The sequence below is a fragment of the Trifolium pratense genome, linkage group LG4 (assembly GCF_020283565.1).
Source record: "Trifolium pratense cultivar HEN17-A07 linkage group LG4, ARS_RC_1.1, whole genome shotgun sequence".
NCBI lineage: Eukaryota > Viridiplantae > Streptophyta > Magnoliopsida > Fabales > Fabaceae > Trifolium > Trifolium pratense.
Window position 1 is genome coordinate 24,302,405 of NC_060062.1, and position 72,089 is coordinate 24,374,493.

The 72,089-nt window shown below is 31.5% G+C and overlaps 5 protein-coding genes across 18 annotated transcripts; 4 read left to right on the plus strand and 1 right to left on the minus strand.

The window, feature by feature from the left end:
* The first annotated feature begins 242 nt into the window (after positions 1-242).
* Positions 243-1,377, plus strand: LOC123881663 (abscisic acid and environmental stress-inducible protein-like). Its single transcript, XM_045930384.1, has 2 exons — positions 243-406; positions 758-1,377. Exons 1-2 carry the CDS (start codon positions 298-300, stop codon positions 1,210-1,212), a joined length of 564 nt encoding a protein of 187 aa, XP_045786340.1. The 5' UTR covers positions 243-297; the 3' UTR covers positions 1,213-1,377.
* Positions 1,378-18,936: 17,559 nt separating this feature from the next.
* Positions 18,937-21,996, minus strand: LOC123881385. Of its 7 annotated transcripts, none has more exons than XM_045930059.1 (3): positions 21,626-21,990; positions 20,946-21,108; positions 18,937-19,587 (listed from the first exon to the last, which is right to left on the minus strand). In XM_045930059.1, the coding sequence occupies exon 3, from the start codon at positions 19,579-19,581 to the stop codon at positions 19,027-19,029; it is 555 nt and encodes a 184-aa protein (XP_045786015.1). In that variant the 5' UTR covers positions 19,582-19,587; positions 20,946-21,108; positions 21,626-21,990; the 3' UTR covers positions 18,937-19,026. The 7 variants fall into 7 exon arrangements, 6 of the variants coding, with proteins under 6 accessions (XP_045786015.1, XP_045786016.1, XP_045786017.1 ...); XR_006799455.1 differs by having other exon boundaries at positions 18,952-19,587; positions 19,726-21,108; positions 21,626-21,996; XM_045930060.1 differs by having other exon boundaries at positions 18,974-19,587; positions 21,622-21,990.
* Positions 21,997-28,326: 6,330 nt separating this feature from the next.
* LOC123920268 (cold and drought-regulated protein CORA-like) lies at positions 28,327-30,217 on the plus strand. 7 transcript variants are annotated; one of them, XM_045972495.1, is made up of 4 exons: positions 28,368-28,564; positions 28,858-28,896; positions 28,942-29,001; positions 29,636-30,217. In XM_045972495.1, the coding sequence occupies exons 1-4, from the start codon at positions 28,471-28,473 to the stop codon at positions 29,881-29,883; spliced, it is 441 nt and encodes a 146-aa protein (XP_045828451.1). In that variant the 5' UTR covers positions 28,368-28,470; the 3' UTR covers positions 29,884-30,217. The 7 variants fall into 7 exon arrangements, with proteins under 7 accessions (XP_045828448.1, XP_045828447.1, XP_045828451.1 ...); XM_045972496.1 differs by having other exon boundaries at positions 28,942-28,977; XM_045972497.1 differs by having other exon boundaries at positions 28,369-28,564; positions 28,942-28,977; positions 29,639-30,217.
* An 8,882-nt stretch (positions 30,218-39,099) lies between these two features.
* Positions 39,100-40,308, plus strand: LOC123920270 (dormancy-associated protein 2-like). 2 transcript variants are annotated; one of them, XM_045972499.1, is made up of 3 exons: positions 39,100-39,277; positions 39,575-39,621; positions 39,670-40,308. In XM_045972499.1, exons 1-3 carry the CDS (start codon positions 39,169-39,171, stop codon positions 39,967-39,969), a joined length of 456 nt encoding a protein of 151 aa, XP_045828455.1. In that variant the 5' UTR covers positions 39,100-39,168; the 3' UTR covers positions 39,970-40,308. The 2 variants fall into 2 exon arrangements, with proteins under 2 accessions (XP_045828455.1, XP_045828454.1); XM_045972498.1 differs by having other exon boundaries at positions 39,575-40,308.
* A 13,309-nt stretch (positions 40,309-53,617) lies between these two features.
* On the plus strand, positions 53,618-54,477 carry LOC123921791 (dormancy-associated protein 2-like). The gene is made up of 2 exons (XM_045974467.1): positions 53,618-53,782; positions 53,887-54,477. The coding sequence occupies exons 1-2, from the start codon at positions 53,671-53,673 to the stop codon at positions 54,204-54,206; spliced, it is 432 nt and encodes a 143-aa protein (XP_045830423.1). The 5' UTR covers positions 53,618-53,670; the 3' UTR covers positions 54,207-54,477.
* The last annotated feature ends 17,612 nt before the right edge of the window (positions 54,478-72,089 follow it).

Genomic DNA, 72,089 nt, shown 5'->3' on the forward strand with positions numbered 1-72,089 from the left:
ACCAAACATTTTACTAGAAAAATGTTATGAAATGAAATGAAATGAAATTAGCTAGTAGTGTCAAAGTACTAGAAGTATGCTTTCAATATGTCACTTTCAGCCAATAGCAAGTAGACATAATAGCATAGACAATAAATGTTAGATATGCTTCATTTTCATAAGCCTCCTATTATACACAAGAGCTATATCTTCCCAACTACCAAGTTCTCCTTCCCTCCATTATATATAGACCACACTTTCTCACTAATTTTCTCATCCCTTACAACTACATTTTCAGTTTAATATTAATATTGAACAATGGATTCTAAAAAGGCAATGCTCATAGGCCTCTTGGCCATGGTTCTTCTTATCTCCTCCGAAGTTTCAGCTAGGGACTTAGCTGAAACTTCCTCTGATACAAAAAAGGGTAATTCTTTTTAATTATATATATATATATATATATATATATATATATATATATATATATATATATATATATATATATATATATATATATATATATATATATCTTTTACTAATAAAAACTTTAATCTTAATGCATCTCAATATTGATATATTAAATAATTTTATATTTGTTTCATAATTAACATAATGATCTATATGATATAAATTATAAATTCATCCGTTAATTTTATAAAATATTTATCTAATAAGATGTTGTTGAACAGTGTAATATTATTTAAATATTACACTGCAATAATTTAATATTTTATTTATATATACATAATTTAATGATTCATATATAATATGTCAGCAGAAGTTGTTGAACAAACTAATGAAGTAAATGATGCCAAATATGGTGGAGGTGGTTACCACAACGGCGGTGGTTACAACAATGGAGGTGGTTACCATAACGGTGGTGGTTACAATAATGGGGGTGGTTACCACAACGGTGGAGGCGGTGGTTACCATAACGGTGGTGGTTATAATAATGGGGGTGGTTACCACAACGGTGGAGGCGGTGGTTACCATAACGGTGGTGGTTACAATAATGGGGGTGGTTACCACAACGGTGGAGGCGGTGGTTACCATAACGGTGGTGGTTACAATAATGGGGGTGGTTACCATAACGGTGGAGGAGGTGGTTACCATAATGGTGGTGGTTACAATGGCGGAGGTGGTTACCACAACGATGGAAGAGGTGGTTACAATGGTGTGGGAGGTTACCATAATGGTGGAGGTGGTGGTCATGGTGAAACTGTTCATAACTGATATCATCAAGATGTACTTTCTTAATTACTACATATTAAAATAAATGTCATAAAGACATAATGTTGTGTTTATTAAGAAAGGTATAGGTAGATTGCAATATATGTTGTTGTGTATACTACATTCGGTCTTAAATATAATCAAAAGTTAAAATATTTTTGGCTGAAATATAAACCAAATGCATTTAGATTTTTACTTATATTTAAAATTGGAAGGATTATCTATCTTGCTACTATAGTATAAATTTCATAAGCGGAAATCATGTATATATATATATATGCATCATACTATGTATTAGTGGTGAGGTGATGAGCGTTTAAAAAAGTGGCAATTTCTCAGAACACCTCAAAAGCCGAGGATCCAAATTCCTCAAAAGCGCGTTGTTGATATTATATTTTCACAGTTTGAGCATATGTGATATAGGAGCGGGATTGAAAAATTGTCTAAATCCATTGCCTATTTTTTGTATTAGTTTTTTTGTATTTTTTATTTTACTTTTTGATGTGTAAATTTTACTAATTTTGTTGGCCTTGGTTGTATTATTTGTCCTATGAATTGGATTACTCGTCGGGGTCTCCCATCTCGACTCATTTTCTTACAAAACTTCTATTTTGTCAACCACAAAAAGAAGACGGCTAGATTTTACTCATATTTTTTGGATTATCTTCAATATTATCTCAAGAGTCGTAAAAAATAGATGCAAGTTTATATTTAGTTGAGGTTTAAAGAAAATCAATGTGTTATTTAGGTTTGTTTACTTTTTATCAAATTTTGAATTGAATATACTTACTCTGGTCTATTATAAGTAAAATTTTAATGGAATGACTAAGGTGATCTGACATAACATTTTATTTTATCTTTAAAAAAGGAAAATTTTGGTATTGCTAGCTATTACTCATGTAGAAACTCTTCCTAAGATATAACACTTCACTTTCATCAAAAACAATATCAAACTAACAAACTCAAATTATTTCAAATCAAACATTAACCATTAAAATGTTGACCATAGTACCATAGTATCAATGGTTAGTTGGTTCAGTGGTGATCGATGCTGAATTTGGTAGGGAGAATCACAGTTCGATACCCGCAACTGCGATTGGGCGGAACTGAAATAATTTGATGTCAGAACTGACCACGAACCAGATTAAACTGATGGTAAAAGCCAAAAACGAAAAGAAAATCTTGACCATAGTAACACAATATATATATTTTCAAATGATAACCCAACTATTTGGGTATGGATCATAAACTATTTTTTTTGAAGGATGGATCATAAACTATTTGTTCCTCCTTAAAATTGATAGTAAGTAAATTGTAGTTGATTTATATACTAATTGTCTGTATTGAGTGTTAATACATATTTACAGACTAATTTAAAATTTTAAATCAACTAGTAACTATTTGTCAAAAGAAATCAACTAGTAACTAATTGTCTGTATTATTTTTGTTGACTCAATTAAATATCTTGCTCGTTGGTTTTGGAATTTCTAGTTTCACTCTTATTTCGTTTTAAACTTGTGGTGGAAAATTAGGTGTTCTTTTTTGCGTTAATATATTGGTTTGGTAGGAAATATATTTGTTAAGAAGTACCGCATCGGTTGCGAGATGATCTGACTAAGTGTTTATAAACTATAGAGGCAATCCTCACAATACAAAATCGATTTTATAGGGTTGAGTTAGACCCAATATTCATTTCTAAGATGGTATTAGAGCCTATCCACGATTCCCTAGGACATTTCGTCGGGCCGCCTGCAATCAGATTTCTGATCGGGCCCTCCACCTTTCATATCTGCACCTCAAGCTTATAGCGCTATCCTCACCATACAATCCGATTTTGTAGGATTGAGTTAGACCCAGTATTCATTTCAAAGAATATTATTGTCCATTTTTGTCCTATTCCAATTTCCAAGTAATTGATAATAAAAAACATAATACAGTATATTTGGCTAGTAAGTGCAAATCAGATGATAAAAATTGCGGCATAAAAAATTACGCAAACAATTAACCCCACATGAGCATGATATATTGGTCAGTTTTCTCTTTTTTATTTTTTTAAAAAAAAAGGAGTAAGAGAGTCTTCCATCTCAAAAAATGTAGTTAAATATGTTTTTTGTCCTTACAAAATTACCGCAATAGATAATTTAGCTCTATCAACTATTAGCAATCCCAAATTGTGTCCATAAAACAATAGACCGTCAAAACATATCATTTCACGCGATCCAGAAATATATTGTTGGTATTAAAAATAAGTTATTATGTATATGAAATTTCTGTATATGCATGTAAACAATAAAATAAATTAAAATTTCCTATATTTATTTTGTAACAAGTTGGAAATATTGTCATATTCCGCACAAACCGAACCAATCTTAACCGCGTTGGTTTGGTTTGGATGACTTTTTAAAAACCAACCGAACCGCATGCATTTTTATCTCGCGGTTAAGATGATTTTTATGCTCAATACCGAACCAAACCGCACCGCGAGCACCCCTAACTTTAAGTACTGAACGTTATAAAAATAAAAAATTTGAGGGAAAAAAACACCTTCCTTACATGAAAATTTCAAGATACTTAAATAACGAAAACATAAAGTAGAAAACTAGAAGGGCATGCGTGAAACTGGTAGGCTGGCAAGACATTCTCATTATTGTCTAGCGAAAATTGCTTTTTTGACCCCCTATTCTTCTCCCAAACCCCCCATGTTGACCGTTTTGCCTTTGGGAAAAACAGTTCGGTACATGAAACCCGAACCTATGTGATTTCATCTCCTGTAACTTGAAAACGTATGGGCCAGAGGCTATGAAACATGTGTTCGGTAGTTACGAACCGAACATTGTTTTTTTTTAACGTTTCGGTACTTACGAACCGAAAACACTTCGGTTCGGTCCGCAGTTACCGAAGGGACCCTATATAGCCTAGGTGACAGAAAACTGTCCTTTCATAACCACTTTGACACTCAATCGGGATTGTTGCGATCTAGGGCGTTTTTGGGAGGTTTTGAAGGCATCAAAGCAACGATTCATCACCCAAAAGCGATCCTATACTCATTTGGAGTCATACAACAGGTAATCTTTACTTTAAACCGTTTATTTTTTGAGTTTTCAAAGTTTTGCTGTCAAACCGAGTTTCGGTAGATAGGTACCGAATCCTGGAATCGGTAGATACAAACCGAAATAATACGAAATCCTGATTTGCTTGTTTTGGTTTAAATACTTAGGTGTTGGTATGACAGAACCTCTAGATGATTCAAAAGCAAATATTTATGATCCTATTGTTGTGGAACCTGTCATTGCTGAACCTATTGTTGGAATCAACACAATCAACAACAGAATAAAAGCAAGAAAATGAGAGAGATGAGTTTGAAATCTTACTTGTAGAGATGAGTTCGAGGATTAGCAGAGTGAAATGGAGGGATTAGAAGAGCGAAATCGTTGTTCTACCGATGAAATCCTCAATTTGCGATTGAAACGTTAAAAATCGTCTTATTCCTTTGTTACAAAGTGTTTTGACGCAAATGATGAAGGTTTTGGGTTTTTGCTGGTATATTAGACCATTTTGGTTCGTGCGAACCGAACGTTAGCGTGTTCGGTACAAAGCTACCAAACGTTAGCGTGTTCGGTACAACCCTACCGAACGCTAGCGTTTTCGGTACCAACCTACCGAAATTGAGTTTCTCCTTGTTTTGCACCCTAAGATAGCAATAAAACACGCTTTCGGTAGTTACGAAACCGAAATTTTATCCTTCGGTTTGTATGTACCGAATGATACTCAGACCAAAACTAGGGGTATTTTGGAATTTTTGGGCGGTTTGGGAGACACATGGGTGGTTTAAAAAGCAATTTTCTTGTCCAGCACTTTACCGAAAATTCTTGGGCCTTTGGAATCCATTCCAATAAGTTCAATAGCCCAACTAAAAAGAACATCATCAATTTAATTTTTTGAAATTGCTATCTACCCATTTATATGCTCACAGACCCTTGCTTTTGGTCTCCCTTGTCAGACAGGAACGGAGCTAGGAATTACATTTAGAAGGGACTAGGGGTGCTCGCGGTTCGGTTTGGATCGGTTTTGAGGCAAAAACTCATCCGATCCAAAAATAAATTCATTTGCGGTTTGGTTCGGTTTTGGATGACAAATAAAAAAAATCCGATTCAATCCGATCCAATATTATGCGGTTTAATTTGGATCGGTTTTTGGATATCCAAATTATAAATTGTAATTTTTTTTAATAAATATAAATATTTTAAAAAACGCTACAAAATAATAGTTTGACATTTTTGACAAAATAAATATTAAGTTTGATGTAAAATATAACATATAATATATTGAAAATTAATATTTTGGAATCACAATTATCAATTATATTCGAAACATATAAAAAGTAAAAATAAAAAAATAAATTTAACTAACATATAGTATTAACAAAATTTAAAATAGATTAAATTAATTAACAAAATTTAAAATGAAAAAAAAAAGGTTAATGTAATATATATATTTATACTAATAAAAAGATAAATAAATATTAAAATATATGTATGCGGTTTGGTTTGGTTTGGATCGGTTTTAAGAAATCAATCCGAAATCCGATCCGATCCAGCGGTTTTCACAAAAGAACATCCAAACACATCCAAAAAACTTCGGTTTTTTGTGGTTTTCGGTTTTTTTGGATCGGTTTTCGGTTTTTATTTGGATTGGTTTGGATTTGAGCACCCCTAGAAGGGACCGAATTTAAAAGTATAATTTAATAAAGAAAAAACCAAGTTTTCAAAACATAACATATAGAAGCAATTGTAAGATATTTCTAAAATTAATATTGTGAATCTGCATTTTATGGGCCACTTTTTTAAGTTGATTTTTTTTGTCACTCTATTTTCACATTTATTGAAATTTTGGTTTCAATTCATTTGTTTTGCTAGAAAAATAGCGAATCTTTGCATAAAATAAAGTGAACTTTAGTTTTAAAAAAAAATATTTTGTCTTTAAATTCAATATTAGAGCAATATAAATCATCTTTTTTGGTACAAAAAAATACTATTTTTAGGAGGGAAACATCTATTGAGAATAAATTTACAAAATAAAAATAGAGCTTATTTTATTTTTAGTACAATCCTTCGACGATATTTTTTTTGACAAGTAATTTAGTAGTTAACATTTCTTCCTTAAAGTTAATAAGTGAAGTATTCTTAAATTTAAATTCCTACTTCTACATATAAAATATGATGTCATTATCAACTAAGTTAAACTCACAGAAATACTGTTAGAAATAATATAAAATTATTGATATGATTTTATCCTAATAGCTTATGTTTTTGGGATAATCGACTATCTGACATGATATCAGAGCCTCTATGACTAAGTAGTTTAGAGTTCGATTCTCATTCCCATCACTTTCTAATTAAAAAGTTGAATTTAAGCATATGGTATGTGGACTTATGCATTATTCACGCTTCAAGCCCAAGTGAATTTTTGCGTGAGAGAAAGTGTTAAAAATATAATATAAAATCATTAATGTGGCTCTATCTTAACAGCTTAAATTTTTGGGATAATCGGCTATCTACGTGGATTTGTCATCATCTACAAAATAGAAAATGAAGAGTCATTTTCACTAGTATGACCAACTAGTGGTTGATAGTTCAGTTAGCTAACGAGGACAACCCATTTAATATGTATCTTTCCGTTGTTGAGTTGGGAACTTGGAATTTGCTACTTCTTCTATTCCTATTTTTTTTGTCCTCTTAGAACTTTTCGTACACATAAATTAAGATATAATAAATATTTTTTATTCAAGAAATAAAGAAATCTTTTTTTAGGATCACTTTATTCACTTTTTGTGGCATCTCATTTGGTTTAGCAACGAAAAAAAGAGAAAGTATTTCTGACATTTCATTTGGTTAGCAATGACGTGGAGTATTTGGCGCGCAATAATATATTATTTCGAGGTGACTGTGTGATTGTTCTTTCCTCAGTCAGACCAAATTATTTATATATCGTGGTTTTGATTTATAGGCCGTTTAGGGAGGAATGTAAATTTAACTTTTTCTGATTGGTGTAATAATATTTCAATATGCTTTCAAAGTATATAAGGTGATTGTTCTTGAATTGTAAGGGTTGAGTACCCCTTGTACTCCTTATAATTCAATCTTTCCTTATATATATATATATAAAAGATATAATAAATACTGGTTAGTTAAGTTTTTTTATTATATTTATTTTATTAAAAAAGAAAAATATTTATTTAATAAATTCTTTAGTTTTTTAAGGATATAAAATATAGGGTCATGCTAAACAGTGTCTCCGGAATATTTTTTAAGCATATGTAAAAAAGAATATTAAAGATAAAGTTAATGCTAGAAAAATATTTGTTTTTATGATTTTAAGGTAGTAAAGGCACAAGTGTCAAGATTAAACTTTCATATTAGTAAACTTGACTAGTGTTCCGGAGGCATTATTTAACATTTTCCCAAAAGATAAAACTTCATTAATTTTACCTTAATTTTTTTTTAAAAAACTAAAATTTTGAAACAAAAATAAAATATCGAAAGACCAACCCACTTTGGGTGTGGTGTTGGTTTGGGTCCTTGGAGTATGCTCCTCTCAAGGTCTCAAGTTCGATTCCCCTGGTGCCAATTTTGGTGGGCTAAGTCCATACAGAGTAAAAAAAACTCTGCTTCAAATGGGGGCCCCCGCAAGTGGGAGGTGAGATTGGTCCCCTTGGATTAGTCGGTCCTAGGGCCGGATACCATATTTTAAAAAAAAAAATATTGAAAGACCAAAGATTAGAGACGGATGAAATATTAAAAAAAAATAAAAAATTACTACCAGATACTCCCGCCGGTTCTTAATATAACAAAAAGTTCATTTTTAAGATACATTGAAATATCTTAAAAATGAATGTATTTAAGAATTACTAACATATACTCCCTCCGGTCCTTAATATAACAAAAAGTTCATTTTTTAAAATACATTGAAAGAGAGAATTCAAAGATACATTAAAAAATTGATGTATTTAGACCATATCATAGACTAGATACAACAATCTTCCCATATATCTAAATATCTTTAATATCATTCACTAAATTGAGTGAGAAGATTTAATAACACCTATTTAATTTTGCATATCACTATAATAAAAAATTAAAGGAGAATGTTAACTTGTGTCTTTAAGGGCATATATTAAGAAGATAAATGTGGAAAAAATTTATTGAACTTATGGTGTATTTAATTATCTAAACATTAAATTCTTTGTATCATTAAATGTTATATTTCTATTTTTAGGTAGCTTAACATGTGCCCTTATGACACAAGTTAACATGACCCAAAATTAAACAATAGCAGCCAATTTAGAATTTCTACACTCACTAAACATCACATCGAAGTGGTGGCTTGCGATTTAACCATGGGACACTGCAACCAACAGCATTCAAAGTTACACATGATTCTGTACTTCCTCCGTCCCAAATTATAAAGCGAAAAATTCATTTTTTTGTCCCAAATTATAAGAGAAAAAATTATTTTCAAGAATATTTTTTCCTTATTTTCATAAAATTAAATGCAAATTGCATTTAATTTCTTCTCTCTCTCATTTTCTCAATAAACAACAACTAATAAAAATTGTTTTTACATCTTCCTATTCAACTTATTCCAAAGAAAACCCACAAAAACATATTTAAATTCTCATATTTTACGTTTTTTTAATAAGTGTGATTTTTTTATTTTTTCTTATAATTTGGAACGGTAGGAGTATAGTTGTAGTGTAATTTGAAGTATTTGAGAAGGAAGATAAGTACTGCTTAGGCTTCTTAGACATTGATATTAATTATTGCTACTTTTGTTGGAGATTGAATGGGGCCCCGAGACCATCGATCAATTTTAGAAATTGAGAACTGTACATAAACCTAACTAATTGGGTCCGTTCTAATCGGTGTTTCTGAGATATTTTTTAAGCCTATTAAAAAAATAAAAGATAAATTAATATTCATAAGATAATTTTTTCTAGAAGTACTGTTTAACATTTTATTTTATTTTTTATAACGGAAGATAGATGGAACTATCGTAGGGGGTGTTATTGTTAAGTGAGAAAATAGAAAGGAGATGAAATACATCCGGATAAAGTTTAAGGGAGGTGAATGTAATTTTTTCTTATAATTAACGATATTTAATAAAAAATTGATTGATCGTTAATTTTAACGAGTTTCAATAACATATCAAATAATTTTTAATTTCTTTAAAAATATTTATGAATGATGTATATAATAAAAATTTGTACACCATTTACTATTTGAAGTACTTAAATATATATTGTAGTAAACTACCTAGACATCAAAATGTATCCACAAATTATCTCATCTCATTTATCTAAATTTTAAGTTGATGAAATCTACTTAACATTTAACAATATGTCTTAAATAATTACAAATCAATGAGAAGTATACATGCAACAAGTTGGTTTTGGCGTAGCTTTTTTTCAAAAATCCCAAAATAGTCTTAACAATTTTTTAAAAATTCACACTCTTCTTTAATAACTTCCAAAAACCAACTATACTCTCCTTTAACTTCCAAAAACTAACTATACACTACCACTTTCTCTTCATTTGGTTGATAATTAATTGAAAAAAACATAAGAAAAAAATTAAATTGAAAAAAACATAAGAAAAAAATTAAAGTATATATTAGTGCAATAGAAAAAGTGGATCACCAGTCTTAAATAATTACAAATCAATATATCTTTTTGAACTCGCTTTTACAACATGCGTCTCAATTTTCTTTCTACTTTTCCACTTTCTTGAATTATTCAGCCACATTTCACACAAATGGAAAAAAAAAAATAAACAAATGAGAAATGATGGTAATTTTACAATATCTTAACAATTATTGAAGTATATTATTGCCTGCCAATTCTAAGATTCACAAGTGATGCATATGGTGCATGGTGCATGGTGCATGGTGCACAAGTTAATGATATTATTATAACGAATACGAATTTTACAAAATCGACCGTTAGGTTGATAGTTTATATCATATAGATCATCCATGTCAAATTTTAAAAAAAATTGAAAATCATATGATATGTCATTGAAAACTCATAAACCGTTAATTTTGACGGGTTTCAATGACATATCATATGATTTTCAATTTTTAAAAAATTTGACATGGATGACCTATATGATACAAACTTTTAATCAAACGCTGGATTTTGTAAAATTCGTATTTATTATAACGATATTATTAACTTGTGCATCATGAAAGACATTATGCACTTGTTCATATTATGATGCACTTAATTGTTCATATTAGCCAAAACCTATTAATACATATACAAGATACTCCCTCCATCCCAAAATTTTAGTTATTTTAGAGTTTTGAACGTGGATTAAGAAATAATAAATATTGATAAATTAAGTTTATTTTTACCCTTAATTTATTAAAAAAGAGAAAAATCATTTAAAGAATGTTTTAGTTTTTATAAGGATATAAATGATAAATTATCATTAATTGTGTCTTGATTTCTTAAAAGGACAAAAGTTTTGGGACAAAACTAAAAAAATAAAGGACCAAAAATTGAAGACATAGAGAGAATTAAATTGCGAATAGTACGTACAATATTATTTTAAAATAATCATTTAGTATAAATCGTATCAAATTCTATCAAATATTGATAAAAAATGTTGATGTACTTAGTACAAAAATTAAAAATAATATCACTATAAAAGTTAAAGTATGTCGTTATATATATATATATATATATATATATATATATATATATATATATATATATTTTACTTTTACCACCAGTTTTATCCGGTTCAAGAGTCAGTTCTAGCATTAAGTAGTTTCAGCCCTCTCCTGATCGCGGTTGTAGGGATCGAGCCATGTCCTCCGTACCTAACTTAGCATCAATCATCACTAAATTAACTAACGATTTGAAGTATGTCGGTGCTTTAAATAATATAATTTATAAACAAATCAATTATCATAATAAGGAACAACAAAAAAATAATTTGCAAGAAGGGGAGTATAAAACAAGAATTCTAATGGCCTCTATCAAACCGACACTGAATAGATCGATGTAGATATTGTTTGATTGATTAAAATTATTTATGTTGATATGGATCATGATGAACTCATTAAACGTGATCTAATTTTTCTTAGGCAAAGACTGATGTAGATATAGTTTGCTAAAGTCATATGCATGTGGAACTAATGAGGGGCCACCAGGTCACTACAAAACAATGTCGATTTTGTTCATCAATTGAAAAATCGATTTCACTTATTGCCTCAAGAATTATAGTCAAAGTGTTCGTCTGAAATGAATTAATTTGGGACCTAATGACCTGTCTAGTTTTTTGAATTCATCTCACTTTGATAAAATCTGTAGCTGTCAAAAGAGACGGACCTCAGTTTGACAATTTTTTGTTTGTTGCTGATCATATATTCAACTTTTGTGTTGCAAATCCATTTATAGGTTTAGTTAAGTACTACTGTATATGTGTATTCATATTCTATTATGATACAAATTAAATAATATATACTTTATTTTTAATTGAATTATGTAATAGTTGTTTTACTTTCCTTTACTTTACTTTTTTATTTATTCATTTTTTTTTTATTGATATACTTATTTTTATAATTTTTGATTTTAGGCTTTGGGTCATCATCTCTTACTCATAAGAACTGAACCGTGAGGTTGATGCTCTTCACATATGTCCTTTTGAAATATTTTTAAAAGGTATGTACCCTTTAATTTTATTTATTTTATTTGAGTTTTTCTAATTCTGTCACTATTTATATGCCAATTGTATGACTTAGATTTTGCCACATCTCTTTTCATTCAATCTTTTGTGTGTTTTGAAATAGATTTATATGTTGTGCGGAGATATATCCTATTACTCCTGTATATATAAATTTTAGATAGTTATTCTGTTACTCATGTAAAGTAAACCATAATCCTTAAACCAATAATATTTCTTCATTTAACCACTCACTTACAATGTCACATCACTTCTCCTTAGAAAATAAATCTTTTGAGTCTCGGATTCTCTATTTTAAAATAATATTTAATGTTTCAGTTTTATACAATTGTAAAATAAAAACAATGGCATCACACCCGTGCATCGCACGGGTAAGGGTCTAGTATATATAATTCTTAAATAGTTCTCCTAACCCTAATCCACTTAGACCAATCAAATTGTTTCATTTAGCCACATCATCCATTTAAATCCAATTAAATCACTCTATAATGCCACATCATTTCTACTTTTATTATTATTATTATTATTATTATTATTATTATTATTATTATTACTACTACTGTCATCTCTATACTTTTCATATTCTACATTTATATACTTATGACTTTTTAATATACACTCACTCAGGTCTTTACTTATCCTTTACTTTTTTTGCAAATATAATAATTTTTGCTTACTATATTATAATAAGGAGAATACAAAAATACACACTAATTAACTTTGTAACTCCCGGTAATATATTTTTCATCTCTTAAGTCACCATTAAATTTTCATCCCTTGGACTTTTCTACCAATATTTTAATATATAGGTTACAATTGTTGTAATTTGTATCCTATTCATATTTTCCTAACTAACCATTACGTAGAAACAAATATTTTCATCCCCTGATGCTCAATCATGTGCTTAACAAGATTACCATTTGTTTTTTCGGTTGAATGTGAGAATAGATTTTTTTCATATCTTATATGTGCAATTTCTCTTTCCATTGTCTCGCCTCTTCATCTTTTATGCATCAGTTATAAATACTTATGTTATTTTCTAAAACCATGATTTGTTGTAGTTATTTTATTTCTTGCAAAAATTAACTTTTGCATAACAAATAAAATTAAGAGAATTTGACATTTTTTATTTGTTGCAGATCATACATTCAACTTTTGTGTTGCACATCATTTATAGGTTTAGTTAAGTGCTACTGTATATGTGTATTCATATTATATTATGATACAAATTAAATAATATATACTTTATTTTTAATTGAACTAGCGGGCCAGACAGGCGCGTTTCGCGCCTGCCTGTGTCTAATTTATGATTGTTGGAAGACCTTAATAAGAAAGAACCATTGTGCAGTTATAATATGTTACGTTATTAGATGCCTTATTAGATCTATTGTGTTATTTAAAATTTGAATTTAAAATAAAGGATAATTTGGACAATATAAAAAATTCATCACAAACTCACCTATCCTTTTTATATATTGTTATATATTTAAAATTTGAATTTAAAATAAAGGGTAATTTGGAAAATATAAAAAATTCATCTCAAACTCACCTATCCTTTTTATATATTGTTATAGATTTTGTAATAGTTGTTTTACTTTCCTTTCCTTTAATTTTATAATTTGAATTTAAAATAAAGGATAATTTGGACAATATAAAAAATTTATCCCAAACTCACCTATCCTTTTTATATATTGTTATAGATTATGTAATAGTTGTTTTACTTTCCTTTCCTTGACTTTTTTATTTGTTCATTTTTTTTTATTGATATACTTATTTTTATAATTTTTTATTTTAGGTTTTGGGTCATCATCTCTTACTCAAAAGAACTGAACTGTGAGGTTGATGCTCTTCACATATGTCCCTTTGAAATATTTTTAAAAGGTATGTACCCTTTAATTTTATTTGTTTTATTTGAGTTTTTCAAATTTTGTCACTATTTATATATACTAATTGTGTGACTTAGATTTTGCCACATATCTTTTCATCCAATCCTTTGTGTGTTTGGAAATAGATTTATATGTTGTGCGGAGATATATCCTATTACTCCTATATATATATAAATTTTAGATAGTTATTATGTTACTCGTGTAAAGTAAACCATAATCCTTAAACCCAATAATATTTCTTCATTTAATCACATCAGTCACTTACAATGCCACATCACTTCTCCTTAGAAAATAAATCTTTTGAATCTCAAATTCTCTATTTTATTATTATTATTATTTTGATAATATTTAATGTTTCAGTTTTATGCAATTTTGTAAAATAAAAATAATCGCATCACACCCGTGCATCGCACGGGTATATAATAAAAATTTGAACACCATTTACTATCAAAATGTATCCACAAATTATCTCATCTCATTTATCTAAATTTTAAGTTGATGAAATCTACTTAACATTTAACAATATGTCTTAAATAATTACAAATCAATGAGAAGTATACATGCAACAAGTTGGTTTTGGCGTAGCTTTTTTTCAAAAATCCCAAAATAGTCTTAACAATTTTTAAAAAATTCACACTCTTCTTTAATAACTTCCAAAAACCAACTATACTCTCTTTTAACTTCCAAAAACTAACTATACACTACCACTTTCTCTTCATTTGATTAAACATAAGAAAAAAATTAAATTGAAAAAAACATAAGAAAAAAATTAAAGTATATATATATTAGTGCAATAGAAAAAGTGGATCACCAGTCTTAAATAATTACAAATCAATATCTCTTTTTGAACTCGCTTTTACAACATGCGTCTCAATTTTCTTTCTACTTTTCCACTTTCTTGAATTATTCAGCCACATTTCACACAAATGGAAAAAAAAAATAAACAAATGAGAAATGATGGTAATTTTACAATATCTTAACAATTATTGAAGTATATTATTGCCGGCCAATTCTAAGATTCACAAGTGATGCATATGGTGCATGATGCACAAGTTAATGATATTATTATAACGAATACGAATTTTGCAAAATCGATCGTTAGGTTGATAGTTTATATCATATATGTCATCCATGTCAAATTTTAAAAAAAATTAAAATCATATGATATATCATTGAAAACTCATAAACCGTTAATTTTGACGGGTTTCAATGACATATCATATGATTTTTAATTTTTTTAAAATTTGACATGGATGACCTATATGATACAAACTTTTAATCAAACGCTGGATTTTGTAAAATTCGTATTTATTATAACGATATTATTAACTTGTGCATCATGAAAGACATTATGCACTTGTTCATATTATGATGCACTTAATTGTTCATATTAGCCAAAACCTATTAATACATATACAAGATACTCCCTCCATCCCAAAATTTTAGTTATTTTAGAGTTTTGAACGTGGATTAAGAAATAATAAATATTGATAAATTAAGTTTATTTTTACCCTTAATTTATTAAAAAAGAGAAAAATCATTTAAAGAATGTTTTAGTTTTTATAAGGATATAAATGATAAATTATCATTAATTGTGTCTTGATTTCTTAAAAGGACAAAAGTTTTGGGACAAAACTAAAAAAATAAAGGACCAAAAATTGAAGACATAGAGAGAATTAAATTGCGAATAGTACGTACAATATTATTTTAAAATAATCATTTAGTATAAATCGTATCAAATTCTATCAAATATTGATAAAAAATGTTGATGTACTTAGTACAAAAATTAAAAATAATATCACTATAAAAGTTAAAGTATGTCGTTATATATATATATATATATATATATATATATATATATATATATATATATATTTTACTTTTACCACCAGTTTTATCCGGTTCAAGAGTCAGTTCTAGCATTAAGTAGTTTCAGCCCTCTCCTGATCGCGGTTGTAGGGATCGAGCCATGTCCTCCGTACCTAACTTAGCATCAATCATCACTAAATTAACTAACGATTTGAAGTATGTCGGTGCTTTAAATAATATAATTTATAAACAAATCAATTATCATAATAAGGAACAACAAAAAAATAATTTGCAAGAAGGGGAGTATAAAACAAGAATTCTAATGGCCTCTATCAAACCGACACTGAATAGATCGATGTAGATATTGTTTGATTGATTAAAATTATTTATGTTGATATGGATCATGATGAACTCATTAAACGTGATCTAATTTTTCTTAGGCAAAGACTGATGTAGATATAGTTTGCTAAAGTCATATGCATGTGGAACTAATGAGGGGCCACCAGGTCACTACAAAACAATGTCGATTTTGTTCATCAATTGAAAAATCGATTTCACTTATTGCCTCAAGAATTATAGTCAAAGTGTTCGTCTGAAATGAATTAATTTGGGACCTAATGACCTGTCTAGTTTTTTGAATTCATCTCACTTTGATAAAATCTGTAGCTGTCAAAAGAGACGGACCTCATTTGCCTGCCCATTTGTTAGAGGTTGGACGGTAAAAGAAATGAGTGCTTTTCGTTTTTTAAATTTATCAAAATTATTATATTTATATATCATTTAAAAAATGGTTAAATATATTTTTAGTCCCTATATTTTGGTGGACTTATAAAAATAATCTCTATATTTTTTTAATTATATTTTTAGTCCCACGTTTTTGTCGTTTTAAGTCCATATTGTGAAATTTTGATTGACTGGACAGACAAAAAATGTCACATATATAGATGTTACACAGATTCATTTAATAACGTCGACGCGCAATAGGGACCAAAATTTCATTGTCCAGTCAACCAAAATTTCATATTAGGAACCAATGTCTGAAATGGAAAAAACGTGAGGGACTAAAAATATAATATATAAAATATAGGAACTATATTTAACCCTTAAAAAAACTTTTAATAGTGTAAATTTTCTAATTTTGTTTTTTTAATAGACAATGTAAAGGGACGACGGACAGCTATAGAAAAACAAGCTCAATAAAAATTGAACATTGATCAAAATAGAAAGTATATATAGTTTTATAAATAACATACAATTTTATTAAAAATATTTAGTGCTCAACAACTCTTTAAACAAGAGTAAATTGGATATAAAATGAAAGAAGAAAGATTTGTGAGAATCCTATGAAGACATCTTTCATGCTCACTGCATTATCCTTACTAGTTGCAATCATATTTTGAAGGAATCTTCTAAGACTCTTTGGTAAAAAGTAGCATATAAATAAATATAAGTCGGATAATAAATTAATAATAGATGATAACTAGCATCCGATAGTATTTCTTCGGTTCTGAAATATTGGTTCTTTTATCCTTTTATTTTTGTCCCAAAATTTTATTTCTTTTAAGAAATTAATGTATAATTAATAATATTTTACTTTTTTTTAAGGAAATAATATTTTACCATTTTTTTTTAGTATTCAATATTTTACCATTTGTATCTTTATAAAAATGTACCTTTATAACAATAAAAACATCCATTAAATGAATTTTTCTCTTTTTCAAAAAAGTAGGAATAAAAATAACTTAACTTATTAATATTTATTATTCGTTTAATTTATATTCTCTCCGTTTTTTTTACTTGTCGTTTTAGAAAAAAATAATAAATTAAGAAAGTGTATTTTTGCACCTTATCTTCCTATTATACCCTTATTTTAATTCACCAATAATTTTTTTTGCATACACTTTCTCTTTTCAATAAATTTAATATGTTACGTACCAGAAAACAATCTTAAAAAAAACTTTAATTAACATTTTATTTTATTTTTTTGGTACAAATTAACATTTTATCTTTACCATACTAGCTAGTATGAGAAGTGATTATGGTGCATAAGCTTTTTCCTTATGCATCATGCATAAATAATGAAAATTGGTTAATGCGCCCCAAGATTGCTTAGTGCGCCCCCCATATGCTTAGCTCGCCCATCAGATTTTCTCGCGCGCCCCCTGTTTTTTTTCATCCCCCATTTTTTTCCTAGCACCCCCCCATATTTTCTCGCGCCCCCCCACCCCCCAGTTTTCTCCCCTCCTCGAGATTTCTAGCGCGCCCCCAGTTTTCTTTTTTTCCTCCCCATATTTCTAGCGCGCCCCATTTCCAAAGATTTTGGCATGATTTTAGTTTAAAACTAACTACTAAAACATTTAACCATACATAATACTCTGAAAATTATCCCTAATCAATAAACTAAAATTCAATTAATCAAATTTTTTAGAAAAAAAAATTGGGGGGTGCACTAGAAATCTAGGGGGCACACAAAACAATCTGGGGGCGCGCTAAACAATCTGGTGTATTTATGCATGGTGCATAAGGAAGTGCACCATAACTTTACCCGCTAGTATGTTATAAGTTATTTATTGTTACTACGCATCATGTTAATATATGCCTTAAGGGCACATGTTAAAGATATAAAAAAAATATAGTAATTATTTATTAACATTTTATCTTGCTTGTCTTAATAACTATTTAAGCTTATAACATGTACCCCGTATGTTTCTTAAGGAATTTGTGGAGATAAAAATCATCACAATGTTTCACCGAAAAAATGATGAATATCTATTCACCGTATATACACTACAAGAAAAACTGGATTTATTGGCAGAAATTATCCCTCACTAAGTGCCATTTTCCGCCAGTAAGTGTTAATTTAGTGGCAGAACAGGTCTGCCACTAAAACGCTCGCCAGTAAATTTTGTGGCAGAAATATCTGCCAGTAAATCCGTTAGAATGTGTGTGTCAGGAAGGCTGCAGATTGCTGGATGTAGTGGCGGAAATATCCGCCAGTATGTGGGTGTCAGTAAAACAGATTTAGTGGCGAACGATTCTGCCACAAAGTCAGTCAATGGATTTTTAATATTTTGTGGCGAAATAATCCGCCAGTTAATCGGTCACAGTTTATAAAAGAAAAAACAAATAAAATTAATGTTGTGGCTGAATATTCCGCCACTAAATGAGCAGTTTTAAAAAATATATTAATTACGTTTTACTTCATTATAATAATTATATTTCTATATCCCACATTTTATATATATATTAATTAAAAACAAAAATTTAAATTCAACATAAAAATAATTAAAAATATTACATATTTAAATAAATATCATACCACATAAAATATAATTTTGTTTTTTGATAAATACATAAAAATATAAAACTAATATCTAATAGAATAAGAACCAAATTTTGTTCCACCAACACGGCAACAAAATAGGAACTAAAATACCAGCAACAACAAAAAAGTAGTGCACACAACAAGCATATAAGAAAAGCCTCAACACCAAAAAAATATAGCAGCAACCTCGTTGTGATAATCTCCTTTGGACAATTAATTCAATATCATCCCTTGCTTCAGCTCGGAGCCGCGACCTCATTGTGTCCATATGAGATTGGAGTTGAGATGCAACTTCGGCTTGAACCCGAGCATCATTGTCAGCTTTGAGTCGACGTTCCATCTCTTCAAAATCAACAGCTGCATTAGATCGAGCGAAAGAACTACTCGAGCTAAAAGTGGAGCTAGGATCAAGTCTATATCCCATCGGGGTCCTTATGACCAATGAAGATGCATTGCCTTGCCCCCTAAGATGATTTCTTTGCACCCCGCCAGCAACCTCGACAAATTGATCCAGCATTATTGTATCTCTAACCTCCTCAGGAGTCCGCTCACTAGGTGGAAGAGCATTTTGTTGAGCATTAAAAGCTTCCTCGAATTCATCCATCTCCCTCTACAAAAAGAAAAGGTGGGGAAACATAAAATAGCAGCAGGCCAAAACAGAAGCAGAAAAAAAAAAGATATGCAATTATAGCAGCAGGCCAAAACAGAAGAGGGAAAAAAAAAGAGAAAGATATACAAGCCTGCAGACCTTGCTAATACTAATAGTTATACTCCTTTCCAGAATAGTTGGCCTGCTCTTAAGTATCTCAGCCACCAAATTACACTCTAAATTAATGTATTTTGCTTTTATTTGTGTAAATGGTATCTCTGCTGTAAGGTTCAGACAACAGCTCTATAAATACAGTTCAGTGTACACAACTTTCAATCAATGAAACATTTTTCAGATTCAGCTATGTTCGTTCTATTTCTCTTTCAAATAGACTCTTAACAATAGAAAAGATCATAATATTGGTGTTATGTTATTTCAACTTTTACATTACTAATTAGAGATTGAATTCAGAAAATGATAAGAAAAAATCACTTTTAAAATGACCCAAATAAGCAGGAAAAAAAAAAGAAAGATATACAAGCCTGCAGACCTTGCTAATACTAATATTCAAATCACAGCAGTCAGCACTGCAAACCTTGCTAATAACATGAATTTTCACTTAATATAGAAAGATGCTAGAGCTCACAAATAGTTATACTCCTTTCCAGAATTAGTTGGCCTGCTCTTAAGTATCTCAGCCACCAAATTACACTCTAAATTAATGTATTTTGCTTTTATTTGTGTAAATGGTATCTCTGCTGTAAGGTTCAGACAACAGCTCTATAAATACAGTTCAGTGTACACAACTTTCAATCAATGAAACATTTTTCAGATTCAGCTATGTTCGTTCTATTTCTCTTTCAAATAGACTCTTAACAGTAGAAAAGATCATAATATTGGTGTTATGTTATTTCAACTTTTACATCACTAATTAGAGATTGAATTCAGAAAATGATAAGAAAAAATCACTTTTAAAATGACCCAAATACAGTTCGGTCAAAATAGGTTTTTTAATTCTGCAAGTTAAGTTTAGAGAACGAGATAAAACTCAAAAAAACCCTGCGTGATACTGCATAGTGAGATTCAACAACATTATCTATTACAGTCTCGTGTATTGACTAAATGATTTAGCACAAGGCTTATTTATGTTTAGATGTTGAATAGACAACACAAAAGCATACAATCAGGTTTTATGTGACAAACAGTAGGAGGAAACACATACTGACTACTAAGGCAATAATATTTGCAAGTCCAACCTAATAGTACTTAATAATATTTTATGGAACCATACCTAGACCAACATTAATCAAGAAATATCGGCGAATTAAACATTCTCCTTTTTTCTATTTAATATAGTAAACAAAGAAACTTACACATACCTGTACTCGTGCCGCTTCTACTGTATCCCATGACCCGTCAGGTTTTTTATGGAAGTACTCGTCCACGTCTAGGTGGGTCTGATCTATGCCCACCTAAATCTCCACCACCACCAGGCGGAGGTAAGGGTGGCTCTCCTGATCCAGCTAAAGACGTCATGCGTACCTACACAACATACAGCAGCTCAATAATTATTGTTTGCATGCTTTTTATATAACTAATTATTGTGGATTTAGAACCATAAAAAAAGGATAACAACAAAGATAACAACATAGGTGCTACGAACAGAGAAAAAAAACATAAAATCAGTGGCAAATACAAGTACAATAGAACAATTTTATACAACAGCATCAACGTTAAGAGGACATTTGTAACATAAATTTAACATTCATTTTCATATATTTATCTATTTTATTTTTAGAGCATTCATTCATTTGGGAAATAGAAAGAAAAAAAACAGTCAAACAGATCAGAAAAAATAAAAATAAAAACGAGACACAGAGAGAGAGAAATCAACTGGTGAGAAAGCAACTGGTTAGAGTATTTTTACAACATTCATTCATTCAGGAAATTAAAAAAAAAACACTTATTTATGCGTGAAATCAAACAGATAAGAAACAATAAAAAAAAAAAAAAAAAACGAGACAAAGAGAGAGAGAGAGAGAGAGAGAGAGCAACCGACTTAGAGAGAGAGGGGGAGAGGTCCGGCGGTGGTTCTAGCTATGGTGGAGGTGTTAGTGTTGATTTGATGGAATGAGTTCTGTTTGTTTTGGATGAAAAAATGGGTTCTATTTGTGAAAGAGATGGTGATGAAGGTGGAGGTAGTTTTTTTATGGTGGTTAAAGAGACGGTGGAGGAGGTAATCGCAGCAGCAGACGGTGGCGGAGGTAATCGCAGCAGCAGACGGTGGCGGAGGTAATCGCAGCAGCAGCAGCAGCAGCAGCAGCAGCTACTAGTTCCTTCCTTTTCTGGCGCCTCCTTTTCTTTCTCTACTTTGTCTGTTAAGTGTTAACCTTTTGCCTCCCCTTTACTTTTTGATTTGGATAGATTAGGGTTTGGTTTATGTTTTAATTAAAAATAAAACAATAAAATCTAAAAAAAAGGGTGGGTGGGGAACCGAACGGTGCAGCAAATTTTTTTTTTATTATTATTATTATATATTTTTTGTTTGTTATATAAGTAGTAGTAATAATAATAATAATAATAATAATGACCCTTACTAAAATCTATACTAATAGTAATAACTAGTATAACTTACCCGGGCGATACGAAAAATATGGATTATTAAAATTTTAATATTGTGATTTTTTTAATTATTTGTAAAATTAATTTTATATTTAATGTAATAGTTTATTTAAAGGGGCTGCTAATTTAGACCCAGTTGGGTCTAAATTAGCAAAGTGCACCTTTTCAGTTGGACCAAAATACTCATGCTTTTTAATTAATTAACCAAATTACCATCAACGGACGCGGATCCAGTGTTGCGCGCGTACCGCAGGACCATGGTTACAGGCCGTTAATTTCCATCAGACAACCAAGATCTAATCTCATCAAGACTGTCTGATCAATCAGACAGCCCAGATCATCCGAATCCATCATATTCCAGCGCGTGCACCACACTGGATTACACCTTGGAGAGAGAAGAATCTACTTTTTAAAAGCAGGACACGTGTCGCTGTCTGATTGGCTGGGCGTGATTTTTTTTCATTTAATACTTTAAACTCAATTATTTCGTTGTAAATTAATTTTTTATTTTTTTTATACCAAAATTCATAATTTTTTTTTCTCTACAAATAGAGACTTGGTTCGTTTGATTTGGACACAGAAAAAAAAACCCAATTTTTTACTACCTTAATCTCATTTTTCACTACCTTACATCAACTCACTGAAACCATTCTACCAGGAAAATGGTTTCAGACTACAAATCTCTGAAACCATTCTACCAGCTAAATGGTTTCAGAAGCAAATAACTAAGAATCAACTTACTGAAACCATTCTACCAGCAAAATGGTTTCAGAAGCAAACACAATTAATAAATTACTCACTGAAACCATTCTACCATTAAAATAGTTTCAGAGTACAACTATGTGCAACCATTCTACAAGCTAAATGGTTTCAGAAGCAAATAACTAATAATCAACTTACTGAAACCATTCTACCAGCAAAATGGTTTCAGATTACAACTCTCTGAAACCATTGTACCAGATAAATGGTTTCAGAAGCAAACACAATTAATAAATTACTCATTGAAACCATTCTACCAGTAAAATGGTTTCATAATACAACTATGTGCAACCATTCTACCATTAAAATGGTTTCAGAAGCAAACATTAGTTTTTAATTACCGTTTTATCTCATTTAATTAACTAAAAATAGTTTCAGGTATCCAAAAATTTCATAAAATATACCAAAAGTTCCAGAATATTATCTACTATTTTCCTGGTATAATGGTTTCAGTGAGTTGGTTGAGTGGTGCGTGTTAAATTACAACACACAAGTAACGTATTTAGTAGACAAAAAATGAGATTACGGTAGTGAAAAATTGCATTTTTTTTCGGTGTCCAAATCAAACGAACCAAGTCTCTATTTGTAGAAAAAAAAAATTATGAATTTTGGTATAAAAAAAAATTAAAAAATTAATTTACAGCGAAATAATTGAGTTCAAACTATTAAATGAACAAAAATCACGTCCAGCCAACCATTGTGTGACACGTGTCCTACTTTTAAAAAGCAAATTTTTCTCTCTCCAGGGTGTAATCCAGTGTGTCGCACGCGCTGGAATCTGATGGATCAGGATGATCTGGGCTGTCTGATTGATCAGACAGTCTTGATAAGATCAGATCTTGGCTGTCTGATGGAAATCAACAGTCTGTAACCATGGTCCTTCGGTACGCGCGCGACACTGGATCTGCGTCTATTAATGGGTATTTTGGTTAATTAATTAAAAAGAATGGGTATTTTGGTCCAATTGAAAAGGTGCACCTTGCTAACTTAGACCTAACTAGGGTCTAAGTTAGAAAACCCCTTATTTAAATATGATAAAAGATACAAATAAATAAGAAATAACCAACAATAGCAATAGATTTTTTATTTAAAAAAAAAAACCCAACAATAGCAATAGATAGAAAAAAAAAAGTAGTGATTCTGTAAAAAAAAAAAAAGTAGTGAAGGTGAGTTGGTCAATAATTCAAAAGTTTTCATATGTAAAAAAACATTGTAAAAGATAAATAGTACATTCAAAAAATATTAAAAATTACATTGAAAATGGGACTAAGCAAATAAAATTGACTTTTAGTTGAGTAAAAAATACATTAAAAATTAACATTAATTAATTGTTATCCCAATCTGATAGATCTTCATCGTCCTCTTGACCATCTTCCAAAGGTATTTCATCGTCTTCATCAACATCACCTTCGGGAGGTACCTCTTCTGCTTCGTCTCCATCGACACAAAGGCGAGTTAAAGGTTCAACTGTAACATAGTGGCGGAAATATTTGCCACAAAGTAATAGCCGTTTGATTTCGAGTTAGTGGCGGAAAATTCTGCCACAATGTCTGTCCTAAGATTTCGCCCTTAAATTTAGTGGCGGAAATATCTGCCACAAAGTAATAGCCGTTTGATTTCGACTTAGTGGCGGAAAATTCTGCCACAATGTCTGTCTTAAGATTTCGCCCTTAAATTTAGTGGCGGAATATTATGCCACTAAGTTTTATTTTCATTTTTTTAAAATTTTGTTAAATGTTCTGGCGGAATTTATGTTTTAGTGGTGGAATGTTCTGCCACTAACTTATTGAGGGAAATATTCCGCCACTAACTGATTTTAAATTTTGTTTGTAAATCAAGGTTTTCTTGTAGTGATATAGCCATATAGTTAGAGTGCATAGGAATAATTTAAAAATGAAACTGATCAATTTAATAAAATATAAAGGATTTTTAATGCATTAACTATGGAACATATGCATGATGTAAATGGATGGATTTTTTTCTTTCAACCGATGGAATATATGGTGAATAAGTAGTAAAGTGTGACTCTTTAGTATAAGTTCTCATGTTTTAATGTGGACAATATGAAAAGTCGCCACAAACTTGATGACAATTTTAGCAAGTGTATTAATTTATCGTTAAGTAATAAAATTTATAAAGTTCGTATTTGCAGGGATTGTTTCAATCTTGACAAAACAATTGTATCGTATTTAAGACATAAATAAAAGGGATATGCTTGGCATATATTTGGTTATGAGACAATAAACTAAAGAGATGATTTTTTATAAAGATTAACGGATGATTAGAATGTTCGATTCACTATTTGGTAAATGCGGCTCTATGCTACCTTTTTACTCTTATTGTCACGATGAATTAACTAAATAGTTCACACTATTAATGACTAAGAACCCTTTCCATAAAAATAATTCCCTAATGTCTTAGGTCAATTCAAATTCATAGAAAGATTTATGCTCGTTAATTCTCCTTATCATAGTTCAATAATCCGATATTTTTAAAACGACTATTGACCAAACAAATATTTCAGATTCAGGTTTCAAAAGTTATGGTTAGTAATCATTCAATTTCTAAATTCAATTTATACATTCGTCAGTTCATAAAAAGTATTAAGTGCGAAAATAACTAAATAACAATAATATTAAAAAGGTCCCAAAATCCTTAACAATTTACATAGTTCAAATTAATTCAAAGAAGATCATCTACTATTCTAATCTTATGAAATTTAGCTGCTGATAATTAAATTAGTAAGCAACATAGTAAAGTGAAGAAACAAGACCAAGAAGCTATTGCTGCTTGTTGATACCGTCGTGTTCCTTCGGTGATGCGGATTTTGTTCCTTCGGTGATGATCTTTTCTTTTATATTGAAACCAATCAACCTAATTCCTTGCTTAATGTATCCACGTAGGCCAGCGAGTATATATCCAATATCTCCCTTTTGTTTCACATAAGCCCATCACTTTACACTATAATATGCAATAATATATAAATATATAATATAAAATAAAATCTTCATAAAATCTAGAGTTGTGGCAATAATATATAAATTTGCACTATGCCAAGGAATGTTGTGGCCCTTGTGGGATGACTGAAGCGCAAGGGAACCAATTTTAGAGTCAGTCTCAATCCAAAGATAACTCCAATGTTTTGCATGAGCATATTCTATAGCCAAAATCACTCCCGTGAAGAGAGCATTAGCCAAACAAAGATTTTAGCAAAGCAACCTAGATTTTCACCCTTGTGATTCCTAAGGGTCTGTTTGGTAAAAATAAGCTATAAGCTAGCTGATAGCTGATAAGCTAGCTGATAGCTGAAAAGCTAGCTTATAGCTGATAGCTGAAAAACTAGCTTATTGAAATTAAAGTGTTTGGTAAAATTAGCTTTTAAAGTGGTTATTAAATATAAAATTACATAATTGATAGTGGGTAGTTTATTTTTCAGAGTGGGTAGTTATTAAATTAAAGGGTAAAAATGAAATAAAGTGTAAAAAGCTATAAGCTATAAGCTCAAATGCTACTTGAAATAGCATCTGAAAAAAAGCTATAAGCTAGTACAAAAAGCTTGTTACCAAACACCTCTAATTTTTTGAAACAAGCTTATAAGCTCATATAATAAGCTATAAGCTAGCTTATTTGTGTTACCAAACACACCCTAAATATTCCAGAACTAGGATTATCCATGGATGTGCATCTGTGTTATATATACATTTCTCCTCTAATTAAATTTTATGGAAAATGTAAAGTGAAGTTATTGAGCAATTAAGGATAAATTTTGTACTTAAACTAAGGATGTGAATCGGTTAATGAATATATTTATTAATAAACATAGATAATTACATATGGATAAAAGATAAACGGATAACAAACTATGCCGCTAAATATTTCTGAATAGCAAAAGCAACAAAGGGATATTTTCGTTAAATAAATGAAAATAAGACAGAAATGTCGTGATATTTTTCATAAATTTTATTTGATATCATTGGTAACGTTGTGACGATCATAGCCACAAAATTTGTATCTATAGAAGAAGACAGAAACATTAAATGCATAAATTTTGTTAAATTTGAAGGAAAATAAAAACTCACATAAGTGGATAACTTTCATTATCGTCGCAGCTGGCAATTTCAACATAAGTACTGTACTTCAAAGTTTTATTTTTCTTGCAGAAATTAGTGCCAAAGCATCGCATAAATAAGATACATACTACTTATGTAACATGTTAGCATCCCATACTAATATATATTCGTTAAATAAATGAAAATAAGACATAGAATATTTTCATTAGAGTCCACAAATTCTAGCTCAACCGGCAGAAATGTCGAAATTGCTAGTGTCGGACATCAGGACCGAAGTTCTAACCCCGATCATTCCATTTTGTGTATGTGAGTTTTTAATAATTTTATCATATCGTCTATCAACAAAAAAAATACTCCCATAAGATTAGGTGACTAAAGTCAAAATTCAAACTACATTGAACGTCTAATATAGACTCAATCTAATGACGGACTCTAATAAATAGTTTTAATAAATTATAATAAAAAATATTTTTAATCACTATTTTTAATTATTATAAAATTCAAAATTTACTAAAAATAATAAAGATTCACAACTCTCATACATTTCTAGAGGTCCATATGTATTAGACACATCTGAAATCGAAATGTTCCACACAGATAAAAAAACCGATCAATAAGAGGCATGTGGGCGTGGGGATGACGGAGATGCATCGGTTTGTGCTTGGCCTGTTGGTGGTGCAATTCCTTGTAGCTCTTCTCGGTTGAGCCTGTTTCCTTTCTCTTCTTACTCCGATTGCTTGCGGATTTTGTCAAGTCCTATATATGGTGTTTGTGTTTCTATAGTTTTCTTCCTCTATGTTGCTTCTAGCTAGTATTAATTATAATTCTTTCTAATTTTTTCAGCTTAATTTGTTTTGGATTTCGAGTACTCATATGTACATTACTGTACTCTTTTAATTTGAGTTTCTAATATATCTTTCCATTAAAAAAATGAAACTATTATCCAATTTTTGTTTAACTTTTCAGTACTTGATCTACCACGTACTCTTTCAAATGTTTAGAGTCCACACCAAACATTTAATTACCAATAAAAATATTATGATTGTGTGAATTATTTGGAATATATCTCCATGAAATGAAATAATACTAGCTAGTAGTGTCAAAGTACTAGAAGGATACTTTCAGTATTGTCACTTTCAGCCAATAGCAAGTTGACATAATAGCATAGACAATAGCAGCCGCTAGATATGCTTCGTTGTTACTGCTCAAAATGAATCAATCATAATGAATCCGGTTTACAATATGGATCGGATACAACAATTGTTTAATAAATATAAAAAGTATTGTTATTTATGTTTTTAAATATAAAATTGAATAAATGCACAATAGTTACTTTCCCAACCACCAAGTACATCTCTCTCCTTCCCTCCATTATATATAGACCACACTTTCTCACTAGTTTTCTCATCCTTTACTACCACATTTTAAGTTTAATATTGATATTGAACAAAGAATGGATTCCAAAAAGACAATGCTCATCCTTGGCCTCTTGGCTATGGTGCTTCTTATCTCCTCAGAGGTGTCAGCAAGGGACTTAACCAACAAGGGTAATTGTTTTCTACTTAATTTAATGTATCATTTTAACTAATAAAAGCCTTTGAATGTTAATCTTAATGCACCTTAATATTACTTATCAAATGATTTTCTAGTTGCTTCATAATTTAAATAATAATCTATAACATATAAATTATATATTCTACAGTTAGTTTTATAAAATATTTATCTAACGAAAAGTTATTAAACAATGTAATATTATTTAAATATTATACCAATGTAATTTAACTTTTCATTTATATATATAACATAATGACTTAATGATTCATATAAAATATGTTTGCAGAAGCTGTTGAAGAGACTAATGATGTTAATGATGCCAAATTTGGTGGTCATGGTGGTCATGGTGGGAGTGGTGGTCATGGTGGTCATGGTGGTCATGGTGGTCATGGTGGTCATGGAGGTGGTGGCCATGGTGGTCATGGAGGTGGTAAGTGATATCATTAAGATGCACTTTCTTAATTACTAGATTAAAAAAATATCATGAAGATATAATATGAAGATATAATGTTGTGTTTGTTAAGAAAGATATAGATAGACAGCAATATATATATATATATATATATATATATATATATATATATATATATATATATATATCTTGTTTGTAGTATATTCTATCATAAATATAAATAAAAGTCAAAAATATTTTTGGTTGAAATAAACCAAATGCATTTAGATGTTAACTTATATTTAAAATTGAAAGTATTGTATATCTTGCCACTATAGTAAAAAGTGGCAATGTGTTATGTTAAAAATTATATTAAACATCACCAAGTTTTTAATTTCTCTCCTTTTAAATTTCTTAAAATGTAAAATAAATTAACTACTCTTGATTCAGTAAATTAAAACAAAAATGATTTTTTTTTTCTCGTTTAAATTTTGTTATAGTTATGGGTGTGATTTTTATAAATTTTTTTATTATGAGATAAAAGCAACTCCCATAAATCAACTATATATATATATATATATATATATATATATATATATATATATATATATAGATGTGACTGTTCAAGTAAATTAACTGATATTTTTATGATTCATATATAATATGTTTGCAGAAGAAGCTGTTGAAGAGACTAATGATGTTAACGATGCCAAATATGGAGGTTACCATGGTGGGAGTGGTTACCACAATGGAGGTGGTAGTTACCACAACGGTGGAGGCAGCGGTTACCATAATGGAGGAGGTTACCACAACGGTGGAGGTTACCATAACGGTGGTGGCCATGGTGGTCATGGAGGTGGTGGCCATGGTGGTCATGGAGGTGGTGGCCATGGTGGCCATGGTGAAGATGTTCAAAACTGATATCATCAAGATGCACTTTCTTAATTACTACATTAAAATAAATATCATGATGATATAATGTTGTGTTTGTTAAGAAAGGTATAGATAGACAATGATATATCTTGTTGTGTACTATATATTCGGTCTTAAATATAAACAAAAGTCAAAATATTTTTGGTTGAAATATGAACCAAATGCATTTAGATTTTTACTTATATTTAAAACGAATGTATTGTCTATCTTGCCACGTTAGTATAAGTTTCATAAGTGGAAATCATGTATATATATATATGCATCACACTATATATTTGTGGTGATGAGCTTTTAAAAAAGTTGGAATGTGTTACGCTGAAAATTATATTAAATATCACTAGGTTTTTAATTTCTTTCCAGTCTTGGAAAAACCAAGAGTTGTTTTTTCTTTTGCAACAGTTTTATTACCTATTAATGGCAACGACGTCATCTGTCAAATCGTAGTTTTAAGTGTATCTTTCAGAAACAGTTTTCAAATTTCATAATAACAATATTATTTATATAACAATATTAGCAACCATATATTATAGATAAAAGAAAGAAAAATAAATTTAATATATTTTTTTTTTATATAAATAGTACTCTAAAAAATATTTTTTTTTAAAAAATGGTTATAATAAACAACTCTTTAAATTTATTCTTTATTAAATGCACAATTCCATTTGTACCATTATTAAATAAAATCAAATAATTCACTCCAATGCTAATATATTAATTAGACACATCTATTTTTCATGTTAGTCAAGGTTAGTTTTAGAATAAAACATAAAATTTTAGAATTATTAATAAGAAAATTAGCTTCTTTATATTCCGTGTGATTTTTTCAAATTATTCGTTATAAAAAGAATTGAAAGGAATATGCATTTTGATGTGTGTACGTGCACCCAAATCTTTTTAATTTAGTGTTGTGACCAAACAAGTCTTTGCTCTCATTATGTTGACTTAAATTTGTAGAGTCATTTCAATTATTAATTATCATATTTTTCTATCATATATCTGCAAATATCTCTCAAACTCTTAAAATTTAAGTTGGACCTAACGATTAATTCTATAAAACTGATTTGTAAAGTAATATTTGTAACTATTTATAAATTTATTTAGATTATATATCTCATATTTGATGTGGAACTTAATAAACGAGTATTTTCTATTCTTTAATATGATTCTCGTCACGTTGATGTTAAACGAAATATTAAACGTAATTTTCCCACAACATATGCATGTGTATGTTTTTTTTTATTGGCAATTACTCCCTCCGTCCCAAATTATAAGGGAAAATAAAAAAATCACATTTATTAAGAAAAAGTAAAACATGAGAATTTGAAGTATGATTTTATGGGTTTTCCTTGGAATAAGTTGCATAGGAAGATGTAAAAATAATTTTTATTGGTTGTTGTTTATTGAGAAAATGAGAGAGAGAAGAAATTAAATGCAATTTGCATTTAATTCTATGAAAATAAGGAAAAAACATTCTTAAAAATAATTTTTTCTCTTATAATTTGGGACAAAAAAAATGGCCTTTTTTCCCTTATAATTTGGGACGGAGGGAGTATTAATTATATATAATATGCAAAATGAACAAGAGAAAATTCAAAATACAAAAATGTACTAGAAATACATCCTATCAGCATTTAACAATCTCTAAAAACATACGCACAATCCTATAAAAGGCACCCAAAAACTAAACACTTCTAACCTGCACCACTATAAAAAGATCCAACAACCCATTAGAGAGAGTGAAAATGAGCACCACTAAGAAAGACAGATCACAAGAGACCTACAATTAATCAGACCTCACGAAAATCCAACTAAACACTCCTACCAACTCTACCTATTCCAGAAAAAATGTATGGTTGATTAATATATTAAACGTAATTTTCCCGTAAAAGAAATGTAATTTAATATTTGGGAACTTATGAAACGTGATGTAAAGATGGATAATAGTAATGAGTGTTAAAGATGCATATGCATGCATATGGGTCAAACTTGTACGATTATGTGGCCTTGCCACTTGCTAATAGTATCACCACAAAACAATGTCGATTTTTTTATTTATAAGAAAACAGTGTCGATTTTATTCAGAGAGAAAAAGATCAATTTCATTTACTCATGCCTCAAGAAATTTGTCAAAGTGTAGTGTGAAATGAATTAATTAGGGGGGGCCTAATGACCTGTCCCGTATTTTGAATATTCTTCTCACTATTACTCTCTAGAGTCCTTTTTAAACTGACTAGGGACCAGGGTACTCGATGGTGGATCCAAATTTTTTTGTCGATGGAGGTTGAAAAATAATTTAAACTTAAATACATTTTTACCCTTTCTATTTTGAATAAATTAGAATTTTACCCCCCTATTTTACCAAAACGGTAATTTATCTTTCTATGTAACTCCAAATTTAGTAGAGTTTGATCCTGTGGAAAACTAACTCGATTACGATCACTTTGGTACCAGTTTGGTGAATTATTGATCAAATTGAGTTCTGTGCGAAACTTTGAAGTTGAGGCTCAGAAACAAACTGGTACCTCAATTTTGATTAATAATTCACCAAACTGATACCAAAATTACCGTAATCGACTTAACTTTCCACAGATTCAAACTCCACTAAATTTGAAGTTACAGAGACATATTAATTACCGTTTTAGTGAAATAGGGGGGTAAAATTCCGATTTATTCAAAATAGGGGGCTAAATTTCATTTAAGCCAATAATTTATATGTTTTGATTAAAGAAATATATTATAAAATTTTATAAAATACACATTTACCAAAAATCTTAGGGTATAGGGTCATTTTCTTTATATTGTGAGACTTAACTCACACTTGCCACAACAATCTCCCCTTAAGTGTGAATCCATCCATTCTTTATGCTCCTCATTCATATACTTGTACTTGTATCGCCGTTGTTGTGCTCAACAGAACCACTACAAGAAAACTTAAAATTCTTGACCAATTTTATTGAGAGCTTTGGGCTAAAAGTCCTCAATAATGTATTGATGGCTTATTAGGGGCTTTTAGCCCTCAAAAGCCCTCAATAATGCACAAAACTGACTTTATAAAAAAAAACAAATAAAATAAGCATTATTGAAGGCTAGAGGCCGTCAATAATACACACCGGGAGACGCGAACTTTCGATATAAGAAGTCGGTCGAACCCTTCGTTTTTTAAAATTGATCATATTGATCAGACTTTTTTATGTCATTAATCCATAAAAAAAAATTAATAGTGTAAAGTTTATTGAAAAATATCTTCCAATAATGTAGATTTTTTTTTTTTGGTACATAATAATGTATGTTATTAGGAGATTTTTTATAATATATTAATTTTTTTTCTAATATGTAAGCAATATTCAGTAGGGCAACGAACAATCATCATAAAAAAAATAAACTCAATAAAAATTGGACTTTCCAAGAATTAGATTTTGTAAAGTTGATTTTAATAGAAGTGAGTTAGGATTTAAAATATAAAAATAAACTCAATAAAAATCAGTGGTTTTTGTTTGAAAAAATTACACTCATCATCCTTGACTTCTTAAATACCTAGTAAAAACACTCTCTAATTTTAAAATGAACACTAATCTCCCTTATTTTTTCTTCAAAGTGACAAAGATCTTCCTTCTACCTTAACACTGTCTATCTTCCGCTAAACTCTATACTTTTCTTTAATGGAAAATTAAAATCCAACAAAAGCAACATTCATAAAACCAACAAAAAAGCATGAGCAACAAAAGAAAATACCCAGCTAAATTCATTAAAATATTGGTTTCAAGTGTGAGTTGAGTCCCACATCGGATGAAACAATGAATGTTGAATGGTTTATAAGTGAAAGGACTCATAAACCTAACACCTTAAGGTTTTGGGTTAAAGTGTGGTGTCCAACTCACTTATATAATTGTTCAAGGCCCGATGTGATGACCCCCCGGACCCCCTCAAGACCCAACAGTGGTATCAGAGCCGATGGCTGTTGATCCAGCTCCTTGTGTCGAAAGTCTTCCTGACAGGGTGTTCAGGCGGCGTGTCCTGTTTGATGGCTCACAACGGCGGTACAAGTGGATGAAAAATCTTCCGTTCGAGGGGGAGCATACCCATAAGTAATGGATGGACTCACACTTGAGGGGGAGATGTTGGTATTTCAAGTGTGAGTTGAGTCCCATATCGGATGAAACAATGAATGTTGAATGATTTATAAGTGAAAGGACCTATAAACCTAACACCTTAAGATTTTGGGTTAAAGTGTGGTGTCCAGCTCACTTATATAATTGTTCAAGGCCCAACAAGTGAAAACTAGAAACTAAAATTTAACTTTTGCACTGTTTAAAGAAAATTAACTTGCGCTCACGCCCTTATTATGACAGTACTATTTTTAGTTAGTGTCCAAATTTTGGTTGATATACTAAATTATATTGAATACACTTTAATCAATAATATGCTATATAAACATTTTTTCGTAAAAAATAAGGGAGTCGTCCATTTCTAAATGGAAAAGTAGTTTAACGGTGTTAACTCAAGTGAGGTTTTGACAAAAAAAAAAACTCAAGTGAGGTTTGTGTTTTTAGAAAACTGGAGGGGGTGTGGTTGTCAAAAACACTATACAGACCTACTATTTACACCCATTTCCATAATTTACTAAAATTATATTTTCTTAATGTATAAGACGAAAATTCACAATTTTATTTTCATATATGTCAAAGTGATGAAAAAGAGCAAATATATTTCACGTATCCACCTTATTTATTTACTTCTCTGAAATTAATGGAAGAAAAAATAGATGTTTTCCAAAAATAAAACAATTGATTTCTCTATATTTTTCATATAATTTATCAAACCAAGTCTTAACCAAATCTTTCACCTTGTCCTCCTTGACAAAACAAATTCCCAACAAACAATTATCTTCATCATATCTCTTATTATTTCTATTTTCTTTCCCTTACTCTTGGACAATTAACTTCTCAGCAAACTAATTATATTATTATCCTATTTTCTACTTAAACTTCTTTATCCCATTTTTGTTCCTTGATTTACTAAAATCAAATAAAATCTATTTTAATTTCAATTATTATTTTCTCACCAATTCATCACTTCTAACCTATTTAATTATTTAAATAATACCTAAACACATTATATTCAATTAAATCCGAATAAAATATTGATTTAGAAAAATTGGGGTGTTAATTACAACGCTGCCCTTTGCTAGCTAGTTCTTGGAGCACTCCTTGTTAAAATAGTCAATTCTATTAGTGTTGGTAGGTTGGTTAGAAATTAGTTAGAAGTTAGTTACTCAATTGTTTAGTCAATTGATTCCTATAAATAGAAGCATAATGTACACATTTCACTATCTTTTATCAATTAAATATGAACTCTTATGAACTTTTACCTCATGAGCATAACTATGTTCTCTTTCTATCCTATGTGTATGATCTATGCTTCTTGACACTCCTTAACCTGATTTTCCCCTTTGAATTTTACAGGTAAAGTTTTCAATGGGACAAATTGTAATTTTTTTTTATAAGCAAAAAATGTATTATAATTAAGAAGTACAATGAGTACTCAACCTTTACAATTCAAAGACAACCATTTTAGGGAGATTGTAGTTTGATTAGCTTCCACTTGAGTCTTTGTCTAGTCCCCCAACTTTTATTTCCTTTTTTTCTTCTTCTTTTTATAATATTTTAAGTGATGATTTGCTTTTTAAGATAAATGAAAGGGGTGCCATATATTTGAGATGTCTTTGTTTACCTTATTTGAGTAATTACTTTTGTTAAAATTAAAATAAATAACTTAAAGCCTTGAAATCTTTGACTTCGTCCTTATAGACATACAATAATGTAGTCGGCAACAATGTTAGTAGTACATTTGTTATAGTACCATTTGTGAATGATATTTATACTCCTTGATATCTTTGCTAACGTTTTGATCGATCATAGCCACAAATTCGTATCTATAGAAGAAGTCAGAAGCATTAAATGCATAAATTTTGATAAATTTCAAGGAAATAAAAACTCAAATAAAGTGGTTAAATTTCATTATCGTTGCTGGCAAGGCAATTTCAACATAAGTATTCATCATAAGTATTCAAAGTTTTTTTCTTTCAAAAATTAGAGTACAAAGACGACAGTCGACATACTAAGTACTAATTATATATATTTTTTTTAGAAAGAATACTAAATATTGACACCTTAATTTTACCACATATAATCGGTACCACCCTAATAGATACTAGATAGTGTTAAATAAAAGAGAATTATTTCGTCAAAAAAAATAAAAATAAAAGAGAATTAGAAATAAAATACAACATTAAGAGGTTATGCCAAAATTCAAATTAACTACAATATATAGGATTTTTAACGAGTAAATTATTAAATTGATCTTTTGTCTTTGTAACCCACTCTCAAATAAGTCATTGGATTTTTTAATATCTCAATTTAATTTTTTGTTTCTGTCAAATTTTTATCAATTTTTTTAACATCCGTTTTCAGTTACGGTCAAATATATATTGTCATCATAGTTTTTACCAAAAGAATCCTCAATACTTTCAAATGACTATCAAAATAGTTCATAACTTTACTAATTATTTATCAAATAATAATTGTTTTAAACTGACTATTAACTACGTAACGTAACACTTAAATTATGTGATGTCATTGTCCTTGTGACACCGACACATTAAAAGACGAAGGATCATATTAACTAACGTTTGACTGAAACACAAACTAATTTGAAATATTGAAATAATCGTGCCTTTTTTTTTCTTTTTGAACAGCAATAGTCGTGCCTATTTGAGAGTAGATTATATAGAGATAATAACTAATTTGGATCACTCGACTTTTAATATGAATTCAGTCTAAAGATAGACTTTAATAAATCTTTATGGTAAATTTAAATAAAACAATATTCATGATCTATTTTTTTATATTATAAAATTTATTTATTTTAATTAAAAGTTATAAAAGTCCACCTATATATTTAACATTTTTTAGAGGTCCATGCATATTAGAGATGGACATGTCATGTCACACGGTGAAAAAAGTAATAATTTTTTTTTACAATTGAGCTAAGAATCAAATCCAGTGTCTTTAAATATTAGCCATGTTAACGTGAATACATGTATTTCAAAAATTACAAAGGGAAACATGTATCATCTTTTACACCACAATTCATTATATAATGACTTAATTAACACTCTTTGATCTTACCAAGATCAGAATCGACTTCGCCCGATAGTGCTCATCTTTCGTTCCGATGAATGGGAGAGGGTTTTGTACTTGCAAATGCTCTAATGCTCACGTTAGGAAGAGGTAGAGCAAGATTTTAAGAATGAGATAGACTGTACCCTACTCCTTTGCATGAGATGAGTATATATAGCCCCCAACACTGGGCCAATATCACTGATGAGCATAATGATGCCGTTAATTGCTGTCGAAAAACGTTGAGGAGCCTTGATAGGCAGTAAAAGGGAGTAAATTGTTATCATTTTGATGTTGATCGTTACAATATGGCAGGATATTGCAACCGTTGAGCAGGGACACATGGCTTTTGGCAAGCATGAAATTTGGTCGTGATTGACAACCTAGGAAGTCCGAGCTCGATGCCTAAGCTCGACATTTATGTGGACTATGCTCGACATTGAGTCATACTTATGCCCAGTCCAAAACACTCTTTAAAATTACTAATACCGAAAACAATTGGGTCTCTTTATTATTGTCTTTCTCGGCAATTACCTAGGATGGAGTGTCTACATGTCAAAATATTAAGATGGAGGGTTATTGTTGATTCTAGTGGTACCTCAAATGTGTTTTGTGGTTTTGGGGAGAAGTCAACTCGTCAAAGTCTTTTGTAAAGTCTTTTGTAATGATTCTGATCTTCCTTTGATTTATTAGGTCTAATTGTTGTGTTTTGGGATCTCAAGATTAAGGCTAGAGTTAGACTTGGTTTGACTTTAATTTGACATATTCGATATAGTGTGGTCTATTTTAGAAGATCAAATGAATCTATTTTCGTTGAATAGATGACAATTGATGAGTAATTGGTGAACATGATAAAATTATCTTCATAGACATGGTATTGTGTTTGGGCTGATAAAAGATCGTGAGATTGACATGTATGGATCGGTTTTTGTTTAATCTATTGGTGATATGATTCCTGGTTGCTCTTCTCGGTTGAGTCTACTTCACTTTCCCTCTTGCTTTGATTGGGGGTTTTGTCAAGTAAGCAGCTCAAATTTCTTGTTTTTATGCTCTTTGTTATTTCTTTCTTTTATATTATTTCTTTTTCCACTTTTTGTTGAATTTATGTACTCCTTATACATTTTTACTTTGACTTTCTAATATATTTTTTGCCTTTGGAAAAACTGAAATTAGTGATGGAAACTAGTCCTCTAGTTTTTAATATAAGAAAAAAGTTATTTTTTTAGATTCATCCAAAATTGATATATTCGAATTATAATATAGATTAAATACATTAATATTTGAATTAAATAAAAAAAATTACTTTTTTGATATTAAAGGTTAGTCAGTGTTATCCGATTTAAGTTTAACTTTTCGGTTAATCCACAACATTACTGATCTTTCAAATTAATGTTTAGAGTCCACCAAACATATTACTAGAAAAAGTAGTATGATTATGTAAATTATTTGGAATATATCTCCTTAATATTAAATCAAATTAGCTAGTAATTTCAAAAGTACTAGAAAGTATGCTTTCAGGAGTGTCACTTTCAGCCCTATAGCAAGTAGACGTAATAGCATAGACAATGACTGCTGCTAGATATGCTTGGTTGTTACTACTCAAATGAATCTATTTTATGATACAGACTAGATAAGATCGTTATTTAATAAATTTAAAAAATAATACTATTTTTATCCTTAAATATAAAACTCTATTGAAAAAATTATGAAGATTAAGAAAATGAATTGATATATTAAATTTGTTGATAATTGATATAATTTTTTACAATTTTATTGTTTAAGAAAAATAATGAATTAACTTTTTTATAAAATATTAATTGTTAATTGTAGAAAAAGATGCAATTTAATTAATCAGAAGTATGTAGGTAAAAAAATGTTACATATGCTTTATTTTCACAAGCCTCAAATCAATGTCAACAAACAACTATTTACTTCACAATTTTAATGAATTAATACACAAGAGACCTTCGATCCTAACCACCAAGTACATCTCTCCCCTTCCCTCCATTATATATAGACCACACATCCTCACTAGTTTTCTCATCCTTTACTACCACATTTGAACACATTTGAAGTTTACTGTTGAGATTGAACAATGTATTCTAAAATGGCAATTCTCATCCTAAGCCTCTTGGCCATGGTTCTTATCTCCTCAGAAGTTTCAGCTAGGGACCTAGTTGAAACTTCCTCTGATGCAACGAAGGGTAATTCTTTTAAACTATATGTATCTCTAAAAGAGCTGTTTTTATTTTTTTATAATTAATAAAAGTGAACTTTATTTTTTATGCATCTCAATATTAATATATCAAATGATTTTATATGTTTCATAATTTTCATAATGATCTATTATAATATATAAGTTATAAATTCAACAAATAATTTTATAAAATACTTATCCAATAAAAAAATAGTAAACAGTGTAATATTATTTAGATATTATATATATCGGTAGAATTTAATGATTCGTATATAGTTTTATTTTTGATAATTTTATTTTGCAGAAGTTGTTGAACAAACTAATGATGTAAATGATGCCAAACATTACGGTAGTGGTTACCATAATGGTTACCACAATGGAGGTGGTTACAATAATGGGGGTGGTTACCACAATGGTGGAGGAGGCGGTGGTTATCATAATGGAGGAGGGGGTTACAATAATGGGGGTGGTTATCATAATGGAGGAGGTGGTGGTGGTTACAATGGCGGGGGTGGTTATCACAATGGTGGAGGTGGTTACAATGGAGGAGGTGGTTACCACAATGGTGGAGGAGGCGGAGGTTACCATAATGGTGGTGGTGGCGGCGGTGGTTACCATAACGGTGGAGGTGGTGGCCATGGTGGCCATGGAGGTGGTGGCCATGGTGATGTGCAAGATGAGAACAACACTCATAATTGATATCATCAAGATGCACTTTTTTAATTACTACATTAAAATAAATGTCGCAAAGACATCATGTTCTGTTTAGTAAGAAAGGCTAGAGATAGACATCAATATATGCTGGTCTTAAATATAAATAAAAGTCAAAATATATTTGGTCGAAAATATAAACCAAATAAATTTTGATTTTTACTTATATTTAAAATCGGGAAAATTATCTATCTTGCCACTGTAGTATGAATTTCATAAGTGAAAATCATGTATATACCTATGCATCGCACTATGTAGATGTGGTGATGAGCTTTTAAAAAAGTTGCAATGTATTGAAAATTATATTGAATATCACCATGTTCTTAATTTCTCTCGTTTCAAATTTTGGGACCTGCAATTCGAATCGAGAAACATGTATTAAAAACTAATATTTTGGTCATTTGACTCAGTAAATTCAAAACAAAAATAGTTTTTTTTTTCTCGTCCAGATTTTTATATGGGTGTGATTTAAAAAATTTATCATGGAGTAAAAGTAACTCCCATACTATATCTATATATATAGATGAGATTGTTCAAGAAAATAAACTGATAATTTTTTGAACAGAAAATCCTTTTAATTTTTTTATCATTATAAAATTAATATTTTTACTAAATATGGTGAGAGAACACCATTAGATTAATATTTTAAAGGTCTATATTAGATTGACCTTAAATATAAGGTGTGAAAGAATGAATAAAAATACAAGCCGTACAAAAGCTAAGCTAACAAAAACAAATTAAAAGTGGTTATTGTTAGATAATAAAATAATAGTTTTTGTTATTGGGCCTGTTAGTTTAGAGTCCATTAGGTTTTATTATATATTCTCTAGTAACCTTTTTGTAATGTTAAGCTATTGGTATTCTATGAAACCCTAGTCGTCGTTTATCTTTCTATTTTTCTATTTGTATATCTCTTATTCTAACATGATATCTAGAGCATGGTACGATCCGCCATGAATCATTTGTCGCTTCCGCCGTCGAATTCCCAAAATTTGGGACTATGTTTTTTTTGTATTCGTTTGATGCTTGGTTGTATTGAAGAAAAAGAAAGAAAAAAAAAAAGGAGAACGATGTAGGATTGAAAGGTGTTTGAAAAAGGCTATGTATAGATTGGTTGCAGATTGCTCACCATGGACGAGTAACTGTATAATTTGAAGGCAAATTTATTTTTCCCACTTGGAGACGTTAGTTTGCTTATCCCTACTCACATGAATATGTTTCTTCCTGGGTGCCTAGTGGACCCTAGTGGACCCAATTTCGTCAACAAATCTTATGGTTTTCGGTCCGTGGTTATTGGTTTGGTTATTATGTCGGTTAGTTAATTAGTTTCGATTTCCTTCTGTTCAATTTGATTTAGTTGGTTTGGTTCCATTTGAATTTGTTTGGTGAGTCATGATAGTGCTCACAATTTGGTTGTTTGGTGAGTCTCACAATTTGAATTTTGTTGGTTCTTCTGATTGCATTGCACTTCTTCCCCTATTGCACTTCTTTTCTGATTGCATTGCACTTCTCCCTATTGCACTTCTTCATTGCACTTCTCCCCCTATTGCACTTCTTTTCTGATTGTATTGCACTTCTCCCCCTATTGCACTTCTCTTCTGATTGCATTGCACTTCTTCTAATTGTATTGCACTTCTCCCCCTATTGCACTTCTTTTCTGATTGTATTGCACTTCTCCCCCTATTGCACTTCTGATTGCATTGCACTTGCCCTATTGCACTTTTCTTCTGATTGCATTGCACTTCTCCCCCTATTGCACTTCTCTTCTGATTGCATTGCACTTCTCCCTATTGCACTTCTTCTGATTGATTGCACTTCTCCCTATTGATTCTTATGATTGGTTTAGTTTGAATTTGTTCGATTGATTTGGTTTTTGGTTAGCTTGGACTGCATTGGATTGGATGTTGGATTAATTTGATCGTGATCTTAATTGGGTTGATTTGTTGTCAGGGCTAATTTGTAACAAGCTTAAAGCTTAGTAAGCTTTAACTTGAGGGGTGATGTTAGAAGTTTATTTTATTTGGTAGTTTATTTTATTTTCGTATTTTGTTTGACAAACTCATAATGCTTCTTGTTGATGCATCATGAGTTTGAGAGTAGGTGTTAGATAATAAAATAATAGTTTTTGTTATTGGGCCTGTTAGTTTAGAGTCCATTAGGTTTTATTATATATTCTCTAGTAACCTTTTTGTAATGTTAAGCTATTGGTATTCTATGAAACCCTAGCCGTCGTTTATCTTTCTATTTTTCTATTTGTATATCTCTTATTCTAACAGTTATAATACAAATAATCCTATGAAGACAACAACATTCAAAATGGCAATTGGTGAAGGAAACATGAATGTCTAAGCAATTATGGGGCTATGGCTCCACAAGATTGAATTCCCTTACTACTTAGGTACTGCACTATCCTTACGATGATTTGAATAAGTCTTTTGAGGCGGCTTAATTTTAACTTTCATCCAACGCTATTCGGTTTTTTTTTTTTTTTTTTTTTTTTTTTTTTTTTTTATTTTATTTTATTTTATTTATAAACAATTATAAGGTGTATGTATAATGGGTACTCGACCTTTACAATTAAAAAAAAATCACCTTAGATGCATCAAAAAACATGTTAAGGAATTGTTACACCAATTAGGAAAAGTTACATTGATATTGCTCTCTAACCAACCTATTACTCAAAACCAAACGATATAAATAATTTATTCCACTAACGAAGATATATTGACATGGTCTCCTTTAAATAACATGTAATCGCGCTTACGCTAAATACTCCACGTCGTTACCAACCATATAATATGGCATCCTATTGTTACTCAAACTCTTACAACAAAGAGCACTAAACTAAGTGCTTAGAATACAAGACATAGGATTTAATCACCAAAAAGTAAAAGGAGTACAAGTCCTACACTCATACCGACTAGTGAACCACAACCAAGAATGAAGTTTGATTGTTTCCAATAACGATGAAACATTCGATATATTGCCCTTAAAAATTATTTTATTGCGAAGATTCCAAATATTCCATGTGGTTGCCAACCATACCAAATACCGGACACGACCTTTGTCTTTCATTTTGAACAAATCACCAATTAAAGGAAAATGATCACCATTTTGTTCCATTCTCCCTTACTAAAAGGACATGAAAAGAAAATATGTATTTCGTTCTCAGCTTGTTGAAAACAAAAGACGCAAGATAATTCGTGATGATTAGTCAAAATACCTAGGTGATAGAGCTACTCTTCTTGGTAATCTGTTTAATAATAACCTCCAACCGAAGACATTTACTTTCGAAGAACATCCGACCTCCATAGACGCTGAATAGACGTTGAATGGCCTCGAGCACATGAGCATCTTGAAGCTCGACCTGCCGCAGGTCTAATAAATTCATGTAACAGAATTTAACTGTGAGCAACCAATTCGAATCCAGAATCCAGCGCCACTGATCGTAATTATTGTTGTGAAGGGAAAAACCATCGAACAAACCTTGTAATTCAGTAAGTTGTTGGGCTTCGTTCACACTCAACGGTTCAGACCAATTCTACCTCCATAACGGCACTAAACCAGTTCCTCGCAGATGTTCAGAAACCTTAACATTCTTGATCGCTTCTTTAGCATACAAATCAAGAAAATGATCACAAAAAGCCTGATTTCCGTACCATTTAAATTGCCAAAACCCAATGTTATTATCATTACCAACACAACAACTAATATTGGATTTAAATCAACTATCACTCATCCCACGTCCGAGACTAAAATATCACGCTACTACAAAGAGGAATGTGCACTAGGCGTAATATCAAGACCACTCAGCAATACTACTTTATTTTCTTGAACTTTCTCATATAGGTTTTCAATTAAAAAAGAAAAAAAATGAAATTATCTTATTTTAGGGTAAGTGGTATAATATTGCTACTTTTAAAATTTTTAAATAATAAAAAAAACCTCTTGAGCAAATTAAATTATTTTTATTTTACAAGATAATTATCAGCAAAATTTTAGTTTTATCTTTTTTAGAATGTTTAGAGTGTATCCACTGTACTACTTTGTATATTTTTTTATAATAGATTATTTTGATTATATATCTGCACCAAATGAAATAGCTAAGTGATCACTGTCGTTTCGTGATCAAAATAAGTTTTAATTAAGAAAAGTAGTAACAAGGTAGTTAACCTTGGTCGTCTCACAAGGACCTCTAATTTAATAATTAGTAAAAATAAGAACAATGAATAACACAATTAAATATGGGGTTTTGGGTTTGTTTAGATCGAAAGAGTAGTATTAGAAATTCAATTGATAAAAAGACGATCAATCCATTGGTTTTAGGAAAACTTCGTTATGATTCTATCCTCGGTTCACATAAAATATTGTTTATATATTCATGCCTTGGTTGGTTTATAAGACCGATTATACAAGCGATAAACAGTTTATACGAATTCATTCGATTAAGCAAAGAATGTGTTCAACTAACCATGAGTAGTGAACAAGCGTCACTTAGAACACGGTTTGTATCATGACAGATTTCGACCAACCCTTTTTTGCTAAGCGCGAAAAAACCTATATCAATTCCTATTCGAACTAGTCATACAAGCGATGAATCAATCCGAAAAGTCTCACAATATATAACTCAAAATAGAGATTAAGCATCACTATATTCGAGTTTCATAAATAAATAAAGAGCATGAATTGATAAGAGAAGACAATAAATAAATAAACTGAATTACTATTAAGAATTGAACCTCAAGAAGTCATGAACGATGTTCCCGTATACCAATGGATCAACCTAGGGTTGCTAGTTCTCCATGAGAATGTAGCAGCCTTTCTTTTCTATTTTTTTGCGTGAAATCAGAATAATCAAACCCTAGATGTGTTTTTGCTTAAGTACTCATAGAAAATTGGGCTTAAAAAGCTACGGGTCGAAAAACATAAGTTTGACCCGAAATTACATTATTTTCATAAAGTCTGGAACATAAACGTAAATATTTGACTGCGTTGCGCTCCGAACTGGGTTCTGGCCTTAACATGAAAGTTGTAGCTCTTTCTCTTGTCTTTCCAACGCATATTCGCACACCTCAATCCGATACTCGTAGCTCAAGTTATGACCTGCAGACTGAGAAGGATCAATATGTCATTAAATACGAAAATTGGTCAAATAAATTCATTAAGGCTCAATTGTGACCCAAAACTTAGAAACATAATAAAAACTCGATATTATTGTAGAAAGACTACTAATATACTAAATTATAATACTAGAAAATATGTGCCAAAATGCACTGATCAAATTCCCCCACACTTATTCTTTTGCTCTCCTGAGCAAAACTCTAGAACAAAGCATGCTACAATCATCACAAGCAATCAACAAATTCTAGGATTCAAGCTTCCAACCGTGGACTGTATTTCAAAGATTGACATAACTCTTGTATATCAGCTGTCAACGATAACCCTGCGTGTGTGTGTGTGTACTGCCTATTACTTTTCAACCAGAGTCATGACATGATCCTTCTCGAAAATACACAGTCAGGATACTAAGCTACCTTTTCTTTCCTACAACTCTGAGTTTGAGTTTAGATTTCAGCTTGAGGGAAAGCTATTCTTTTCTTGTTCTCACAGGCTTTTTGACTTTTATACGCTGGGATACCACTTAAGTTCATTTTAGTTATGCTTTAGGTGCTACTCTACCTTTTCACCTGACGGGATCTCACTTGTAATGAGTCCAACCTGTTACTCTGAATAGAGCACCCTACACAACATTTGTTCCTCCAGTTTTAGGCACAGGAACTCAACATATTCATTATTGTTCCTCCAGTTTCGGGCACAGGAACTTATTCTATTTTTTTTTTTTTTTTTCTGTGTAGTATCCCATCATTTAATCTAGCCATGATCCTACAATCAAGTAATTAAGTTTTCCCCCAAACTTAGTCCTAATCATACCTCTTTATCGTATTCTATACTCAGACAACTTAGCTGATGACTGTGTATTTTAAAGATTTATCAAGCCACTACTAAGTTTGCAAGTTTTTCAGCAATTGTGCATTAAGGTGCAAAGATCATCATATCAAGTATGAAAATGAGAATTTCCAAAAATTTCACCAATCCTACAGCTATATTGCTCTAGTTCTAAAACATGTAACTACTCATAACAATTGCATGCATGCTAAATTTATTTTTTATTTTATTATTACTATTTTTTTTTAATTGACAATAAAATAAAATAAATAAATGTCCCCCCCACACTTAAAACAGACATTGTCCGCAATGTATAACAATAAGCATAAAGAAAAGGAAGGAACACACCCGAGGGCTAAGGTGTAGCTTTCATGTCTGGTGGTTTTGGAGGAGGTTGTTCCACACTACGAATACACGTAACAGGAAGAAGCAAGTGGCAAGTGGACTTGCCCTTTAGTAAAAAATCTGGTGGCTTAGGAGGAATAGCCAATGTATATGGTGGACCTGCAATAACAAAAGCACGGGAATCACAAAATCCACAGTTAACTTGTGAGTTGGATAAAATAGGTGGAAGAGATGCATAAATAGTGAAGAACAACTGCATGTTGCGTGGCTTAATCAGAGGTTCCATCAACAATTTTTCCGCTATGGGCAATGGTTGCTTGCGGCTAACATCCACACTTGTAGTGTCAAATTCAATTGTTATTGAATTCTTTTGAATTTCTGCATAAGTGGTTGTCGGCATCAAAATTTCTTCACTTACAATGGCTGCATTGATCTCACAACAAACATTACAAACATCACATTTAGAAGCAAAAATTTCAAAAGACTTATTGACTTCAAGCGAAGTATATAATTCATCTATAACAGATTCGAAGGAATTTTGTGGTGTGATCTCTTCCATGCATTCACTTGAATTTATGTTGCTTATTTTGTGTTCATCAACAGAAACAAGTATTGTTTCAATGGGCTCACCTGGAGTTTCATCAACACTTGTATCACATTGCATTACCTCTAAGAGTGCAGCAGGTTGTACATCATCATGCAACATCTTCTTCTCTTGAATTAGATGGGCATTGGAGACTATTTGCTCAACTTGGACTGCTAAACTTTGAAGAGAGGATTGCATCCATTCATCCATTTGCTTATTATGTTCAGCCATCTGCTTTATCAATTCTTCCAAACTAGGTTGTGGCTCAACCACCAATGAATCAATTTGCTGAAACTGTGGATATGACCAAATAGGCTGCTCAGCAGGATATGAATTTTGTTCTTGATAGTATTGTCCTTGAAAATTACCTACAAATTGCGTCTCACCACAAAAAGTATCAAAAAATGTAGGACAATCATCACTAATATGAAAATTCGAAGAACAAATAGTACACATCACAGTTGGAATATAATTTTGATAGCAAGATTGTTGTTTTCTTGCATCCAAGCAATTTATGATATAAGCCAACTGGTCCGATGAATCTCCCATTTTTTATTGTTTTTTTTTTGTCTAAATAAAATGAAGAGAAAAATAAAAAACGAATCAAAAAAATCTAAAAAAAAATTAAAAATAACACCTAAAATCTCTAAAAATCAAACAAATCTAAATATAATTTTTTGGGATTTTTTTAAATGTATGGAAAATTCAAAAAAAATAAAACGTGGTCTAAACGAAGGAATTTCGCAATTTCAGCCTCAATTTTCGTATCAAAGATACGAAAGTTTTGTTTCTTGATTTTTTTCGGATTTGTGGACCAAATTTCGGATCAATCTGAGATATCAACCGAAAATTAATTATTTTTCAGCTTCACCGCAAAATTCAACGTCAGAACCTGAAACACAACAAAAACTCACAAAACAAAAAGTGTTAGTAACGTTAGTTAGTTCTAAATTTTACTAATCCTAATCAGAGGTCCCCGGCAACGGCGCCAATTTGATCACTGTCGTTTCGTGATCAAAATAAGTTTTAATTAAGAAAAGTAGTAACAAGGTAGTTAACCTTGGTCGTCTCACAAGGACCTCTAATTTAATAATTAGTAAAAATAAGAACAATGAATAACACAATTAAATATGGGGTTTTGGGTTTGTTTAGATCGAAAGAGTAGTATTAGAAATTCAATTGATAAAAAGACGATCAATCCATTGGTTTTAGGAAAACTTCGTTATGATTCTATCCTCGGTTCACATAAAATATTGTTTATATATTCATGCCTTGGTTGGTTTATAAGACCGATTATACAAGCGATAAACAGTTTATACGAATTCATTCGATTAAGCAAAGAATGTGTTCAACTAACCATGAGTAGTGAACAAGCGTCACTTAGAACACGGTTTGTATCATGACAGATTTCGACCAACCCTTTTTTGCTAAGCGCGAAAAAACCTATATCAATTCCTATTCGAACTAGTCATACAAGCGATGAATCAATCCGAAAAGTCTCACAATATATAACTCAAAATAGAGATTAAGCATCACTATATTCGAGTTTCATAAATAAATAAAGAGCATGAATTGATAAGAGAAGACAATAAATAAATAAACTGAATTACTATTAAGAATTGAACCTCAAGAAGTCATGAACGATGTTCCCGTATACCAATGGATCAACCTAGGGTTGCTAGTTCTCCATGAGAATGTAGCAGCCTTTCTTTTCTATTTTTTTGCGTGAAATCAGAATAATCAAACCCTAGATGTGTTTTTGCTTAAGTACTCATAGAAAATTGGGCTTAAAAAGCTACGGGTCGAAAAACATAAGTTTGACCCGAAATTACATTATTTTCATAAAGTCTGGAACATAAACGTAAATATTTGACTGCGTTGCGCTCCGAACTGGGTTCTGGCCTTAACATGAAAGTTGTAGCTCTTTCTCTTGTCTTTCCAACGCATATTCGCACACCTCAATCCGATACTCGTAGCTCAAGTTATGACCTGCAGACTGAGAAGGATCAATATGTCATTAAATACGAAAATTGGTCAAATAAATTCATTAAGGCTCAATTGTGACCCAAAACTTAGAAACATAATAAAAACTCGATATTATTGTAGAAAGACTACTAATAAATTATAATACTAGAAAATATGTGCCAAAATGCACTGATCACTAAGCTTAGTGTCAACTAGAAGAATGCATTCAGTACCGTCACATTCATTTAATAGCAAGAAGACAATATCTGTTAGATATGTCTCATTTTCACAAGCCTCCGATCTTTACTACTCAAATTGAAGAAACAAGTATTCATAATCTATGGATAAGATTGAATTAATACTCACTAGATACCTTCACAACCACCAAATACATCTCTCTCCTTCCCTCCATTATATATTTTTAAATTCAGTCCATGTACAAATTTAGTTTGATGCAATATCTCTATGGTTTTTTTTTATTTAATTTTTAACCCTCTGGTTCACAAAGAAGGAGGTCTGATAATCCAAAGTTCAGTCGTAAGGTAAGTAAAATCTGACAAAAAATTGTTTTCACTAGAAATCGAACTCGAATTCTCCCAAACAATTCGTCATAGGAAGAATTTATTAACCACTTGAACTCAATATCTTAATTTAAATTTAAAAAAAAATGGTCCCGTATATATAGTGATCAAGTCAAACTCAATAATGTGCAAGTCAATAATGCCAAGCAAATTCCCAGCATTTAAAATTTTCACAATTTTCACATAATTTTTGTTTCGGATTGTCCGATCTAATTTGTGTGGGTAATCTAATTTGTGTGGGTGAAATTGTTTTAAATAATTTTACAACTTTATTAATCTGAATCATCTGATCAATAATTTTCCGTAGTGTAACGAATCTAAATCCTCAATAATGAATGAATGGGTCAGGGCCAATCTGACTCTCATTTATGGGTCAAAGCGTGGACATACGATCTAGTAGTTGCAAATTGCAATTATAAGAATTACGAAATTTCGAAAAGAAGAAAAAATTACGGAATATTTTTTCCCCTTTAAGTGTGTGTTTGATTATGTATCAATTAATTTTATAAAATTGATTTTATTTAAAAAAAGTTGAAGCTAAAATGTTTTATATGTTTAAATACATATGCGTTGAAATACGTTGAACAATAAATTTAAATATAAAATTTCCTTCAAAAAAAAAAATTTAAATGTAAAAATTATTTTTGAAGTTAGTTTAAAACTATAAATTCTTGTTTAGTTTCAAAAATCATAAATTCATGGTCAGATTCTGATGTCGTTTCTCAAAAGGTGGGCTTGTTGACTTGTACATCATATTAGGAGAATGTTAACTTGTGCCCTTAAGGCACATGTTAAGGAAGCAAAAATAGAAATTATTAAATGCTAATTTGTGCATTTTGATTTTTGAAGCATTAAATTTCTTGTATCATTAAATGTTGAATTTCTATTTTGGTATATCTTAACATGTGCTTTAAGGGCACATGTTAACAAGACCGTTTTTTTTTTGCATTCGGATTTACGCACCGGACTTTGATTTGGTTGTATCTTGTTAATTGTTATTACTTATGTGTAGGTTGCTTATTCTTATAAGGGTCTTGCTAATGAGTGCCTCTGGGGCATTCTTTAAGCATTCCATTTAAAGAAATTTTTTATTCAAAAAGTTAAACACTACAATTTCCAATGCGTTGACTTTACGCATTCCGATAAAAATTCTATAAAAAAACTTACTATTTAAGGGCTTAAAGAGTGCCCCGGGGGCACTATTTAGCATTTGCCAGCTTCTTATAATACTCTTTGAAATTCTTACACTTTTATGTGGTTTTTTTTTTTTTTTATATATAAATGCAATTTTATGTGGTTGCTTGATCAGGTTTATGTCTCCAGCTCTTTGATTTTTTTATTGGTCTATTTTTCTTTGGTTAAAAGAAAAGTTAAAATAAATTATGAAAGTAAAAATCAACTATAAAAAAAAATAAAAATCAAACACATGTCAACGTTTATTTTACATCTTTACCATCAATTTTACACCTTCAAAATTGAAACTAAAATTATACTATTTAGTGTATATTCAGTAAGAAGAAAAGAAAGGCACGTATCAAATGTTTTGACTCTTTTTTCAAACAAGAAAATTTTCTATATTCTTTTCTCAAATTTCGTCTTCACATTTTCTTTTATTTTTTATTTTCAATGGCCATGAGATACAATACTTTAAATTGGTTTTAATGACAATACTTATATATATATATATATATATATATATATATATATATATATATATATATATATAATTCAGACACTATTTAATTTTATATAAAAAAAGAGACTATTTAATTTGTTTGATGACCCATTTATATACTTGAGTTATTGTCTGACATAATCCAAAAAAATTCAAATAATAAGATAAATAATGCAGCTACTTGTATATTCATGTTCAAGTCATCTTTTATTTATGTGTGGATCTAAATATTGAATCACTTGATAGTAAAAATACGATAGTATATGTGTGATTTTGAATTCCATAAAATCAGTTTATAAGATAAAGTTTACACTTACTGTCAAAAAATAAAATGATGTTCACACTCACTTATAAATTAGTTTTTTATATAGACTCTCTGATTTAGATTGGCCAATCACATCATCAATGTTTTAAATTTGAAATGACCATGATGAATATAAACTCATCAATAAGAGATGTCGGAGAAGTGAAATATACGAGAGCTGCTAAATATAAATTGAGACGAAAGCTTTATAAACCTTTTGTGAAGATTCCGATCTTCCTAGTAATATGCGGGACAAACTTCATTGCTTTTATCTTTTATTTAAAGAAGTAGATGTCATGAGGATGCCTAATGGAGAATAAGATGTCAGCTGAGGGATTCAAGCTCTATACCTTACCTCTCCCGGCAAAGAAAATGCCTATAATCAACGTAAAGGGTATTTCCCGGGATTTTACCTAAGCGAATTACTCCACTGTTGAAGTTCGTCCGTTTCTTTAGAAATATGGAGGAGGTTCTCCGCCCTTTTATAATATAGAAGATTCTCTGAAACTTTTCTTTTAACCATGAAGAACTAGGAGCTTCCAGCCCCATGGTCTGGTTCCATAAGCCTTAAAGTAGGATTTTTAGTAAAGTACCCGTGGGATTCGATTTGCCAACTGATCTGAGGGTAGGAACGGGAAAAGAAGAATACTCCATTTTGTTCTAAATATAAGAAAAAATCTACTTTTTAGATTCATTGAGAATCTAATGTATTTGGTCTATGTTATGAGCTAGATATATTAAATTTATTTAAAAAGTAGATTTTCTCTTATATTTAGGATCGGAGCGAGTAAGTAGGACACACTCGATCTATTCCTATCGGTCTCACCCACTGCTAAAATGGCAATTGGTGAAGGAAACACGAATGTAAAAATATTTGTGTGGCTCCAGGCTGCACCACATGACTGAATTCCATTAATTACCAAGTACGTACTCACTGCGTTATTATCCACCATACAATGTTATTTGAAGGAGTCTTTTATGGCAGCTTTGTAAATTTTTAAGGTAGTCCCTTAATTGAGGAGTCACTTTGCAATCTAGAAGTACTTGATTCGAAACTTGGCATTAGTAAAAAAATCTATGAAATTATTCGGTAGAAACTAAAAAATAGCATTTTGTAAAAGTTAGATCATTTAAGTTTTTTAGGTTGTAAATAGATTTTTTTTAAGAATTTTAACTAATAAATCGTTAATTTAAGTTTTTAACTTATTGTATCGTTACATTTCTTCCGGTTATTTGCTCTTTTAGTTGAGTCTCAATTGTCTGGACCTCAAGGTTCATATAAGATTGTACTACAAATTCATCATGGTTAACATAAAAATAAACTGTCACGTCAATATTTTTGTAAACGTAAGATAACTAGAAGGGTAACAGTATAACAAGTTAGAAACTTAAAAGAATTATTTATTATCTAAAAACTTAAAGACTCAACTATTATAAACGTGAAATTTCAAGAACCTAAATGCATTTGACATAAAATATAATTTAATCCTAGGATAGTAGATAAATTACTTAACAATACGAAAGTTTTCATGTTAATATAAGTATATTGGTTTTTTCTAATTTATCCCTTGATAAATTGAAGGTATATTATCCATCAACCAAAGCAATATGCATATGAAATAAAAGTTAGTTAGTTAGTTGTGGGTACCACATGCAAATTTACTTGCGTGGCTTGTTCTCATTAGTTATTGGACAAAGATCCCCCAAATTATCAAAGGGTAGAGTAGGTTCATCCAAAATATTTAGTAAAATAGCCGCCAAAATTTTGTTAAAAGTATATCCCGCACTACTTTGTGCATTTTTATTTTTTTCCTTATAGAAAAATATTTTGAATAGCGTGTATATATATTATTCCATCCAAAAAACTTTATAAGTAAAAATATATTTTTTAGGTTCATTGTATATTTAATATATTTGGTCCATAATAGAGACCAAAAACATTAAATATACGATAGATCTAAAAATTGCATTTTTGTGTATAAAGTGTTATGGAGGGTGTATATCTATATGAAATGAAACTAGTGTCACGTCCAGTGAAGTAGCAAGTTGACAATAACTGCTAGATCTGCTCCATTTCATAGCCTCCGATCTTTACTACTCAAAATGCATGAATGAATATTAATCAAGCATGCAACTTATAGATAAGATTGAATTAATACACAGTATCTAACTTCCCAACCACCAAGTACATCCCTCTCCTTCCCTCCATTATATATAGAGCATACATCCATACTAGTTTTCTCACACCTTTACTATCATATTCTAAGTTTAATATTGATATTGAACAATGGATTCCAAAAATGCAATGCTCATCCTAGGTCTCATGGCAATGGTTTTTCTTATCTCTTCAGAAGTTTCAGCTAGGGACTTAACTGAAACTTCCACTGATACCAAAAAGGGTACGTGAAATATATATATCCACATTAGTTAAATATTACACTGGTATAATTTTATATTGCATTTTTATAAATAAAATAATTTTTTTAATATAATTCGTTTGCAGAGATTGTTAAACAAACTAATGAAGTGAATGATGCCAAATATGGTGGTGGTTATCACAACGGTGAAGGAAATTACTATAACGGAGGTGGTAATTACCATAACGGTGGAGGAAATTATCACAATGGAGGTGGTAACTACCACAACGGTGGTGGTAATTATCACAATGGCGGAGGTAATTATCACAACGGTGGTGGTCACCATGGAGGTGGTTATTGTCAATATAACTGTTGTGGCGGGTATTCTTACGGAAGTTGTAGAAGGTGTTGCTCATATGCTGGTGAAGCCGTTGATGTGCAAGTTGAAGGCAACACTCATAACTGATATCGTTATGATGCACTTTTTTAATTACTATATTAAAATAAATATCACCAAAAAATAATATTGTGTGTTTTTCAAGAGATAAATAAATAGACAACAATTTATGTTGTTGTGTATTATCTATCTTGCCACTATAATATCGATAGATTTTTATAAGTGGAAATCATGTATGCATAACATTATATATATGTATTTGTGTTGATGATTGTGAGGTATTGAAAAATTGTGAATGTATTATCATGTGTATTATTTCAATGTGGTGATTTTAAATAAACTATTGTCAAAAAAATAATAATACTAGAGGATAAAAATAAGAGTCTAGCTATATCAAAGCCCTCCATTACACTTTAGTAAAATTCCGTTATATTACCAATCGTTAGTTGGTTCAGTGGTGATTGGTGCTGAACTTGGTAGGGAGGACCGCGGTTCGATCCCCCACAACTGCGATCGGAAGGGGGCTGGAACTACTTGATGCCAGAACTGACCCCCGAACCAGATTCAACTGGTGGTGAAAAGCCGAAAAAAAAAATTCCGTTATATTGACTTCATACATTCATAAAATTATAAGAGGAGCACATTCTCAGGTCTCGAGCCAATATCAATGCACCAACCCAAATTGGTTTAAAATTATAATATTAAAATATCATCAAAGGTAATTCTAATTATATTGTCTTCAAATAAATTTCTATCACGAAAATATTCAAGATCACACTAAGAATTAGATTATATAAAAAAAAAAACAACGACTAAGAATCAAATACATATAAGATATTTGTTGTACAAAAAATATTAGTGTGATCTAAGGGAGTACAATTTTTTGTAAAAAAATTGCTTATTTTAATTTTTTAAATTAATACTCACTCCGTCCTATATATTATAAAGCAAAAAAAAAAAATCAATTTTTCATGTCAAAATAAAAAATTATAAGAAAAAAAATTAACTTTTATCATTTTTAAGATTTAATTTTATTTATTCTCATGAAAAATTTAATTTACTCTCTTTCTTTATTCCCATAATAAATAACTAAGAGGAGGGATCCGTTGACTCCAGGAGTAAGTCTCCATTGACATACTCCGCTTAATAATTCGATATCGGCATTATATTTCTTCAATCCAACCGTTGAATTCAAAGATCTCATTGAGCAGATCAACTCCACAAGTTTTTATAAAAATTAAAAAAATGTAGTTATGTATTATACTATTGAAATTCAACGGTTTTTTTAAAAGTTTGTCGTACGTTCAATTGAAGTTATCAGAAAAAGTATCAAACGATTTTGAATTTTTATAAAAATTTGTGGAGTTGATCTATTCAATGAGATCTTTGAATTCAGCCGTTGGATTGAAGAAATATAATGACGATATCGAGTTATTAAGCGGAGTAAGTCTAGTAAGTCAATGGAGACTTACTCCTGGAGTCAACGGATCCCTTCTCAATAACTAATAAAAATTATTTTTACTTTTTTCCACGAAACTTATTTCAAGAAAAACATAAAAAATCATACTTCAAATTATTTTACTTTTTTTCTTAATAAGTGTGAAAATATTTTTTTTAATTTATAATATGAGACGAAACGACTATACCTTAAAAAGGGAGTATACCTTAAAGAAACTTGTTTGAAATTTCCATAAATCAATCATCATGTAGCTACCAAATTACTCTATTCGTTCCATTTTATAACAGCTACTTTGACTAAATGACACTATTCATTTATTTTGCTTTGATCATATTTTCTTAATAATATATAGGTATATTAACATATAAAATCTTGTTTGATTTGTTTTGATAAGTATTTTCAAAATATCAAGTTTTTATAGTTTTTACTAATAGACAATTAAATATACTAATGATCAAAATTGTGTGTTGACATACATGTAGTAGTCAAACTAATTCTTATAACGCACGGACTTTAATGTCCCCTCCTCTTGAACAGGCCAAATAAAATCCATTTATTTAGATTTAGTTGGAGAGAGTGGATTCTCTCAATTTTTAGAAAAAATTATGGAAATAATGTTAAATCCTGGCCCAGATTTAATCTTCAAAAAAATCAGATTTTCCTATTAAAAAAATAAAATAAAAAGTCATCTTCCATGTCAGACCATGTGCAATGGAAAGAAAAAAGGGTGTTGAAGGAGTGTTTCAACTGTTGAAACCATTGGAGAGAGTGTTGAAAAAATGATGTGGAGGAGTTGGGTGATGAAATGCTTCAACTGGTGTTGAATCTGACGCAGGGGGCCACGCGGCGGGTTTTGTTTGGTTGCAGCAGGGCGCGTGTGATACACGCGCGGGTGAGGAGAGTGGGCGAGAGTGAAACGCGGAGAGAGAAAGAGATAAGGACACATGTCTTTGTCTGATTGGCTCTCCGGATTCTTATCACATTAATACTTTGAACTCAATTATCTCATTGCAAATTATTTTTTTATTTTTTTATTTTTTTACCAAAATTCGTGATTTTTTTTTCTCTACAAATAGAAACTTGGTTCATTTCATTTGAACACAAAAAAAAAATCAAGTTTTTCACTATCTTAATCTATTATTATCTTTCTAATTAGTCTTTCTTTTGAAGTTTTAATTTTTTTTTTATGGAAATGGATCCCAACAATTCTTCTAATTATCCCAACAATTCTCAAAATCCCAACAATTATCAAAACTCCAACAATTATCAAAACCCCAACAATTAAAAAAAAATATCAATTTTTTAACCAACATCCTCAAAACATACCTAATATTTGTATCGTACTAATTACGTTACTTGTGTGTTGTATTTTAAATTAAGTTAAGATGATTTGTATCGTATAATTTCATTAAATAAATTTTGTTTTTATTACAAAAAAATTAAAAAATAAATCGTTAAGTGTTAATTATTTTAATTTAATTTTAATCGATAATTGTAATTTTATGTAATCATAAAAACAAAAATATAAATTTAAATAAGAATATGAAATAAAAAGTGGTGGGGTAGAGAAAGTGGTGGGGTAGAGTGTTGAATGAAAAAACCAAGGTTGTCAGAACCGGACCGGACCGGCCGGTCGGACCGGTCGGACCGTGAACCGGTCATGAAACCGGCTCGGTTATGATTAAAAACCGGATAGGAAACCAACCGGAAAAAAAACGTGGCGAACCGGCGAACCGGCCGGCCGGTCCAAACGGTTTGCAATTTTTTTTTTTTTAAAAACAAGGCAAAATCTTTTTTTTTTTTTTTTTAAAATATGAAACAACGTAGGAATAGGAAAAGTTGTTTTTCATCTTTTTTCTCTTCTCTCATCAGTCATCACGTAAAAACGTTTAACATCTCCTCCACCCTCTTCAACCTTGCTACAAACCCTTCCCCTTCCTCCTCTTGCTCCGGCGCCGGCGGTACTACTACTACCTCTTTTGCAGCCAGTTTCTTCTTCCAAGTCCATCAATGTCTTCTATTCCTCAAGTGAGTGTTTATTTATTAAATTCTTTTTTTTCTTTTTGCGTTCTTTTTTTTTTTCTTTTTGCATTCTTTTTTTCTTCTTTCTATTCTTGTTTTGATCTTTGTTGTTGAACTTGATGAACATTTAGTTTTTGCTTTTTCACTTGGCACTTGGTTTTGGTAGTATGTTGCCAATTGATTTTTTTTAAGGCAGTATGTTGTCAATTGATGTTATGGTGCTATTTTGTGTTATTGAACTTAGTTTATTATATAATTTATAATTTGGTTTGAATTATAAATTTTATTTTATTTTGACCTTTGATATTTTATCTTTTTAATGTGTGAAATTATGAAATATTGAACAATTATTCATATATTTTTATTTATATATTAATTAAATTATATATTTAATTAAAAACGGTTCGACCCCGGTTGAACCCAGTCCGACCAATTGAACCTTGAACCGGTGAGCTTGCCGGTTCGATGACCGGTCCGGTTCTGACAAACTTGGAAAAAACTATTGGAGAGGATAAAAGTTGAATAAGTGTTGAATGATTATGTGGAAGAAAGAGAAAATGATGTGGAGTGTTGTGAAGTGAAAAAGTGGTGTTGAATTTGGTTTGCCATTGTATATGGTCCGAGACATGAATGGAATCGCCTATGCCATTAGCTTTTCTTTTCCTTATGCAAACATTAGACCATCTACAATGTTTTAAACATTCAACATCCATTTTTTCAACTCCCAACACTTCACATCATTTTTTCTTTCTTCCACCTAATCATTCAACACACATTCAATTTTTATCCTCTCAAATAGTTTTTTCATTCAACACTCTACCCCACCACTTTCTCTACCCCACCATTTTTTATTTCATATTCTTATTTAAATTTATATTTTTGTTTTTATGATTACATAAAATTACAATTATCGATTAAAATTAAATTAAAATAATTAACACTTAACGATTTATTTTTTAGTTTTTTATAATAAAAACAAAATTTATTTAAATAATTTATACGAAATGATTATTGGGATCCATTTCACAAAAAAAAAGACTAATACTTCAAGATTAACACTAATAGATAGATAATAATAAGTTTAATATAGTGAAAAAATTGATTTTTTTTCCTGTGTCCAAATCAAATGAACCAAGTCTCAATTTATAGACAAAAAAAAAATCATGAATTTTGGTGAAAAAATAAAAAATTAATTTGCAAATAAACAATTGATTTCAAAGTATTAAATTGATAAAAATCTAGTCAGCCAATCACAGCCAGCCACGTGGTTGAATCTTATCACCCACATCTTCTCTCTCCGTGTTCAAGCTGCCTCACTCGCCTCCTGCGCGCGTGTGTTACACGCGCCTCATTTGAGCCACAAAATGCAAGCCGCGTGTCCCCCTGTTTAGTGCTTCAATTGTGTTGAGTTTTCTCAACATCTCTCTCCTCGATCTCATCTTCAACACAAACTTAAACAACCACTACACTACTTTTTTAATGTTGAGAATGGTTCCACACAACCATTGCTCATGGTCTTAGAGAAATTGACGTTGACTTGGATTTGCAGAGTCATTTCAATTATTAATGGCTATATTTGGTCAGATTCGAATTCACAGTTAAATAATCATATATTTTTCTTTTTTTTTTACCAAACAATCATACTCGCTTTGTTCCAAAATAAATGATTTGTATGACTACATTTACGTTTGTCAATGCATATCTTTGATCGCTAATATCTTTAATTATGTATTATTAAAAATTATAAAAATTGTATATTTTGAAAATATCCATCAAAACAAATCAATCAACATCTCGTATGTTAATATTTGCATGTATGTATTAGTAGAAAAATATGGTCAAAGTAGATATCATATGAATAGTACATTAAGTCAAAATTAGATCATTTATTTTAAAACGAAGAGAGTATAATTTTATACTGTAATCAATTTCAGTTGTTAATTTAATATAAAACAGTTTATATTTAAAATACAATTTTATAAAATAAAATAATTTCAATTGTCGATCAAAAATCGGTCAGTCCATCAATTGTAGTTAGCATCCTACTATAAATTAAATGTGGAAAATCCAATTCCATATTTGGGATCCAAATTCAAATAATTCATTTACGACACTAACAACTATTGATCATAGTTTTCTATCTTGTGTTAGGAAGACATATATAATTAATCGGTACAGTAAAGGTATAGTTGTATAATACGAGTTATGATCCTCTTCGTTTGCCATCCTCTCTATTTTTACTATTTTTTATTATAATAAAAGACTTAAATTAATAAACAATCCAAAAGTAGAAGATCATGTAAAAAATTACAATTAGAATTAATTAAAACACGTGAGAAAGAACATCAAATCCCTTTTCCGCTAGTAAATCCACGCATGAGTTGACCTCTCTGAAACAATGTTGAATAATGACAATCCAATCCGGAAGATTTAGTAGATTAAAAATCTTTTCTATGAGAGGTTTGAGATAAAACACGGTAGCACGATCGAGAACAACAGCTGCAACAAGGGTAGAGTCTGTTTCAAAGATGACACGGTCAAAATAAAGATGACGAGCAATACGCATAGGATGGACTAAACTCCACATCTCAGTACCCTTGGGCCAAGGTTGCAATAAAAAACCCGAATATATAAGACTACTCTGGGAGTCGCTAAGCAATCCACCACAACTTGAGAAATCATTCCTTTTATTATGCGCTACATCTCCATTAAACTTAAGAGTATTTATAGAAGAGAGCTCTCATCTAATAGGAATGATGGACCAAGAGCTATCCATATAAGCCTCGGGTTTAATAATACTATCAATTACCATTTGCACTTGGTTAGCTATATGAAAATGCCAATTTGGCCGAAGGTTGGAGTAATGATTAAACACCAATTCATTACGATTCTTCCACAAAGTATTGACAAAGACGCCAAAAAAAGTCACTCAACTCCAGGATGTATTTCCAATATCTTCATTGCTGAGGTTCTATTCATACCAAGACATGAGACGTAGGCTAAAGAATTTCGCCCAATTATCTGGTTTGATAATTGAGGAACAAAATTTCATTGCTTCTTCACGGTCTCTTAATACATGCATAATGGATTCATGTCCTTGTTGGCACCGCGGACAACTATTGTCATTTGTCATATTAATTTTATGACTCTCTCTTCATTAGTCATAAGAGCTACTTTCCAAAGAAAAGAACGGATCAAATTAGAACCTTTTCATCTCCGTTTTTACTATTATTAATGCACTACAAGAAAAATTGAAGATAGCGACAGTCCATTTGAGGCACTAGGAAGGGAACCGCCGCCGCTCATGTCAACAACGACGTTTATTGCATGCGGCGTTCATTCAACCGCCGTTGGTGTGTGTAAATCTCGGTAGTTCTAGTGGTAAAGCGGCGGCAGTTTTATTGTGTACAGTGGAGGCTAGATTAGGAATGAGAAATGAAAATTTCACTCCCCTCTCTCTTATTCTCTGCAAGAAAATTTCACATCGCATGACCCCGTGTTTTAAAAAAAAAATGGTTTTCAAGCTTCAACACTTCTCTTCTATGCTTGCTCGACCCCTTGTTTTCAATTTCAGGTGGTGGTTTTCAATTTCAGGTGATGAAACTTGTTTAACCCCTTGTTTTCAATTGTTTTCAATTTCAGGTGATAAAATTTTTATATGAATTGAGACAAATTTCTATAATTTTTCTATGTTTTAGATTTTTAAAAAAATTTGATTTGTTTCTTTAATTGATTGAATAAATATAGACAATATAGGACTGAAAGTCAGCCATTTAAAAAAGCATTTAAAAAAATGCGGGCAACAAAGAAATTGAGCTCAATATCTTTTATTATATATCCTCCTCATTGTATTGATACTATTATTCATGACGAAATGAATTGATTTATTACCTTTAAAAAACTATAATACGTACAATAAATTCAAAAAGAATAGTTAAAAGGTGTTGTATGAGCAACCAAAAAAGTAGTTAGTGTTATTTAAGTCCATTCTTAATTATTTTTTTTTAAAAAAAATAACTATTTTTTTAAATCTATTTTTTAAAGACATGCAACATCATAGAATATTGTGTTTTGGTAAACAATTAGGAACCATAAAATGAAATATCTAGTAGTTTGATGTGAGGTAGAAGTATATGCTCTCAATACTATTATTAGAATTTGAGAAGCCTATACTCAACCATAAAAGCTAGCTTGAGAGTTGAGGTTTGCACTATACTTATAAAAGTTATCTTTACTATATCTCTAGTCAATGTGAATACATACTATCCAACCACCAAAGTAGCTAGTAATTAAGTTCCTCTCACTCCTTTCTCTCTATTATATAGAGTACATTTTCTTCATAGTTTTCTCACGTTGTTCATATGCTGGTGAAGCTATTGATGTGCAAAAGGAGAACAACACTCGATAATGCATATTGATGCACTTTCTTAATTACTACATTAAAAATATAAATGTATCATGTAATAATTAAAGAGAGGTAAAGATAGACAGCAATATATTGTTAAGATAATTAAGATACAACAACGTTGTTGTATTTTAATTATCTATCTTGCCACTAAAGTATAAGATATATGATAAGTGGAATGCATAAATATGCATCACTATGTGTATTTGTGATGATGCTGAAAATTGGTGAATGTTATATCATGTGTATTAATTATATCAAATATCATCGCCGTTAGTATTTTTTATTTTTATTTTTAAATTTATACGTATATAGAAAATGTCAAAAAAATAAGAATGTAAAAAGTATCAGAAATAAAACTTCAAAAAAAAAAACCATCAAGACTACACAGAGAGGCTGTCAGAGAGACCATTAGCACAAACGGAGTATACAAAGACTCCACGGATCTGGATTGTCTACTGTAATAAAATTACGCGGTTAGTCACTGTTTTAAATCTAAACTATTGATCTGTAATCGGACGGTTTCAACATGAATTTCTATAATTTCCCACAGTTTAAGATCTCAACCACTCAGTTTTAATCAGACGGCTGTGATCAATTACAGAGTCAAAACTGTGTGGATTTTTACAGCATAAAATCCAATTTCATACTCCACTATCCACTTCCACTCATAATGGGAGCCGATCGAGATTATATGAACACTTAATTAGTATAAAACCATTTTCAAGATGAGAAACAATTCCTGTTAAATAATTGCTCCACATTCACTATAAAAAAAAAGTTCATCATCTGCAGCTTTCAGATAAACCACATAATAACATGTCATATCAAAGTCAAACCTAACCATAGTTGTGTCCCCTAAATCTACAAAGATGAAAAAGAATCCCGTCACTCTGAAGATAAAATTAACTGACAACCTAACCACATATGCAGACTTTAAATTTATGTCAGATTGAATCATCTACCGCCCTTTTCCCTCATGCCCTACCTGCCGTCGTTTTATCTATCTATCTATCTATCTATCTATCTATCTTTTTTCACACATCATCACCTCCTTATAGCTAACAAAACAAGTACCAGGAGTGGTAAATGTGAGTCTAACAAATAATACCCTTTTTACTATGAAATCTTTATAGTTCAATCATCTTTTTCAATTAAAATGGTCAAACATGATAAAGTGTACTATGACAATCAACATGTTTTTATACTGTTTGTATTTGACACTTTTGACATTCTAGAACTAGATGCTGTAAACTTTTTGAAAAGAGTTCAAAAGATCATCCATAATAATATTGTGGCGCCTAGATTTTCAATGATTGAGTTTTCATCAACATATTTTTCTTTTTACACTGTATCTCAATTCTTTTCTCATGTAAATTTTGGAAAAATATTGTTTCTTTATGCTTACTCTATTTCTTTATAGTTATCATTTTGGTCTTTTGCTACTTTTTAGTTTTCCTTGTTACATCTACTCTCTAGTCGTATATCCTATCCTATATATATTGTTGGGTTTTTGAATGATTGACTACATTTTGCAAAAACATATTTTAGCCAAGTGTTGAGACAAGTGTGCTGACCCCAAGTGTTGTGACAAATGTTGTGACACTTTGGAACAACACCTGACTCTGTTCTGCGCGCGCCAGCTGGATGTTTTTATTTTCTACTCAATCTTTTGAAGATCTGTTTGAAGAATTGTTTCAAGGTTTCTTACAGAGGAAGGCGCACGTGTTTAATGTGTTTCATGAGGCAGCTAAACCCTAGTTTTATTTTCCAAAGGAATTATATTTTTGGAAAATATATTTTTGCGGTTTCAAAAATATAACTATTATTTTCAGAAATATATCACAGCTGCCGCAATTCTAGAAGCCCTAATTTTTTCTTGAAGCCCAAGTCGTTCTACTACTATAAATACGAAGGCAAGCATATGGTTTCAAGCATCAAAAATCGTGTTCTTACAAAGCGTGTGTTTTAGGGATTTTAGAGTGTTAATTGTGAGCCTATCTTGTGTCTCATTGATGCAAGCTTAGGACCTGAGTGTTATTGAGTTGTAAGTGTGAACTTCTCCTAAGCTTTGAAGTACGGAGATTGTTCTATTGTGTTGTGTGGTTTACTCGCAAGCTTTTAAGCAAGAGTGAATCCTAGTTTCTTAGGAGTGTGTCTCCACCTGTTGTGTTTTGTGGAATTGAATAGCAGCGCTGTCTGTGTTGCTAAGGTGGGAATTGGGACGGGGTCTCATATCTAGGAGTTCCTAGGTAGAAGGGTCATTGGGTAGTGATTAAGTGAGAAGTTGTAAACGGGTGAGTTTAACTTCGAAGTAATACTGCTGATAGTGGACTTCATTCCTGGATTGGTATCCCCCAGAGTAGGCTTTAGGCTGAACTGGGTTAACAACTCTCGTGTGTTATTTACTTTACTATTTGTATTGTTTTATGTTATTTGCTCTGTTTATAAGACAAGTGTTGGCGCACCAGTGACAACATCTGTCTACAACAGACAAGTGTTGCTGCACCTTGAGCAACACCTGTCCACTGCGTGCCAGGAATTTCAATTGGCATCAGAGCAGGCACCCTGTTCTGAATTTTAGGGTGAGCTCCAGGGAAATCGTTTCTGGCAAGGATGGACAAAGAAGGAGGTTTTGTTACCAGACCACCTCTTTTGGTTGGCGCTTCAAACTATGACTATTGGAAGTCCCGCATGATGGCCTTTCTAAAACAAATTGATAGCAAGACATGGAAGGCAATTCTGAGAGGATGGACTCCACCTGTGAAGATGGACAAAGATGGTAAACCAACTCTTGAGTTGAAATCTGCTGAAGAATGGTCCAAAGAGGAAGATGAGCTTGCTCTTGCAAACTCAAAAGCATTATATGCACTTTATAATGGTGTTGACAAACACATATTCAGACTCATCAAAAAGTGTGTCTGTGCTAAGGAAGCTTGGACAATTCTTGAGACTGTTCATGAAGGTACCTCTAAAGTGAAGCTGTCTAAGCTACAACTTCTAACAACTAAGTTTGAGAATCTTAGAATGAATGATGATGAAACCATTCAGGATTTTCACATGACCATACTTGATTTTGACAATCAATTTGATGCCTTGGGTGAAAAGATACCTGAAGAAAAGCTGGTAAGGAAAATGCTCAGGTCTTTACCTAAGAAGTTTGACATGAAAGTCACAGCTATAGAAGAAGCAAAGGATATCACAGATATGAAGCTAGATGAACTGGTTGGTTCACTACAAACCTATGAAGTAGCTACAAATGAAAAGATGGATAAGAAAAACAAAAGTATTGCTTTTGTTTCAAATGCTGAGGAAGAAGATCAACTGAGTGACACAGAGTCTGAACAAAGCATCTCTGATGCAATGGTTCTTTTGGGAAAACAATTTAATAAGGTGCTAAAGAGAATGGACAAACGCTCTAAGACAGGTGCAGCTGACATTGGTCGCAACACTTACAGGAATTTCAGAAAACCTGTAACAGATGAGAAATCAGCTCCAAATAAAGGTGTTCAATGCCATGAATGTGAGGGTTTTGGTCACATTAGAAGTGAATGTGGAACTTTTCTGAAGAAACAAAAGAAGGGGTTAACTGTAACTTGGTCAGATGAAGATTCTGAAGGAGAAGCCGATACTGCAAAAGCTATACATGTATTGACAAGTGTTTGCACATCTGACACTGAATCATGTGAAGAAGAACTAACCTTTGATGAGCTTGCTGAATCATATAAAAAGCTGTGTCTGAAGAGTGCAGAAGTCTGCAGAGTCTCTGAAGAGCAAAAAGAGACAATCACTAAGTTGCAAACTGAGAAAGCTGCTAATTTGTCAAAAATCTCTGAATTTGGTACTAAATGGGAAGATAGTTTAAAGATCATTGAGCAACAGAAGGCAACTATCATCAACTTAGAAGCTGACAAGATCAAACAACTGACTGAGATAGCCCATCTGAATGAAGAGGTAACTGAATTAAACTCTCATCTTGAGAATTTAAAGAAGCATGTTCTTAGGCTATTCAAAGGAAGTGATCTGGATGAAATCCTGGAAACTTTGCCTGCCCCTAGTAGATCCAAAACAGGCATTGGGTATGAATACAAAAATGTTAATAGGATTATGGATTACAACAAAGAAGGGAAATTTATGCCTGAGATAAGTAAACAACCGCCTCCAAAAATGCATGACAGGATGTCGCCACACCTGTCTCATAGACAGCAGAGACAAGTGTTGCCACATGTGGCACCGCATCAGCAAAGATGGCAGAGACCTAGGTTTATACCTAGACCAAGAAGCAGGTACCATTCATGGAGATGTCATCACTGTGGAAGAAAGGGGCACATAAGGCCTTATTGCTACAAACTGTATGGTTATCCAAGTGAAATTCCACAAGAATCTGATCAATCCATCACTAAAACAAAGATAGAATGGAAGCAAAAAGATGATGCAACCAATACCAAGGAGTATACAGCTGAAAGCAGTGGGAAAAGTCTGATTGCCCATACATCTCTCAGAGCATCATCAAAAGAAGATTGGTACTTTGATAGTGGCTGTTCCAGACACATGACTGGTGTTGAAAAATATTTAAAAGAAGTAAAATCTTATGCCACAAGTTTTGTGACATTTGGAGATGGAGCAAAGAGGGAAATCAAAGGTATTGGAAGACTTATTGACCATGGTCTACCAAAACTTGAAAATGTTCTCCTTGTAAAAGGACTAACTGCCAATCTAATCAGTATAAGCCAACTATGTGATCAAGGCATGAAAGTCAACTTTACAAAAAATGAATGTCTGGTCAGCAATAATGAAGGAGACATTCTCATGAGGGGTGTTAGATCAAAAGACAACTGCTACTTGTGGATCCCTTTTGAAGAAGGTAATGTATCTACATGTCTCTTAACTAAAAATGAAGAGGTTAAGCTGTGGCATCAAAAATTAGGACACCTTAACCTGAAGAGCATGAAGAGAGTCATATCAGAAGAAGCTGTCAGAGGACTACCAATCTTACAGATACAGGAAGGCAATATCTGTGGTGAATGTCAGATTGGGAAGCAAACCAAAGTGTCGCACCAAAAGTTGCAACACTTGTCCACCTCTAGAGTTCTTGAGTTACTATATATGGATCTGATGGGGCCCATACAAGTTGAGAGTCTTGGAGGTAAGAAATATGTTCTTGTTATTGTTGATGACTTCTCTAGGTATACTTGGGTGAATTTTATTAGGGAAAAATCTGAGACTTTTGAAGAATTCAAAAATCTTTGTGTACAACTTCAAAAAGAGAAAGACCGTGGTATTGTAAGAATCAGAAGTGACCATGGTAAGGAATTTGAAAACTCTAAATTTGCTGATTTTTGTGCTGCTGAAGGAATAATTCATGAATTTTCTTCACCAATTACACCTCAACAAAATGGTGTGGTTGAAAGAAAGAATAGAACCTTACAGGAATCTGCTAGAGTAATGTTGCATGCCAAAAATGTTCCTTACAAGTTCTGGGCTGAAGCCATGAATACAGCATGTTACATTCACAATAGAGTAACATTAAGGAAAGGTACTGCTACAACATTGTATGAACTATGGAAGAATAGGAAGCCTACTGTGAAGTACTTCCATGTGTTTGGGTCAAAATGTTATATTTTGGCAGATAGAGAACCTAGGAGAAAATTGGATCCCAAAAGTGATGAGGGGATATTTTTAGGTTACTCAACCAACAGCAGAGCATACAGGGTTTTTAACTCCAGAACAAGAACTATGATGGAATCAATTAATGTTGTTGTTGATGACAGTGATACAACAAGTGCAGATCCAGCTGAAGAGACAGATGTTATAACACCTGTCCCAACACCTGATGATGATCAAACTGAACCTGAACCTGATCAACATTCTGAGTCTACTACAGAGGTTCCTAGACCAAACAAGGGACCATCTACTAGAACACAGAAGAATCATCCTCTGGAACTTGTCATTGGAAATCCAAATCAAGGAATTGCAACAAGAAGATCAAAAGAAGCAATTTCCAATTCATGCTTCATATCAAAGATTGAACCAAATAATGTTAAAGAAGCTTTGACTGATGAATACTGGATCAATGCTATGCAGGAGGAACTAACTCAGTTCAAAAGAAGTGAGGTATGGGATCTAGTACCTAGACCAGATGGTATAAATGTTATTGGTACAAAGTGGGTGTACAAGAACAAAACTGATGAAAATGGTGATATTACTAGAAATAAAGCCAGACTTGTAGCACAAGGATACACCCAGATAGAAGGAGTAGATTTTGATGAGACTTTTGCTCCAGTTGCTCGCTTGGAGTCCATAAGATTACTCTTGGCTGTGGCATGCATTTTGAAATTCAAGCTATATCAAATGGATGTAAAAAGTGCATTCCTAAATGGCTATCTAAATGAAGAGGTATATGTTGAGCAACCAAAAGGGTTTGTAGATCCAAGCTTTCCTAACCATGTTTACAAACTAAAGAAAGCACTCTATGGATTAAAACAAGCCCCTAGAGCATGGTATGAAAGATTGACTGAATTCCTTGTCAGCCATGGATACAAGAAGGGTGGTAATGATAAAACCTTGTTTGTAAGAGAAGAGAAAGGGAAGCTAATGATAGCTCAGATATATGTGGATGATATTGTATTTGGTGGAATGTCGCGACAAATGGTGGAACACTTTGTGCATCAAATGCAATCTGAATTTGAAATGAGTCTTGTAGGTGAGCTAACTTATTTTTTAGGTCTTCAGGTCAAACAAATGGAAGACACCATATTTATCTCTCAAGAAAAATATGCAAGAAACATTGTGAAGAAATTTGGAATGGAGGGTGGTAGTCACAAAAGGACACCTGCACCTACACATTTGAAGCTTACCAAAGATGAGAAAGGGGTTGATGTGGATCAAAGTCTCTACAGAAGTATGATTGGGAGCTTACTATATCTCACAGCTAGCAGGCCTGATATCATGTTTGCAGTTGGTGTTTGTGCTAGATACCAATCTGAACCCAAGATGAGTCATCTGACTCAAGTAAAGAGGATCTTCAAATATGTCAATGGCACATGTGGCTATGGAATTCTATACACTCATGGCAATGATTCTACCTTAATTGGATATTGTGATGCAGATTGGGCTGGAAGTGCTGATGATAGAAAGAGCACCTCTGGTGCATGTTTCTTCTTGGGAAACAATCTAGTATCTTGGTTTAGTAAGAAGCAAAATAGTGTGTCTCTATCAACAGCTGAGGCAGAATATATAGCAGCTGGAAGTAGTTGCTCTCAATTGTTATGGATGAGACAAATGTTGAAAGAGTATAGTGTGGAGCAAGATGTCATGACACTCTACTGTGACAATCTTAGTGCTATAAACATTTCTAAAAATCCTATTCAACATAGTAGGACTAAGCACATTGACATACGTCATCATTTTATAAGAGAGCTTGTAGAAGAAAAAATTGTTACACTTGAGCACATTGCATCGGAAGAACAATTAGCAGACATTTTTACTAAGGCGTTGGATGCAAGTCAATTTGAAAATTTAAGAGGCAAACTTGGAATTTGCCTTTTTGAAGACAAATAGCAGTTACAGCATGCAATGCGTGTAACTACCTCTCATCACTTTAAGTTACACGCTAATCAAGGAAGTTCTCATTCAACTTCCCACAACCTCCATCAACCACAATCATTACTTTTCATCTATTCTCTCTCTCACGCTCAAAAACTCTCTATCTTCCTCATCAACATTTCTCTGACTTCTCCTCTTCTCAGAAAATTTCAATTCCAAATCATGTCTAACTCCGCCAAATCTTCACCAACAAAGACAGATGCTACTCCATCACTACAAAAGGTGGTAATCGATGCTGTTCCTCTCACCACCATACCTTCCATAAGTCCAACTATGAGGAGAAAATCAGTTGCGAAGAAGGAAAAATTATCACGAACGAGCATAAATCCTTCATCTCCCTCCTCTTCAATTAAGAAAACGAAGAAGAAGAGCAAGAAATCGCGAACTGAATCGAGAAGGGCTTATACAATGTCTGAACTGCATGTTGATCCTCTGCCATCGAAAGATGTTCCTACTCCTGTCGTTGATACTACAGAGGACGATGTTGACACATCTGGTAAGAACTCACTTAATCAAAACTCTGATGTTCCAAATTCTGTTGAAAACCTAGGTTTAGAGAAACCTACTGTGTCTGAAAATTTGGGGAAAAGTGTTCCTAACTCCCCTATTGCTGTTAATACTGATGTTGATCCTGTTACTGAGACTAATGTTGATGCCTCTACTGAGTCGCCCACAAAAACTGGTGCTGAGACATATGTTATGCCAAGTGCTGCAACACATGGCGCTGCGCCAAATGTGGTGCCAAATGTTCCCACATCCTTGGCACAGGAAAATTTGGTTGACTATTCTGAGTCAGATGAGAGTCCCCCACCTAAGGCTACTGATAAAGAAACTGTTCCTGATAAAGCTGTGAATGATAATCCAGAGGTTATACTTGTTAATGAAACTACTACCAGTGATAAGGCTGTCCCTACAAACTCTGAGGCTAGTGTGGCTAGGAGAACTAGAAGCAGGATTAATAAAGGTGTAGAGACTGCTAGTACACCTGTTCAAACACCCAAACTCTCTAAGGCTGGAAAGGCTACTGGTAAAAAGCCTGTGTATGGACCTCCAAAACCTGTCAGTAAAGTGGTCCCTAGGTCAGAGACCAAGAAAAGAAAAGCTCCTCCAACTAGTGATTCTGATTTTGAACCAGAGACAGATGTTGCTGCATCTGGCAGCACATCTAGGAAAAGTGTAGGAAGGAAGAAGGTTCCTCAATCTGTTCCATCTGCTCCATTAGACAATGTTTCATTCCATTTGGAAAATGGATCTGCAAGATGGAAATTTGTATATCATAGGAGGCTGGCTCTTGAAAGGAATTTGAAGAATGATATTCTTGAATGTCCAAGTGTTGTAGAAGCTCTTGAGTATGCAGGTCTGATGAAAACTGTGGTTGGGTTGGACAAGTGCTATGACAGGCTTGTCAAAGAATTTTTGATTAATGTAGCTGCAGATTGCAATGATCCAGCAAGTCCTGAATACAGGCAAGTGTTTGTTCGTGGAAAGTGTGTTCAATTCTCCCCTATTGTGATAAACCAATATCTCCAAAGAAGTTCTGATGAAGTGGCTCCTCTGAAAGCCACAGATAATGAAATCTGCAAGGTCCTCACTGGTGGAAAAATTAAAGTGTGGCCAAGCAAGGCAAAGTTGTCTGCAACTTCCCTCTCACCATTCTATGCTGTTTTAAATAGGATTGCTGCCCATAATTGGGTACCAACCACCCACTCAGGTGATATTGCAAGAGGATTGGGTAAGTTCATTTATGCTGTGGGTACAAAAGCCAATTTTGACTATGGAGCTTATGTCTTTCAAGAAACTTTGAGTCATGCTTTAACATATGCTGTTGAGAAACCAGTTGCGTTTCCCACTCTGCTATGCAATATTATACTTGAACAACACCCAGATATTTTGAGAAGTTCTGATGTTCCTTGTAAAAGGAAAGGGGTGTTGGTGATTGAGCAGAGGCTGCTGGATGGGACAAATGCTGCAGCAGGTGTTGGCACATCTGTCCAGACTGGTGTTCTTTCAAGGAAGCAGATGATTGCTGATCTGACTGAGACTAGCAGAGCCCTTGAGGCTAGAAAATTGAAAATTGATCGTGTGATTGAGGCATTGAAGGCTGAGGAAGCTGCTGAAATGGCTGAGGGTGAGCCAGATGGACAAGAAGGAAAAGAGGCTAGTGAGTCTGAGGATGGTTCTGAGGATGTGATGGAGGACTCTGATGAAAGTTCTTCAATCTGATTTCTGATGTTTCCTTATATTTGTTTTTGATGTACGTTTGTTGATTTTCTTGGTGTTTCTTTTGTTGTTCCTTATGGGCAAGGCCCTGAATTTCTAGCACCTGTGCGTGCTCTATGGTCTGTAATAACTGCACACTGATATTCTCTATGCTCTGGTACACTATGATTTCCTATTCATGATGTTTGTCTAAATTGTGGCTAAAAAGGGGGAGTAGTGTGTGTGTGTGACAAGTGTGACG

Bases quoted from the DNA above. Each gene is read 5' to 3' on its own strand.
- LOC123881663 (XM_045930384.1), top strand. From the start codon at position 298: ATGGATTCTAAAAAGGCAATGCTCATAGGCCTCTTGGCCATGGTTCTT. The intron at 407-757 runs GTAATTCTTTTT...ATATGTCAGCAG, and splicing joins TTCCTCTGATACAAAAAAGG to AAGTTGTTGAACAAACTAAT.
- LOC123881385 (XM_045930059.1), bottom strand. From the start codon at position 19,581: ATGGATGAATTCGAGGAAGCTTTTAATGCTCAACAAAATGCTCTTCCA.
- LOC123920268 (XM_045972491.1), top strand. From the start codon at position 28,471: ATGGATTCCAAAAAGACAATGCTCATCCTTGGCCTCTTGGCTATGGTG. The intron at 28,565-28,857 runs GTAATTGTTTTC...ATATGTTTGCAG, and splicing joins AAGGGACTTAACCAACAAGG to AAGCTGTTGAAGAGACTAAT. The intron at 29,002-29,635 runs GTAAGTGATATC...ATATGTTTGCAG, and splicing joins CCATGGTGGTCATGGAGGTG to AAGAAGCTGTTGAAGAGACT.
- LOC123920270 (XM_045972498.1), top strand. From the start codon at position 39,169: ATGTATTCTAAAATGGCAATTCTCATCCTAAGCCTCTTGGCCATGGTT. The intron at 39,278-39,574 runs GTAATTCTTTTA...TTTATTTTGCAG, and splicing joins TTCCTCTGATGCAACGAAGG to AAGTTGTTGAACAAACTAAT.
- LOC123921791 (XM_045974467.1), top strand. From the start codon at position 53,671: ATGGATTCCAAAAATGCAATGCTCATCCTAGGTCTCATGGCAATGGTT. The intron at 53,783-53,886 runs GTACGTGAAATA...ATTCGTTTGCAG, and splicing joins TTCCACTGATACCAAAAAGG to AGATTGTTAAACAAACTAAT.